The following is a 69,034-nucleotide window of genomic DNA, read 5'->3' as shown; positions in this document are numbered from 1 at the left end:
TGGAGCCTCTTGTTGTCCCTCAAGTGTCTCATACTGATCATCAGTTGCATCATCTATAGGAATATCAACCTCATCTGCCTCTTCAGTATTATCCTGAAGATCAACCTGATTTCTAACATCAACTGCAGCAGGTGTTGAAGCTGACGGAACTGGATCTACATCAACCAAGCTGTTATTTTGAGGTTTTGGTTTCTCCACTTTGCCAATATCTTCAATAGTCTGATTTTCAATAAAGACCACATCACGACTTCTATAAACTTTCTTCTCAATAGGATCATAACACCTATAGCCAAACTCATCTTGACCGTAGCCAATGAAGATACACTGTCTTGTCTTGGCATCTAGCTTGGACCTTTCATCTTTAGGAACATGAACAAAACATTTGCACCCAAATACCCGTAGATGATCATATGAAGGCTTCTTACCATACCAAAAACTATTAGGAACATCATTATTCAAAGGAACGGTAGGAGTAAGATTGATGACATGTGCAACTGCATACAATGCCTCACCCCAAAAAGAATTAAGTAGTTTTGCATCTGAAAGCGTACATCTAACTCTCTCCATCAAGGTTCTGTTCATCTTTTCTGCCAAGCCATTCAACTGTGGAGTCTTAGGAGGTGTCTTCTGATGTCTGATACCATGCTCTCGACAATAAGAATCAAATGGCCCACAATATTCACCTCCATTATCAGTACGAACACATTTCAACTTTTTACCTGTTTCTCTCTCAGCATAAGTGTGAAATTCTCTAAATGCACCAAGTACCTGATCCTTTGACTTTAACACACGAACCCAAAGCTTTCTTGAGTGATCATCAATAAAAGTCACAAAGTACTGTGCACCACCAAATGACTTATCCTTCAAAGGACCACATACATCTGAGTGTATTAGCTCTAACAACTCTTCTTTTCTAGAAGGAGGATGATGTTTAAAGGAGACCCGTTTCTGTTTTCCAGCCAAACAATGCTCACAAGTGTCTAACTCTCCACCTTGCAAACCAGAAAGCAAATTCTTCTTAGCTAGAATATTCAGACCCTTTTCACTGATGTGACTCAATCTCTTGTGCCATAATTCTGTTGAACTATCATTTTCAACTGCATTCACAAGATCTGTAGGGATAGTAGTCAGTAGCCAATACAAACCTGAACCTCTAAACCCTTTAGCCACAACCAAAGAGCCTTTATAAACAATGCCATGATTAAACAAATTGGTGCCATATCCATCATTATATAAAGCGTCACAGGATATCAAATTCAACCTCACATCTGGCGCATGTTTAACATTCTTAAGTATCAACTTCATACCAAGGTTGGTCACCACAGTTACATTGCCAATGCCCACTACTTTGGATACAGATCCATTTCCCATCCGTAAAGTTCCAAAATCACCAGGAGTGTAAGATGTGAAGAATTCTTTCTTTGTAGCAACATGGTGTGCAGCTCCACTATCAAGTACCCAAAGAACCTCATTGCTAGCAACATTAATCATACTTCCATCATGAACAACAGCCAAATCAACTAAATTAGCAACACTGACACGATCACCATTTTCATCATTGCCATTCTTTTCTTGCTTGCCTTTATTGGTTTTGTTATCCTTTTTCCACTTGTAACAGTACCGTTTGATATGCCCAGATTTACCACAATAATGACATTCAAGGCTCTTATACCTTGACTTTGATTTACTCCTACTCTTGCTTCTACTGTTGTGATCATGACTTCTACTCTTGCTTCTCCCCCTGTTTTCAGTAACCAAAATATCTGACTGTGATGTGGAAGCGCCCTGAGTTCTCCTTCTTACTTCTTCATTCAGAACACCACTCTTCACATACTGCATAGTTACAACACCATCAGGAGCAGAATTTGTCAAAGATACCCTAAAGTTTTCCCAAGAGTCAGGAAGTGTATTCAACAACCAAAGTCCCATAATGTCCTCATCAAACTTGACACCCATATTGGATAACTGATCAAAGATACCCTGAAATTCATTTACATGGTCAAGTACTGAGCTCCCTTCTTTGTACTGCAGGCGTATGGCTTGCTTAAGTAAGAACAACTTGTTGTTACCAGTTTTAGAAGCATACAAAGATTCTAGCTTTTCCCACAAAGTTTTGGCATTTGTATCATTAACAATATGATTATATACATTATCCTCAACCCATTGCCTAAGAAAACCACATACTTGCTGATGCTCAAACTCTCATTCTTCATCAGACTTAGACTCAGGCTTACTAGTAGCAAATACAGGCAAATGTAGTTTCTTTAAAAACAAAAGGTCTTTCATCTTTCCTTTCCAAGTGTGATAGTTTGTGCCATCCAAACAAATCATTTTACTCATATTTACCTCCATAATTCAAACAAGCAAAAATGCTCAATCAACAAAATAACTGCAGCTCTGATACCACTGTGATGGGAAGTAACACAAAATCTGACCTCACAACAAAAACTTCCCCACTTGAATGAATCTATTAGGAGTAACAATGAGCAACAAATTCAAGCAACACAAGCTGTCCCAAATCATACACAATCAAAAATAACATTCACCACATGAACACAAATCTTTTTACGTGGAAAACTCCTCCGGTGTGAAGGATAAAAACCACGGGACCTCTCCTCCGGTCCAAGAAAATAAAGTTCACTATCACAAATATTGTCTTACAACTTACAACAAGCTACAACCATCAAAATATGTAGCTATACCACAAACAACCACAAATAAATGTGTGGGAACACAATAGAGTGATCACAAAACACAGCTGCTGTTCTCAATACATTTAAAAATTTTCTACTCATCCAAAAATTAAACTGATCAGCCAGAATCAAGAGTTGGATGTTAGGAACAAGCTCACCAAAAATCAGCTCAATCCGACAAAGGATGACTGCCGAAAACGCTGAAGAAGATGAAGCTATGCAGAGCTAGAAGCAGAACAGGACAGCTTCGGATTCAGACCCAGAACTCAATCTCTGAACCTCCAAATGAAAATCCCTACGGTGAGAATCAAGAACAGAAAGCAAAGAACAACATATCCAAATATCACAATGATCCAACGGTTGAAACTCCAAGAATCTCCAGAACACGGTGGCTGGTGCTGGATGGGGCTGTGCAGAAAAACCCTCTCCTCTCCTCTGTTTTTCTCACACGATTTCTGGTTGTGTGTCGATCAAATGAGAGCCAAAAAATATTAGGAATATGGCTGTTAGTTGAGGGGCATAATTGTAAAACAATAATTAGTTAGTGGACTTCAAAATATGGGCTTTTACCACATAGGAAGGGAACCCAAACCCAACACTTCTCTCATCTTCTTCACCATCTATTATCTTTTGCAAAGCCGCATGGTATTGAAGGTATTTAGGGGTACGATTGTTGATTTTGAGATCCAGTGTTGATTTTTAGAATGGTTGTTGATTTTGAGATTGGGTATTTCAAAAAGAAAAATATTATGTTAAATGCCTCTTAATCCACTCTTTCTATTCTCATGATAATCACTATCTTCTTCTTCTTTGCAATAGTCGGAATTTTTCCTCTCAGTTTTCTATTCTTTCATCTTTCCATCTCCCGAAGAAACTCAATCGTTTCCTTATGGGTAACTCTTCCTTTCCTTGGGTTTTATTTATTTTATTTCTATTTTTATTTCTTTAATCAAGTTTTGTATCGTTACTGTGTCAAGTTGTTTGTCAATTTCTCTCTCTTTTGGATGCTGATTTTCTTTTATTTTCTCATAATTTTTAAGAGTATAGAAATCATGTAACTATGCTATTCTGTGTTGTTTGATTGCTAAATACTTGTTTTGCTGTTTGAAGGTGAAAATGAACTGTGATAAAATTTTATCAATCTCTGATTTGAGAAGGTTTTCCATTTTTTTCACAAACTCTAGCTTCAACTGAAAAATGCACTTCGCGATGGTGGTTAGTTGTGATGATGATGCTCTTTTGTTGGTAGTGGTGATTATGATAGTGGCTCCGAGGAATACTGTATTTGTGGTCATTTTATGGTTGTCAATGATAATGGGTTCATGTGAAATAGTTTTTCCAGATTTTGTTAAGGGTTTATTCGTTAGTTCAAAATATCTGTCTCCTCTCTTTTATGTTTTAGTGTCATTTAATGGAAAAAAGAATTGATTTCGAATTGAAGGAATATTTAATAAGACAACCAAATTTTAAAGATTAAATATCTAATACACAAAAATAGGAGGACAAAATAATTAATTTTGTAAAAATTCGGGACGAAATAATTATTTTACCTAGATCAAATAAAAATGCTAATGCTATGTCTAAGGAAGCGTTTCAAGTGACTGTTGGGACTGAGGCATACCCAAGCGCACTGTTTCCCCGCACCTTAGTATGTTCTGTTGTGAGGTCTCGACTAAGCACCTTGTTTGTTCTGCTAAAGCGAATCGAGGTGTTTATTTGGACTTAAACTCATTTGAGCCACATTTTTTTTGAGTTGTTTTAAACCATTCTTCGTATGAATGATTCGTTCTTAGTCTGATTGATTCCTTTTGGCTAATGCATGTTCCAAAGGGTATAGAAAACACGTTTAGAGAATATGTATAATGGATGCCATCTCGCATACCGTAAGCATACGGGTCGTGCAATTAATATAGCAAAGCATCACTCTCATACTAATGGGTTTTTAAATAAAATAAAGTTAAGTGCAGAAAACACGAGTGATAATTGATAAATGAATTAAAAAACTACATAAAGGTTTTGTTAGGTATTCACTATAAAACCTTCTTAACTCAAGAAGAGTTCTTTTAGGTATTCTTTGTCCAGATTGTATGGAAATATCTGTAATTATTTTTGTTCAGGTTTTTTTTCCTTAACAATGCCAAGATTAAAATATATAGTTTTCAATGCAACTTGAAACACTAAAAAATTCAATCTATAGCTTCAATGATAGCCAAAAGATTGGAGAAAGTGATGACATATTCATTTGAATGATCTATTTCGATTGGTTCATTATGACCTATTTTAGGATTCATTTTATTTATATATTTGAAAGAGTAAAAGAAGGTAAACTTCTAGCTCTACCCAACTGATTGGACGCCCTGGTCAATACCACAACCAAGAGCTAACGCATTATCAAAACCTGAAACTACCATACTTAATTTCTAATTTTGTAAAAATTTCAAAAATTCGCAAAATAATCTTTCATTCTCATAAATTTTCTCTTATTCTTTTAGAAATATTTGGACACAATATTAAAAATTTTTTAGGGATGATATATTATCTTTCAAGATAATGTTAAGTATGTTTAGTGAATTATATTCTATACATTTGACTTTAATCTTTATTACTATTTAAAAAAATACGTTGTATATTGTTTGTATTCATATTCGTTATATTATATAATTCGCATAGTTGTGAGAATCAAATAGAGTTTATCGATTTGACTGGTTTAATCAGAATAAGACCGTAGTCCGGTCTCATTTGATATTTAAGACTGAAGGCTAAAAAACTAGATAAGGATAGGCTAAAACCAGTGAAAATGGATAAAATATTTAGGAATGGATGGAATAATACAATTACATGTTCTTATGCGTAGACATTTAATTCAGTTCTTGAGAAAGACAAAAGAATTGAAACCAATTTTAATGAAGAACGTTTGCGAAGAGCATTAGAGAGCATCCCTTCTTTCACAGTACCATTTGCTGGTTAGCAAAGGGAAAAACGAAAATCCAGTCTTTCAAGTTTATATTTACTTGGGCTTTTTCCTTTTTCTTTTTAATTATTGTGTTTACCAGCCAAACTTTGAGTCTGATCGGCAAAATTAACTATTTTGGTAGCTGTTTTGGTAGCTATTTTAGTGGCTGTTTTAGTAGCTTTTCATAAAACGCTAAAAGTTAAATATTATATGAATTAATTTTTTACAAAATACTATATTAATCCTAAAAGCTTGTTCAAACGCAATATTAACAAACACTAAAATAACATTTTTTATCAATCAAAACACTAAAAACAACTTAAAAAGTTATTGTTAAATAGCGTTTGTTTTATCTTGCGATGTTGCTCCCTCACTCTTTTATTCCTTTTTTTTTTTTTTTTTTTTCCTTTTCCCTTTGGCACGAACATTGTATTTAAGAAAAATAAAAAACCAAAAAAAAAAAAAAATTGAAATGGATTTAACAGCTTAAGTTAAAAGGATAATATTATATATACCTTTTTCAAAAAGAAGTATTTAGTACTTATAAATTTTATATTGTTATTTATATCTGCAAAATATATTTAAAAATATTATATCAATATTCGGTTAAACCGTATTGAACTCGATCAAATCCTTTAGCTCAATGAACTTCTTTCTTCACTGATTTAATGACCGGTTTGGTTACTAAAACCTTGATAGCCTGTGATTTAATTTTGTATTTATTACTTTTTTATTTATAAATTTCTAATTAAGTTTTAGAATATGTTCATCAAAATTAGTTATTTTGATAAGTTGTTAGTTATAGTAGCATCTAATTGGTACTTGTTTGAGTTTGTGTTCGACAACAGCTTCTTAAGTAGCTTTTAGATCAGAATGTTAAACGCTATTTTTTATAATATTCGATAACATAGCTTTTGAATTAGCTTTTGGAGATTAAGGTAGTTTTTATAAAAACTTATCCTATGTAATGTTTAGCTTTAACGTTTTTTTAAAAGCTATTAAAATATCTAACAGCTAAACACTACTAAAACAGCTAACAACTATCAAAACAATTAATTTTGCCGAACAAACCCTAAGTAGATTTCATGAAACGTCGTTACATAAATTAACTTTTTGTAGAATATTATCTTAATCTTTAGAAGCTAGTTCAAACACTATATTATTGAATACTATAAAAAGTAACGTTTAGCGTTTTGACTAATCAAAAAGCTAAAAGCTGTTTAAAAAATTGTTGCCGAGTACAACCTTAAATTGAGTTTAGATATTAGTCATTGTCATAATAATATTAATCTAGGATGAATCAAGTATGTTTAATTATTATTTTTAATTTAATTGATTTTAATTATTTCCTCCAAGTAACTTATTTTATAAAAAATAAATATTATTTATTATTATTTATTAAGAAATATATTATAAAATCTATCATCGAATATAAAATAGAAAATAAATCTCAATAGAGATATATATAAAATATAAATTATGTATAATGTTATATTATTAATTATATGCTCATAAATTTTATCGAAAATAAAAGAAATACCAAAATTATAAACACCGCTCTAAAACAATGATTAATATAGTAATTATTATAATAGCTAATATTATTTTTTCATAATTTTATTATACAGATAGTTTTTGATATTATATTATATATGAAAATATTAAGTGTATTAATTTTAAATTATTATAAGAAAATTTAAATTAGTTGATAAGTAATTTTATTTCATGAACATTTGATTGTTATAATAATATTTTATATCATTATTTTCTTGACGAATTATTTAATTATTGAATTTTTTATTTCATCATTTCATAAAATGTTTTTTTTTTTATTTTATGAACGCTTTTAAATATTTTGTACTATAAATTATTCATAATATTATAAATTACAATAAAAATTAATGAAAACATAAATTAATAAAAATTATTAAATTAAATTCCATTTACTTGCAATAAGTAAAATTGACGACTACAAATAGCATATAACGCAGGTTTGAGAAGACCAACATACATAAGTACTTCCATGATCAATTAAGAAAAACACAACATACAAACAGAAGGGAAAAAAAAAAAAAAAAAAATCAGCAACAGGCTTGGTTTAAAAGACAAACTACTATAGTATCAAATTAGGCATAATTAAAATCAAAGGCAATATATAATTCAGTTATAATTGTGTTACATATATATTAAAAAAAATTGATTGCTTGAATTGATGAGAACCACTATCTTGCATACATTGAATCACTTTAAAATAAGAATCATCTAAATTATAAACAACTTGTAGTTGCCGCCGTCAGATTATTGGCGGCTAAACAATTATTTATTTTAGACAAATCGTCAGATAATGGATTGACAGATGATTTAAGTAGTTTTAAAATAAGAACCTGACAAATATTATTTAGTTTATACAAAAAATATTTATATCAACATTTGACTCGGTGAGATATATATATATATATATATATATATATATATATATATATATATATATATATATATATATATATATATATATATATATATATATATATATTCTGTTGTCAGCAAATTTATGCTAATACATTAAATAATAATTAAAGAAAGACATCTACCGGTTTTGTCTCAATTGATAGTGCAGAATGAGTATGTGGAAAAAGCTCTTTAATTCGATTCTTGCTAAACACACATGTAAGGAGGAGTGAGGAGCCTTAATTGCGACGAAACCACTATTCGTGAACTTATTTATTTATTTGAATGGAGCTGACCTTTGTCAAATGATATCATATATATATTTTGGGAAATTTAAGTAATTTAGGAAGATTAGTCTTTGATTAAATATATGCAATTATCTTATACATTAAGTAACATATAAAAGGTATTTTAAATAAAAGAATTATTTATTTCTTTAGAAATATATTTATACTTTTGTTTGCTCCATTAAATTAATTTTATATTCAACAAATATATACAATAAGTGGAGACAAGACTTATTTACAATTTATTTTTCCCTCTTTTAGTGAAATGTGATTGGAAGATTGTTATTATAAATTATTTTTAATATGATACAATTATATGTACAAAAACTATTAGAATTGCCCCCTATTTGGTGATAACCACTTAAATTGCAATCCTCTCAAAGATTAGAGACTTGATGTTTTCTTGGAGCCTTGGGAGATTATGATTGTCATTAAAGCCATAAATTAAAGAAGCCAATCTTGCACAATTAAGAGCAGCCCTAATGAAAGATGGTGAAAATGGATTTGGAGAGAGACATTGCTTGTTCAGTTCCTTCCATGCATCTGAAATCATCTCCATAGAATGCTTTTTAGCTTCTTGGAAAGAAGACAATGGATATTGCCTCATGTAGCATTTCTTGTATGTAAACCCGCTAATTCCATCCTCATCCTATTTTAAAATTCAACCATACATAGTTAAATATTATATTATGATCTATTATCAGATTGTTTATATGCACTTATCAGCAGACTATAATTATAATTGTCAATTCTTAAACCAACTCCAAAGAAAATTTTAAAACTTGTCTAAAGAATAAAGTGTTTTAGCCATAATTATGTAATGGCTCAAGAACTAAAGTGTATTATATACTAATTAATTACCTTGGTATTATTTAAGCCATGGGAGAGACGAAAAATGGAGGCCACGGAAGATATAACGGCAGGATCATCATCAACAAGATTTATTGTTTCCATTGTTAAAGCCTCACCCAAGAGAAAAAAGATGTGAACTAACACCACATTTACTGCTGATGTAAAATTTGCAATCTTTAGATAGTACTCAGCCTTTGGCAACTGCCCAACAGCTGCCCATTTCGCTTCTCCTAGAAATGCATTGCACAGTTTTATCCACTGTAGATTAATAAGCATATCAATTGTATTAGATCATTCATGTTAATAACCTTTGAGTAAAAATAAAAAAATTGCATATATACCGCTTTTTTCAATGAGCGTTTTGGGTTATATCCATACTCTCTGTATGTCTTGTAAGCAATTTCATCAGTAATGTCGTAAAGAACCTTTAGACACATCTTCATACACTCTGCTAAGTCATTTGCAGCGCCAATGTCCCACCTGCAGGTGATGAAAATAAATTATTCCTACACTTGTTATTATAATCTTGAATATACTAGATGGAGATGCGAGGTTCTGCACCGAGTTATGTGAACTAGGATTAATTTTGAATGTATCCTTACCTATTAATGGCTTGCACGAAATGAGTAAGTCGGTCGATATTAGACCCATAAAAATGGAAAATGTCTTGTATAAAGTGGAAAAGAGAAAGGACTTTTGCTAGCTCGACTCTTTGTGCTGATAAGCTTGGATTTGTAAGGCTTGTCAAGGGCCATGAGAGCCATTCAAGTGGTTGGCCTGTAGTAAACTTCATCTCGGTTGCAAATCCAATGTCGTTTCTCCACCATCTTCAGTTACAAAATTAAGTTTTAAGAAACAATAATCCTAATTAACTTTACCCAAAAATACTTGCAAATTGAACTTACTTGGAAATATGAATAATTTCATCTCGATGAAAGGATTGAAGCATGTTGAAATCTAACTTGGCAAGTTCCATAAAGACATCTTTAGATTTGTTTCTGCTTAATTTGAAATTATTTAAATTGTTTTTAAACATTGACCTTGCTAAGGTCTTGTGGTATGGATTCTTCAATGTATTTAAAACAATTCCAGCTTCATAATCATCAAGATGCAATGTTGATGCAGTAAGAAGATGACCACTAAAATCTTGAGCTTCATCAAGAATATCTTCACCTTGAATGCTTAATTGAGATGCTTCGTATAATTCTATTAGTCCCTTGATGTCTTCACCTAATTCTTGTCTGAACTTTCCATCCTTGTTCTTGAATTTTTTAAATAAATCTGCAGTAGATATTATAAATAAAATATGATAAACTTTAAACAATATTTACTGAAATTAACTGACCTGGAGGTACATAGTAACCTTGCTCTCTTAACAATCGAAAGCCAAGAGCAACTTCAAATAGATCATCATCTGGATGGGTATAACCAGTAGATATCTTCTTATAGTGATTTTCTAAAACTTCATTAATCTCATCTTGAAAATGATATTCAATGCCTAGGCGTCGGATCGAATCGATCATTGTTAAACTTTTCACTGACAGATGATCTTCCTCTTCTGAAACTTTGGTAAGCTCAATTTTTGCTTCTTTCAGCTTCTTTAATCTTCTATTGCACATTTTATCCTTGAAAAAGAAAAAAAATATATATATACACACACACACATATATATAGTGTCCTTACGTTAGTACTCCACTGATTATCAGAAAAAATTTTTTGAATGATTTATAGGTAGAGAAGATAATTAAACATACCAAGGATTGGTTTTGCAGAATATTGCTCCATGCTTGAGAGGAGGAGATTGGCATGTCGTTGGGGTTATTGGCACAAGCTCTTGGGATTTTCTTTGCAGGATTTGCTGAACAGTAGAGAGCGTGGGCAAAAGCTGGGTTTGAGAAGGCCATCGGTATGTAATTTGTGATGACTAAGCATGAATTAGAACATCCGATGACTATATATATAAATAATGAATTTAATTGTCCTCAAATCTATTTTGCCAACGGCAGATTAAATTGGGTTTTACATGTTATTTATAAATTCTTGTTAGTTGACATTCTTTTTACATTAATGAAAATTTTCAGCTTGGTTTCATGTAAATAAATTCAAAATATATAACTTATTTGTGAATAAATTATACATTTACTCTCGGTTTGGTATAAATGAATAAATTCTACATTTATAAATGAATTCTCGTGGAGTTCATTTCATATTTGGTATGATTAATTTATAATATGTAATTCAATTGAATTTCACATAATCATGTATTTATTAAATTCATAATTGAAAATTCATTTCCTTTTGTTTCCTAAAATATTCTTAAAATGGCAATTTCACAAAAATAAATAATAATTACCAATTATATTTATGTTATGCTATATAATTTTTTTATGTTTTTATTAAATTAAATATATAAAATAAAAATAATATTAATAAAATTAGTGCATTTAATTTAGTGATAAATGTATGTTTAATTTGAATCTCTCTCGTCAATAGTAAAAAAATGCTAAAATTATTAAAATAAAAGCTAAAAGTATAAAATAAAAAACACAATAATAAGAAAATATTTTTCTAAAAAATAAATTTTTGAAATGGTTTTGATCAAGTTTTATAAAATAAATAAGTTAAATAAGCGAAAAATTAAAAAATTGACTTTGTAAAAGGAGAACGACAGTTTTGCCATACAAAGTTGGATTGCATAATTTTGTTCAATTCATTTAGAAATTCCATTTATTTTTGTGAAATTTGATGTAGTTATATTTAATTCCATAGAATTGAAGTCCTAAAATTAAAATACATTTTTTCTTTTCATTCCAAATACAAAAATATGAATTTCTAAATGAATTCCTCAAACTGTTCCAAATAAGTGGTAAATTACAAATAAATGGTCAATCCCTAATGAATTCACTTATTATAAATAAAAAGTCAAACTTAAAACTTCGCACTTCTTGCACTAGTAAAAAGACCAATCAAATCACAACTGATCGATTAATTTTATCTTGGTTATACTGCTTAATCCTTCTATCTAACAATAAACTTATCTAAAGGATTAAATCGAAAGAGACAATGACTAGTATACTTTAGTAAAGTAGGAAATTGAATAGTCATCCACTTGTAAAGAAATGTCAAATGGGACATTATAAGGAATCAACTTATAATAATCAAATGAACTTCCAACCTTCATCCTAAATATTTGTTATATTTCAGAAAATATTATATTTGAAAATATTAGTCACATTTATAGTTTCAAAGGGCAATAATTTTTTTCCATATTTACCATTATATATATATGATTGATAATTATTGTTCCTAAAAAATTTGGTGTTTGGATATATTAAATTAAGAGTAATATAGTCAATTTACTCAATAATCTATTGTGATTTAGATAAATTTAATGATTTTTTTAAAAATTTAAAATTTCAAATGTGACAAATATTTAATGATGGAGACAGAATTATGTATTCTATTTTAAGTTTTAACAGATATTGACGTCTAAAACTTGTCCTTTTTGTTAGCTCACACACAAAAAAAAAAAATAATAATAATAAGATTGATATTTGACTCTTTCTCTGTAAGAAAAAAAAAATAATAAGAAAAAGATCAGGTATTGACTGTAATGTTGAATTGCAAGTTTGATTCATTAGCAGCAAATTTTCTACATCTTTTTGTTATAAAATTGAAGGATAGTTTTCTAATTTTTAATGGACCAGTAGCAACATTATCTAGAACGTGGCACCGAAAAAATGTGCATGCTGGAATTAAATATTACTTTATCCATTTCACTTTAATAGTAACATTTGATTTTTTTTTAAAAGGATTAAAAAAATAATTAGAATGCATTGATTTTTTAAAAATGTATGGCAGAATGTTTAAATTGTCTTTTTTAAAATTAAAAGCTCATCAATTAAGTTTTCTATAAAATATAGATAAACTTTGAAAAAAAATAATTAATAAACTTTCAAAATCTTAAATGAGGATTTAAAATGAAATAAGGTAAAATATTCATTTATAACTATTAAAGTGGAACCGAGTAAGTATATTACTTAAATTTCTGGTTATGACAATACTTTAAAAAAAAAATACTGCTTATGACCGTCTTGAATATTAAATTATATATATAAATCTAATAAATTCAAACGAAAACTTGAGACCAGTTGTCACTTGTTAGGTCAATACGTATGCTTAATTTATTATATTCAATATTAAAGATGAATTTAATTTTAATTGATAGTTGAATGAGTAATAATACAATATAATATGATGAATTTTACCATCTAATTTTGAAATCTGCTCATACATAGTATGTGGTCGATGAGAATTTAATTCACGATATTTATTTAAGAGTAAACAAGTGTACGTCCAATGTATAAGTAACAAACCGCATATGACCGGTCTTTATAAATATATATTTATAAATCAATGCAAATAATATAAGGGGGTATAATTTTTCTCCTGATGATTAGATATAGAATAAAATTATTATCACTAAAATAATTATAGTACACTGATCTAATAAGAAATTCTAAAGAAAATTGGATGTGAACTTGAAAAAATTAATAAATCTTCAAAGTGATTGGCTAGATAAACTCTCTGAATCTTCCATATATGGTCTAATTATCCATGAACTAATTGCTTATGACGAACATAAAGGATTTGAACCACTAAATTCAATGAAAGAACAAATTGTACTGCCGAACTCCAAAAAATAGAGATCATCATGTATTTAAAAAATCTCTGCATACTGCACTTATCGAAATAAAACAAAACAAATACTCTACGCAAAATGGAAAGATCATAAACTTCACCCAAGATGAAAATAAATCATAAAAATAGCAGAAACATAAATAGCATAGATTTATGCCAAATAGACAAGGATATGTAATTAATTTTAAAAAAAAATTTTGTAACAAAACTAAAAATAATCAGAGGGGCCCCTCCCCTTATCTACATACTTGATTTTTGTGTTTAACCGAAGAGAAGGGAAGAAAATTTTTAATGAAGAAAGGGAGAGAGAGCGGCTAAATCTAGGCATGACCATGTTTTCAAAATCATTGGTTTCGATTTCAAAATTGTCGATTCCGATAGTAAAAAAAGTGGAACTCGAATCGAACAGCTTTTAGGCGTTTTCTAAAACAGTTTTGGAACCACCAATTTCGATTTTGTTCCTGTTTTGACTAGAAATTAAATACTCCCTCTATTCTCTTTATTTAGAGAAAATTTCCTTTTTTGTTGTATTTTTTATATAGAGAATTTTACTGTAAATGGTAACTTTGGATGCAAGTTAAGTTAAAAAGATTAAAATGCCCTTGGAGTATATGTGTTTATTTTAAGATTGAAGCTCCACAATCAAGGAAAGTAGTAGACACATATTCTCAGCATTTAATGTATAACAAGTTATCAGCTAACTTTCTTATTTCGTTTTATAGTAATAGTGGTCTTTTATATAAATTTAGCCACAAAATTAAAGTTCTGATATTAAAAGTCAAAATAATTGTCACATAAATACGGAGTTAGCCCTTATATGTACGTTTGATGAATATATGTCTACTTTTATCCTTATAAATTTGCCCACAACCATTGATGTCAGGAACAAATATATATTAAGCTTAATTAAGTTTTGAAAATGACCATGTTTTGTTTTTAAAAGTGCGGGTGTATTGGTTAACGATTGTAAACTTCTGTAAGCCACTTTTGTGATATTTTTATTATTAGTCGTGCACTTCTATAAGCGATTTTGTGGTATTGTTATTATTAGTTGTGCACTTTTTCAATAGTTATTGTTTTCTATGTTAGGTAACGATTGTGAACTTTTGCAAGTCATTTTATGACATTTTTATTATTAGTCGTGTACTTCTGTAAATCATTTTGAAGCCTTGTTATTATTAGTGTGCACTTTTTTTATAGTTATTGTTTTATGTGTTAGATAACGGTTATGAATTTCTGTAAGGTACTTTGTGAAATTTTGTTATTATTAATCGTGCACTTTTAAAAGTAAAGTACTTTTTTTTTTTTTCAAATTCTTGTAATGGTTATACTCTTTTGTAAGCCACTTGCGGCATTTTGTTAATAGTAGTTGTGATTTTTTGTAGCCAGTTTGTAGCCTTGTTATTATTAATTCTACACTTTTTTAATAATTATTGTTTTCTATGTTAGGTAATGGTTGTGAACTTCTGTAAGCCATATTGTGGCCTTTTGTTATTATTAATCGTGCATAAAATCCAGTACTTTTTTTTTTCAAATCTTTATAATGGTTGTACTCTTTTGGAAGCCATTTTATGGTTTTTATCAATAGTAGTTGTTAACTTTTGCAAATCATTTTGTTGCCTTATTATAATTTGTTGTGCATTTTTTCAATAATTATTGTTTTATATGTTATGTAATGGTTGCGAACTTCTGTAAGCCACTTTGTGGCCTTCTATTATTAGTCGTGCACTTTTGTAAACCATTTTGTGGCCTTGTTATTATTAGTTGTGCATTTTTTTAAATTCTTATGATGGTTATACTCTTCTGTAAGGCACTTTATAACCTTATTATTATTAGTCGTCCACTTTTTAAAATGTAAAGTTGTCACACATTTTGCTAGATTGTGTACTTTTTAAAAAAATTGTGGCTTCAAACTCATATTGAAACTCAAATTTAGGTACAATTTAATTAAGTCGCAGAAGTTTTCTTACTTTGAAATTAAAACTCATTAAGAGGTCAAATATAATAATTGTCATTTTTCGTTCTGGGCATATATTACGTAAAATGTCCCAATTGTAATAAAATGTGATAGAGTTAATAATAAATGTTTGAAGTGACACCTCAAAGGATGCAAGTCGACAATAAATGCACTTTTTAAAATTATCTTTTATGCCGGCTATTTTTCCATAATTAATTAAGAAATGAGTCTATTGTTCCATAATTAATTAAGAAATGAACTCTTCTTAAGGGAATTTTAGGAAGAAAAATTCATTAACTAACTTTCCTTATCTAAGAGTTTTTCTATTTTCTCTAAATTAAAAGAACAAAGAGTAATATATTTTCAACTTTTTAAAATGTTTTTTTAGATTTGCAGGTTGAATAAATAATAATAATAATAATATATATTATTTTTTAAAAAACTAAATCAATTTAATAACAATTCTTAAAATTTACTTAAAAAATTATAATAAAAAATAAATTGGGAATTTATTCGAGAACATACGTTTCATGGTTTCAAACCGGAAGCGCCAATTTTAAATTAAAACCGCGGGTTTCAATTTCAAAAAATGAAAAACTGTAACCGAAACTTAAGTGTACGATTTTAGTTACAATTTGGAAGTAAAGCCGTTGACTATAGTTTAGAGTCGATTTTTTAATTGTTTCGGTTTTGATTCGGTTTTGGTTTGGAACCAAACAAGTCATCCCTAACTAAGCCTATGCATGTTCGGCAAGTTTCATCAATAGTTAATTCAAAATTAGTGGATACTATCTCCACGTCCATTTCTAATTGAGATATTAGAAACAAGAATAAAGTTTTTTTTTAAAAAATAATAATGGTTTTTTAATTTTCTAAAATAAAAATGAAGTGGGAAAAAATTTATAAAGAATGAAACAAAAAGGAACCGAGTACAAATTAAATTTTACTATCAACGTATATACTATTTTTCATCAAAATTTATTTACCATTTAATATTTAAAATATAGTTTAAAGTCTATTAATATTAATAATTTTTACTAAAGATAAACATACTAAGATATAGGTTTTAGAAAATGCCCTGTTTTTTTTTACATAAAGCATTGTGTTTTAAAATTTAACTAGACAGTAATTCCAAAATTATAATATTATTAAGAATAGAAACTTAATCCTTTTTTATTTTTTTATACATAGAATGGAAAGCTGCTAAATTGGCCGGAAAGACATTTTAAACTCTATACGCAGTAGGTAAACATTCACCAAATTAAAGAAATTTAATATTGTGAATTAGGTGTGGTCTGGTTGATCTTCTCACTTATGTGATGAGTAAGATATCTCGAGTTAAGTCCTCTCCACCACAAGTATTTTCACTAATTTGATAAGTTCAGGAGAGGGTTATTCTCGGTTGTATAGCCTGCAGCGTTATCTCGAAAGTTGCAAAGGTGGTAGGAATGATAAAAAAAACAATATATGTTGAGTTAAGGTATTTTGTTTTGCAGGGAACTGATTTTCTTTGAATTTAACTTTTCTCTTTAAAATATATTATATACGTTGATTATATTTCTTCTCTCATTTTTTATTTTTTATAAATATTGGACCTAGTTTCTATTTCCTACTTCAATATGATATGAAAATAGCAGGAGAAAATTCTTTAGGTAAAAAATTCTAATCTCGAGGCATTATTTTGAGTAGATCTTGACATTTAATTATTTTATCTAGGAAACATCTAAACTATATATAGTTCTTTAATGTAATTTTGTCAAATAGAGCCTAATTTGTCTAAAATACTTTAGACTTGTGATATGTCATAATTGAATGTTAGAAATTTTGTGTTACAATTTAACTATTTAGATTTATTGACTGTATTTTATATAGTCTTCAAAATATATTTGGATAAGCTAAATCTTATAGTAAAAAAGATTTAGTTTAAAACATATTATTAAAATGTGATTATTAAATTAATTGATCAATTAAACTTTTTTAAGAGAAGCTTGAGTTCAAATTGGATTAGGCTTCTAAATTCTATTAGGATTATGGTTGAAAAATCTAATTGTAGATTAATTTATTTTCCATCATAAATCATAAGATCAATTAGACCACACATGATTGGCTCCATGATTTCAATTTTTATATACTGAAATGTGTGTAGAATCTCTATAATATGTGAATTGTATATTTGGTTGAATTACAAATTTACATTTGTGGGTGTCTTGCATTGAAAAAAATGAAATTTCTATTTCAGTTATGTGTTTTATGTAAATACAGATATAACGACATGTATACATATATATACATATATCAGTTTTTTCTGTTAGAATTAGAACTAACCATTTTGATATTTGCCATCAATCTCCACGCATGTACACTTTCAGAGACTCTCATATGAAAATGGAAGTCAGAAAATTTCATGAATTAATGCAAGAAGGTAATATATAGATAACTAGCATTAAAGCACGGGTTTTTTAAAACTATGGTTTTTTAATACATTTTGTCGAAATTAAATTCCAATTCCAATTAGTTTTTTTAAAAATTAATTTGTATAATGAAAGCTTTTAATATTAAATTCAAAATTAATTTTTATATTTACCCCTTAACATGCCGGTTTAAAATTTAAAAAATATTTAAATGTGAAAAGTAAAAAATATAAAGTTATTGCAAATATAACAGTCTGTTTATCTTTAATTTCTCATCTAAAATGCCCGGAATGTTAGCACAAATATTCAAAAAAAAAAGATTAATTTACAGTTGAATTAAAATTGACAGTTTATGTAAAAGGTTTTTACATCATTAGACAAAAGGAACTAAGTCTTAAAGTGATAGCATATAATTTTCCTATAATAACAAAGATAAAAAACAATTAAATACAAATATTTAAAATGATATCATTAATTTTAATTGGTTATGCAAATAATAAAAATGTAAAATATTATATTTAATCTTTTCATCCAGCAATATCATCTGTGTACTCGTAAAATCTCCACCATTGTTGAAAGACACTCCCACAACCGTGATATCCTCACTTTTATTTTTCAATAATCTCTATTTGTATTCAAATTTTTAATTATATTGTAATTTTCACTTATATTTGATAGTTTACATCTGCAAAAATATGTTAAATAATCTTTAAAAAAGGAGACAAAAAAAAATTGTGTAAGAACTACTTACCCATTAATGAAAATAGTTGAAATGCTGAAAATTTTAAACTTTTAAGAAAAAATGAATAATATATTTAAAAGGAGGGGCCAATACACTTTTATAAAAAATATATAATAATATAGTGATACAACTTATATATATAGTATTTTTAAGAAAGTTAAAGTGTTTCTTGAGAGTGAATAATTAAAAAAAAGTGCATTACTGCATCATTTAAAAAAAAAATTAAACGGAAACACTAACAAAGCTACGCAAATAACCAAATCAAACGTTAAAAACATTAAATACACTAATAAAGCGTTGAAATATTTTTGTAACTTCACAAAGTTGAAGCATTAATACACATAAACATTTGTTATTAAACTTTATCATTTTCTAAAAACTAATAATTAATAATAATTACTTAAAGTCATTAATACATTAAATAACCAAATCAAAAACACTAATTCAAAATAAATCCAAACCAAAACAATACATTAAATAATCAAATCAAACCAAATAAAAAATGCTAACTCAAAATAAATCCAAACTAAATCAATACATTAATATATTGAATAATCAAACCAAATCAAACTAGAAACACTAATTCTAAATAAATTCAAATCAAATCAAACCAAACTAATACATTTTATACATTAAATGAGCAAATCAAACCATGCCAAGTGGATGACTAATTGGAGGAATATGCCACATGTCAAATTAAAATTCTAAGTGGATATGCTACATGTCAACTTTCTCGGGAAAAAATGCTTGCTATATATATATATATATATATATATATATATATATGTTGATTAAAGAGTTCTTTTTTTTTTTTCCTTTTTTCTTTTCTTTCACTTGTGTGATTAAGTTGATTGGTTTTTAAAAAATTTTTATCAATGTTTAGTTTGATGTGTTGGGAGATGAATCCATATTAAAAAAAATATATAAAAAAAAGTGTTATATAGAATAAGTGATGGATGCACTAATTAGATAAGAGCTTACTCTTGTTCTCATACAAATGCGATACTTCTCTTATTCTCATACAAGTTTCCTTTTGATTCATTTTCCTTCTCTCATGGCTGCATTTAGTTCGACTAATTCATTTGCAGATGTGTTCTATGTTGGCTTGAATTTGGAGGAACAGCAGGGTCATGTTGAGGTATCGGAACCCGAGAATGCGGAGGGTGATGAGGAGGTTTTTGACTCCCCTTTGTGTGTGGTTGGCAGGCTCCTGACCGAGAAGCAAATTTATTTCTTAGCCTTCAAACAGACTATGGCTTCGATTTGGAGACCATTCCGGGGAATGCTTGTCAAGGATTTAGGCAACAATGCCTTTTTGCTGCAGTTTATGCACCTAATGGATCGTGATCGAGTCCTCAATGGGGGTCCATGGAATTTTATGCAGAACTTAATAGTGTTGAAACAAGTTCCAGTGGATATGAAGCCAAAGCAGGTGGAGTTGACTAAGGTGGATTTCTGGGTACAGTTATTCAATTATCCTGTAGGTTGTAAATCGGAGCGGGTATTTCGGGATGTTGGTAACTTTATTGGTTCCTTTATGGAAGCGGATCAACGTAACTATTCCATAATATGGAGTGACTGTATACGGATTCAGGTTTCTATGGATGTTATTAGACCTTTAAACGACGTCCCCAACTGAAGAAACCTAATGGTGACTGGGAGTGGATACATTTTAAATATGGATGCTTATTTACGTTTTTTTTTCTGTGGCTTACTTGGCCACTCTGATCATTTTTGTTCGAATTTGTTGGATCATCCGAGTGTTGAACGGGACCAGTTTGCCTATGGTGCTTGGATGAGAGCTGATAATCGCCGCTCAAAAAACATTGGTGAGCGCTGGTTGTTATTCAAAGTTAGACATCCTGAACGGTGGCCAGCATGGGGGGTTTCAAGGTGGTGGTCCAGTTCCTATGGAATCGGATCCAACTAGTTTTGAATTCGGTTTCTCTCATTCAAATCCCGTCAATTTTGCTACAGGAGTTATGGGCGGTGTATCTCGGTGGTATTCTTTTTGGAATATGAATGAAGATTCTGCAGTTCCTACGGGCTTGTGTGTTGGAGAACTGAAACGACGTCGGGTTGATGGGTTGGGAAAGGAGGTGGTCATGGAGCAAGATCCTAGTTCGAATATGGACATTTTTTACGGTTCAAAAATGACAAGGAGGCGGGTCCTGGGTCCCAAGCCCGCCAGGCCCAATGAGTTTTATGTTGGAATTGCCGTGGGCTTAGGAACCCAAGTACAGTTCCAGAACTGCAAGAATTAGTGTCTCAAAAGTGGCCCACTTTAATTTTTTTTAATGGAAACTCTTGTTAGCTGGAATAAAATTGAGTGGATTAAGAGGCTTTTAGGGTATGAAGGCCTCTTTGTTGTGAGCCCACAGTGTGATAGTGGTTGTTTGGCTTTATTGTGGAAGGAAAAAATTAATTGTTCACTTATTAGCTATAACAAATATTATATTGATGTTGGTCTTTATGTTACTAGTGTTCAACCTTATCGCTTTACTGGCTTTTATGGTTTACCTGAACGGAATCGTCGATAGGAGTCATGGAATTTACTATTGTCTCTGAAAGCCTGGTCTGTTTTACCATGGTGAGTTGCAGGAGATTTTAATGATATTTTAGCCCATAGTGAGAAGGCAGGGCGGGTCGAGGGAATTAGTTTACTTGGGAGCGAGTTCGTGGAATGGAGGACTGGGTTTCGGAAAGGCTAGATCGAGCTTTAGCTTCAAATGGGTGGCTTCGCCAATTCGATAATGCTTAGTTGTTTCATTTAGATACAACTTCAAGTGACAATATTGCTATATTTATGTCTCTTGGCCTGGCTATTATTCGCTATATGCAGCGTCCGTTCAAGTTTGAGAACGCATGGTTGAGTGATGGGAATATTCATACTGTGGTTCGTAAGGTGTGGGAGGCAGGAGGTGGTTTGGATATTAATCAGCGAATTATTGGTTGTAGGGCATAGCTGAAACAGTGGGGCCTGGAACGTAGAGTGCTATTCAAGGAAAAGTTGAGAATTAGTAAACAACAAATGAGCCGCAATAAATCGCAGCAAGATTCTCAGTCTGTGGAATTGTATCGAACGTCTCTTGCAACGTATATGGAAGTGTTGTGTCAACAGGAGGCATACTGGAAACAAAGACCAAAACAACTCTGGCTACGGGATGGTGATCTGAACACTAAGCATTTGCATTCTATGGCGATAAGGAGGAGAAAGAAAAATTCCATTTACCAGCTTCGAGACAACAGTGGCAATTGGGTTGGTTGAGATGATGGGTTGCCAGGATTTGAACTTGTAGTATTACTCAAAATTGTTTATGACTCAATAGGGGGAGTTTGATTCAGTGTTGGTCTGTGTTGGGTCTAAGATAACGGATGTCCAGAATTTAAAGTTGTAAAAGCCGTTTGTTGCTGCCGAGATTAGAGCAGCTGTGTTTGCTATGCATCCGGATAAAGCCTCCAGTCTGGATGCTCTAACTTCGGCTTTCTTTTAGTCTTTTTGGCCTATTGTTGTTGAAGATGTTAGTCGAGCATGCATAGACTTTTTGAATCATGGCACAATGCATCCGAGCCGGAATGAAACTAATATTATCCTTATTCCCAAAAAAAAGCAGCCAGAGGTCATTTCGGATCTTCGTCCCATCTCACTCTGTAATGTCATTGACAAGATTATCTCGAAAGTCAGGGCAAATCGTCTCGGAGATATGTTAGCTACAGTGATTTGAGATTCTCAAAGTGATTTCATTCCTGATCGGTCTATTACGGATGATGTAATGATTGCCATTGAGGTCATGCATTTCTTAAAATGGAAAACTTAGGGAAAGGGTGGGATTGCTGCTTTGAAAATAGACATGTCTAAAGCATGTGATCATGTTGAGTGGGTATTCTTGCAACAGGTGATGTTAAAAATTGGCTTTTCAGGTGTTTGGGTTGATAAGGTTATGGTTATGGTCTCCATGTTACTTATCAGATTACTCACAATGGTTCATCATATGGTCCGATTGTGTCGTCCTGTGGTTTATGACAAGGTGATCCAATATCGCCATATCTTTTTATGATATGTGCTGAAGCTCTTTCTCGTTTGTTGCTGCATTTTGAAAGGCACGGCCAATTGACGGGTTGCAAGATTTCACAGTAGGCCCCTTCTGTGAGCCATTTATTTTTTGCGGATGATGCGCTATATTTTTTCGAGGCAACACTTGCTGAGTGCTATGTTGTTAAGCAGTGTTTAGCTATATATCAACGTGCTTCTGGTCAACAAGTTAATTATTCTACATCTAAAATTTACTTTAGTCACAACACGAGTGAAGAGGTTCAAGATGTTATTTGCAATCTCATGAATGTTTCACGAGCTAATGGCTTTTCTAAGTACTTGGAGTTGCCATCGGTGGTTGGAAAAAATAAGAGAGAAGTTTTTAGTTATGTGGTCGATAAGGTATAGAAGCGGCTGAAAGACTGGAAGGGAAGTCTTCTATTGAGAGCGGGTAAAGAAGTTTTGCTCAAAATGGTTGTTCAGACAGTTTTGAATATTTGTTTATTTTTATCTTGCCACAGACTGTTTGTGATGCTATTGAGAAATTTATGAACAAATTCTGGTTGAGGAATTCAATTGATAGTGATACTAGTATCCATTGGTACAGTTGATACTGATACTAGTATCCATTGGTACAGTTGGCGAAAGCTTGTGAGGAGTAAAAGTCATGGTGGTTTGGGTTTTCGGAATCTTCAGCATTTTAATATTTTGCTACTTGTAAAACAGGGATGGAAATTTATGACAAGTCTGAATTCTTTTGTTTCCCGCCTCTATAAGGCAAGGTATTTTAGTGATGTTAGTTTTTTGTGAGGCTAAACTTGGCCGGAATCCGAGTTACATATGGAAAAGCATTATGGACGGTCAATGTTTATTTCATATGGGTTGTTTGCATCGTATTGGTGATGGGGTATCAATTAATGTTTTTCGTCACCCTTGGTTGTCGAACCTAGCTGCTCCGTTTGTAACAAGTGTTAATTCTACTGGTTTGGATGAGGTGTTGGTTGCTCTCTTACTATTGCCTCATGGCAGGGGTTGGGATATGAAGGTTTTGCAGCAGTTGTTTTCGCAGCATGAGATATCGGATATCCTGGCTATCCCTCTCTGTTCTTCGCGTTTTGGTGATGGATGGTTATGGTGGCATGTGCCTACAGGTGTTTATACGGTACGTAGAGGTTATTCTTTGTTGTCTGCTCATAATATTCAACCTGCAGGAGAGAATGGTTAGATTTGGGAATGGCTTTGGATGGTTGCGGAGCCACCGAAAGTGGCAAATTTTGTCTGGAGGTTAGCTTCCAATATTATTCCAGTGCTACAGAATCTTCTTATTCGAAAAGTGCAGGTGAGTCGAGTTTGTCCAACGTGTCATGGTGATGATGAATCCATCTTGCACTATTTTTTATATTGCCCGATTGCTATGCAGTGCTGGAAATTGCTTGATGGCGTGGTTTGGGGCCTGTTTACTAATGTCAAAATATGGTTGGCTTTTGTTCAACGAAACTATGATAAACAAAATTGCAATCTCTTTTTTTGCTTGCTGTGGATGCTTTGGTTTGTAGGAATAAGGTTTTGTGGGACTACAAGTCTCTCTCGGCTCCTGCGCTTGTCTTTTGAGCTCAGCAATTGCTCGTGGAGTGGCAGACGACCGCAAGCTTCCAAATCTGTATCTAAGGTGGTGCATCTTCCATTCCCTGTTGCACGGTGTCCATTGCAGGTAATGCTTTAAAATGTAATATTGATGCTGCATATGATGCTTCTTCTAGGAGAGCTATTATTGCCTGGATTTTATGTGATTAACATGGACTATGTAAAGGGGGCAAGCTGTGTGCTGTGAATGGGGCCTACAGCTCAGTTTTGGTAGAGGCGATTGGATTGGCTTTCGAGAAGCTCTTATTTGGTTAAACGGAAGGGATTCACAGCAAACATAATCATCGAATATGATTCTATATTTGTGGTTCAAGCTTTGGAAAGTAGAAGAGCAGATAGTTCTTATTTGGGTAGTGTTATTACAGATTGCAAAGCTCTTATTAGTGAGTTAGCTTCTTTCGCTTTTCGTTTTGTTAAGAAGTCAGCGAACTAGTGCGCCCATCAATTAGATCGGGCATCTGTTTCTGTGTCTAGTTCTTTGGAGTGGGATGATATTCCTCCATAAATTATTTCAGATGTATTATTTTTTGATTCAATGAATTAATAAGCACATTTACATTTTTGAAAAAAAAAAAAAAAAAAAGAGTGATGGATGCACTAACACAAGTAAAGTAGTTTTTATATAAAATTGATTCCAAAGTTTCCAAAACTCAATTATTTTTAAGCCCATAATTTGAAGCTGATTCTTATATGTTCAAAATCACTATGCTTTTCATGTGTGAAGTTTGAAGCTTCTGTATGTGGGAGATGAATTAAGCCCAAATGGCTAGGGACCCATCTTCAAAATGGACTTCTAACACCAATGATGTGCAAGAATGTTGCAACAATTAAATTTAATGGTCTGTTTTGCAATTTTAACTGTTTTAGCAGCTGTTAGCTATTTTAATAGTTGTCAAGTATTTTACTAGTGGTTAGCTGTTAGATATTAATTGTTAATGGGTTAGCTGGTTAGCTATTGTTTTATTGAAGGGTATGAAAGCGGAAAGCAAGATAAAGATAAGTGATGAATTTAAGTATCATAAAAAAAATTATAAAACGGTAAACATTAATGAAAATAACATTTCATGAAATACTGTCTTAAACTCTAAACATTAGTATAGATATTGTATTATCGAACGCTATAATTAATTAAGATATTGTTTTAATCCAATCAAAACACTAAACACTACTTCAAACACTATTGCTGAACAACGTTTAGTAATTTCCAACAAAAAATTACATGAAAAATAAACTTACAATTAATTAATTGCAAGATGGCTTTCATAACATTTTTAATGGTCCAACCTGAAATTGTTTCCAAATTATTGAGCTTTTTAACAATTTTATTTTATATCACTTATATTATCCAAGACTCAAAATTCACCACTTAAATTTTCAAGATTTAATTTTTAATTTTATCAAACATGACTTCAACCTTGTTAAGGTATTAAATAATAAAATATCATAATATATTAATCATTACAAACCACACAACTAGTCTTCAAGATTTAAAGATCAATAGTAGAAAAAATAATTTTTTAGAAAATGAAAAAATTTTAAGGATAAATTACTAATTAATCTCTTTAGTTTGGTAAAATTAACTATTTAGGTCTTGCATATTTAAAAATAAATTGATTATTATAATTTGCTCCTGACCGACGGTAAGTCCTTCCATCTAAAATTTATAGTTTTGCTATTAATTTTTAATAAAAGAATGAAATACCTTTCTATTATACTTCATAATTTATATTAAAAGGGTCAAATTTGAACAAAAAGACCAATTGTCAGATGATTTTAAATTTAGGGATGCATTCATATTTTTTGCAAAAGGTAGACACTAAATAGTTGATGTCATCAAATCACACGGAGCAAATAGTGTATGAAATAAAATAACAAATGGATAAAAAAAATTTTTTAAAAAGAGCTAAATGTGTAAATTTTAGAAAATAATTTTGCAAATAATACATAAATTAAATAATTTTTTTAAAAAAAAAATTGGGAGCCAAGTCAACATTTTGTTAAAAAAATGCCTACTCTGGAGTTGTCCACCTATGGAGCATGGTTTCATATTTGTTTTGAATTTTGAATGGAGATAAGTAACGCCTACTTCTTTGAATTTTCCTTCAGTACACCGGTTGGCCTTTGGAGGACCTTTTGACTTTCACAGTTTAAAAAAAAAAAAAAAAAAAGAAAAAAAAAAAAAGAACAGAGTCTTGGTCAAAATGCATCAACTATTTATGAATATTTGAAGATAAGAAAACAAAATTTTTTCATATCTCACTTCAACTGACACATTATTCATACTTTAATCAAGTTAGAGCCTAGAAAAATGGGAGCAAAATGATTTAAGAAATAATTCAAATCTCAGTTGGCTTGGATTCTTATTTTATAAAAGTAAATTTTACAAAAAATCATTTTTTAATTTTTATTTATAGTGTCCAAAAGGAAAAAAAAAATTTACAATCTATAATTTTTCATCAAAAAATCAAAATTAACTATTGTACATCATTGTTTTACTTTATTTACTTTTCTAAATTATTACACTTCTTTCTTATTTCTTTTTCTTTCATTATTTTATTTTATTTTGAAATAAAAAAATTAGTCTAAATTTTGAGAATTTTTTAGGAAAATAGATAAATCATTTTTATTTTTTTTTCAAGAATCCATAATTTTTTTATTTTTTTTATTTTTATTTGTATATTATTTTTTTCATTGTTCCTTATTCTTGGATCGCCTATTCACTGGTTACTGAATCTGAAATCATCTCATTTTTTGCTTCAAGAATTCAAATTTTTTTACTTTTTTTTACTTTTTTTTTTCTATTTCTAATGGTACATTGTTTTTTCCATTGTTCTTTATTTTTTGAATCTAAAATCTCATTTTTTCTTACTGAAAGTATCATTACTTTGTTTTAATTGATTGTTTTATGTCTCTTACGAACTGATGTCTCTATTTGTTATTGATTTTTGGTTTAAATGATATAGCTTGTGTTGTTTATATATAAATTTGTGCGTTTTATGTGTTTTTGAATGTAATGTGATGGAATCTGAAATCAGAAGTATCTTTCTTTTCTTTTAGCTCCGTTTTTCATATTTGAGGTCCATCCCCTTGTGTGTTTGTCACACGCGTTGATCCAGAGGCAAAACTGAGCAATTTGGTTTGATTTTTGCAAGGTAGTGGGTTTTTAGGCTAAAAAAGCAAATTAAGATGGATTACGTTAAATTGATAATGTGACATCCCGACCCGTCAAAGCGATCCTAAGAATGACAGGCTAGCTAAGGTAGTGGAATGCGGGACACATGAATGAATCGAATCATATCTCGAAAAGGGGAAAACTAATCATTAAATGCGCCTTTTGGTGGAATGACTGGAGAGTTGGAAAAACTTCAGGGTTAAGCGTGCTCACTTAATAGAAATCCTAGGATAGGTGACCTCCTGGAAAGTTTCTCATTTCACCTGCGGGACAAAACTGTGCGGGGACTACACTGAGGTATAGGGCGTCCGTAGACTACACCAAAGCGGACAATTCCTCTGGTGATTAGAGTCGGGGCGTGACAGATAATATCCCAAGTTGAAGAACAATGGTAAAAATATACTCATACTACCACCGTTCCATAATACTTGTTATATTTGAAAAAATAGTTAGTTCTAAAATACTCGTCACAATAAATTATTTTTTCTATGTTTAACCTATGTATATGACCAATTATTTCTCCAATTCTTCAAAAAAAAAATTTTCTCTCTTTACTTATTGCTACCTATTTGTGTTTCCAAAATCTCTCCACGACTATGATTAGATAAAACATGAGAATTGAATAGTCTAACATTTAATTTGGTGTTTGGAATATTAAATTAAAGGTAATATAGTCAATTTACTTAATAATTTATTATAAATTAGAAAAATAATGATTTTTTTCTAGGTTAGGTTCGGGTGTATTGGGGAGTTTATTGGCTCGGATTAGATTACTTGGATAAATTAAATTTTTCCCAGTATGTTTTATTATAATAAAATAACTTAATTTGGCTGATAGAAAAAATTTATGGTTATTTTTAAGGAATATAAAATTTCAAATGTGACTAGTGTTATAGAAGCAGTCGGTAATAAGAACATGATATGCAAAGTGAAAATGTAAACCATTAATAATACCAACCACCTATGTGTGTGTGTATATATATATATTGAAATGTACCAACTCTCTGTTAATATTTAATTAAATAACATGAGACGAGCCCTCCACCCACATGCAATAATAAAATATTTTAAAATAATAAAGCATAAGGAGTTGAGTTTTTGATTGTACACTACAAATAATTCTCATCGGTTTTGGTCAACAAAGTTACGCTTAAACCAAATTATAAAATTACCAAAGTCCAAAGCCAGCCGGCTAGGAGCGCAACATTGGTGTGTTTGTATATATATATATATATATATATATATATATATATATATAATTTAATAATATTCAGAATAGGGAAAAATATTTATCCGTTTTCATTTAATTTTTAAAAAAAATACAAACCGGACCTTTTTTTTAATTAAGGATAGAAAAACTCTTAGAGAGTATATAAATTCCATCTCTGAAAAAACGTATTTACTGATAAAATTAAAAATTTTTATACTTTATCCCTTAAAGGGCATTGGAAAAAAAAAATAAAAAAAAATAACAAACTCACTTACCCTGTTTACGAAGATGATCCCCGACTAAGCTGGACTCTTTAGTGCTAACTCAAAGAATTTTTTTTCAATTATTTTTTGGATTTACTATTTAGTGTAAATTATCGGTATTCGAATTCCATTATCAATTACCGCCTAATTCGACTCAGGACTTAGTTACAATTAAGGTTAATCGCCTCTCCTTATAGGTGCATTTAGTGAATCGAACCTGAGAGCTATTTCCACATGTCTAATCTGTATTGTCAATTAAATTACAACCCGTTGGTTAAGAAAAATTAGTTAATATAGTTAAACTATATTTTTTTAGTTTTTTTTTTCAAAAATATCCCTTTATACTATTAAATGATGCATATCAATTTAGGGAATATGGATATAAATTAAATAGGTATATATTAAAAAATTAAATAATGAATAATCTTTTTTTAAAAGACAAGACTATTTATCTAAAAAAAATAAGACTATATTTTAAAATAGATGAAAAAGAAAAATGAATCTATATATATTGAACGAAGGATTATTAGTTAACGCGTTAATTTAATAGAGTTTCCAAAAAGATTAATTTTATAACAATATAATAGATATGGTGAGTGCAAATTTAAGCAGGTAATTGTTGGTGAAGCTTAGTGGAGATGGCCAAGTGGAGGAATCTAATTTGGTGAAGCTTAGTGGAGATGGCTTTCAAACCCTTCCTCTTCCAGTTTTTGTAATTTCTACTCAATTTACTTTTTATTGAGTGAACCGATTATTTTTTTATTGAGCGAACCGATTATATTAATCTTAATTTATAATATTTAATGAATAAAAAGTAATTATTATTTTTTAAATATAAAAAATAAAAAAAATAATTTTAAATATTATTTATTAAATTTATAAATATGATAAATATTTGGACCACAGAATATATATTGCTTGCCCATTAAAAGTCGTATGGCTAGATCTTAGTCAAAAAAGGATTGCTTAAATATACATATATAAACATATGTATTCAATTAGTCTTCCAAATAATAATTAATTCTTGCTTATTTGATGCTGTGAAAGAAGCTGAACGTTAGTCAAAGATTATTATTATTATATTAAATTATACTAACCTTGTCTTCATGCACGACTGGAGGTCAATTGGTAACTCCGTACCCCATTCTGCTATAAAATGCTCCCAACACTGGCAGAGGCTTGCACATGTTCTTTCTTCTTCTTCTTCTTCCAAGATAGAATTAGTAAGCCAAAAGACCAATCATGGCCAGCTCTTCCTCGCCTGCTCCTACTGCTAAGAGGTAAGCATAATAATAATTTCCTTAATTAGATTTTCTTAATTAAGGCCCTCTCATACTCTCCGGCTCTTAACCTCCCTTCTGATTATAGTCAAGCAGTTGTTGAGTCTTGATTTCTGATAAAAAATTATTGATGCAGATTAGAAGGCAAGGTAGCTTTGATAACCGGAGGAGCTAGTGGAATTGGCGAGTGCACTGCACGGCTCTTTGCACGACACGGCGCTAAGGTCATAATCGCGGATGTTCAATCCGAATTGGGTCGCTCTGTAGCAGAGAAAATCGGATCCGAAACCGGCCAACCAGTTACATACGTGGATTGCAACGTAACAGTAGAATCCGACGTGGAAAACGCAGTGAACACTGCCGTTTCACTGCACGGAAAGTTAGATATAATGTTCAACAACGCTGGAATCGCAGGAAACAACCACGACAAGATATTGTCAACAGAACGGGAAGATTTCATGCGGGTTTTGGACATCAATATCTACGGTGGAGTTCTGGGAGCCAAACACGCCGCAAGAGTAATGATTCCAGAAAAGAAAGGGTGTATTCTATTTACAGCAAGTGTTTCTTCAGCTTTATATGGCGGGCCTTATGCTTATACAGCTTCAAAGCACGCCGTTGTTGGGTTAGCCAAGAACTTGGCAATAGAGTTGGGGCAACATGGAATAAGGGTTAATTGCATTTCTCCAGGCGCAGTACAAACCGGCTTGGCGAAACAATTGGGTTTGAGCGAACAGCAAGTTCAAGAATGGAGTTCTGCTTTGGCCAATCTGAAAGTGGTCAAGTTAGAGGTCAATGATATTGCTGAGGCTGCTTTGTACCTTGCTAGTGATGATTCAAAATTTGTTAGTGGGTTGAATCTTTTGGTTGATGGAGCTGCTAGCTTGCCTACTACTACAAGAGCTTATTAGCATTTTATTATCTGAAAACCACAAGATTACAAATAATTTTGCAGATTTCTCAAGCTAATTTTGCTGCAAATTCCATTGTATTTTATTCTATCAACTGCACAAGAGTGCCATTAATAAATGATTTCTTCCAATTAAGTTTTATTATTTATTTATTTGATTGTGATAGCTTTTATCACAAAATATTACACTTTTTGTTTCAATGGTTATGATAAATTTAATTAAATTAAAAAAGAAAATAGTATAAACTAAGAACTATTTTTTTTAAAAAAAAAAAAAAAAAAAAAAGAAAAAGAAAAAAGCAGAGTAAGAGAAAAGAACTACGAAAGACACAACAAAATCATGCAACACCAACACAGACACTCACATGGTGAGTCTGACCGTAAAAAATATAATAATGAAACGAATTATATACCTACAAGAAATAAAAAATGAACATTTCCTTGTATTATTCTGACAACATCAGCTACCGAGCTGGTCATACTTTAAAACAATGCCAGGATAAATATTGTTGGTGGGACAATTCTAAAAACTCTGTAGCTTTTATCAGTTGGATTTATAGATCGGATTTAGATGTAAATCCTACTAATTATATGATTAATTTAATCGTTAATTGAACATCATCACAACCCACCATCCATATGCAATAAAATATTTTAAAATACTAAAAAATTATTTTCAGGTTTTGGTCAACAAAGTTAAGCTAATAACTTTCATCAATTGGTACTTTTCTTTCATCTTGATTAAATTTCTCATGTTTATTTTTTATAACTGTAGAATATGTAAGAAACAATTATATTATTAAGCAAATTGACATAGCTGTTTATGGATGAAATATAATAAATAATTAATAAAATGAATTTTTGAATAACTTTAAATATAAAATAGTATAACTCTAATTTATAGTAAATAATTTATATGTATTAAACCCTCATAATGTGCGGAAATACTATATATATATATATAGGAATAATTTATGATTAAGAGGAGTAACAACAAAATAACGACAAAACATAGTTTGCATATTCGATTGAAGGTAGTTTACAATTAATTTACCTGTTTATTTATAGTATTGCAATCCTAATCCTAATTGGGATAAGAAAGTGATTCAAAATAATTTTAAAATTAAAATAAAATTAAGTTCAAATTAAACCTTAATTAAATTATCCACCTACGGTAATATTCAGATACTATTACAATTGTACTGGGCCTATTCAAATCCTATATTCACTTTTGGGCCACAGCTTCAAGTTAAAATAGGCCAATAGTTTGGGCCAGAGTCAATATTTGTCAATCGACTTATTTATTTTCCCACATCAAACTAACATTTATTGAACCTATGTTTAGATTTTACCAACTGCCGAAGGAAGATTTGGAGTGGCAGTTAAATATAGAGCATGTCTTCTCGTTGCTGTACCACCAGGATTGTCAGACATGTCAAGATCTTCTGGCTTCTGTCCACCAGGAAGCTTCCAATCAAAATGATAGAGCAACTGTGCAAGTGGAAGCTCAACAGAAGCAAGACCAAATAACATTCCAGGACACCTCCTCCTTCCAGCTCCAAATGGGGTAAATTCAAAATTAGTCCCCTTAAAATCAATTGAACTATTAATGAATCTTTCTGGATAAAATCTCTCAGCTTCATCCCAATATTTTGGATCCCTTGCAATAGCCCATGCATTCACAATGACAGTAGATTTCGTAGCTATATTATAACCTTCAATTACACAATCCTCTCTGCTTTGTCTTGGGAGTAACAATGGGAGAGCTGGGTGTAATCTCAGAGTTTCTTTGATCACCAATTTCAAGTAGTTTAGTTCATGTAATCCTGCTTCATCAACCTTTCCTTTAGAACCAAAAACTTTCCTCACTTCTGCTTGTGCCTTTTCCATTGAGGGGTTTTTCACCATTTCTGACATTGCCCATTCTATGGTTGTTGATGACGCGTCACTACCGGCAATGAACATGTCCTGAAATATAAATAATAAAGATCATGACAAGTAATGGAGAAAACAAGTAATGAACAAAATCCAACCTAAGTTTTAAGTCAAACGAGAAATGAAGCAAGAGATATAATAACCAGGATTACTGCTTTGATGCTATCGTTGGATAGAGATGAATTAAGGTCCCCATTTTCTTGAAATTTCAAAAGAACATCTACAAGATCTTCTTCCTCTCGACTCTTTATGCCAGTATCCACCATTCTTTTTCTCTCTCTGTGTTCCATCACAATAGTTTCAATTATCTTATCTACTTCGCCATGGATCTTCTCTACTCTACGCCTTACAACACTAAGAGCATTAAACAATTTAATGGAGGGATACAAATCAGCAAGACTAATACTTCTCCCTGCTTCAACCAACTTTTCTACAGCCGGCACAAATACTTCTTCTCCTCGCGATACTTTACCACAGACAGCTCTTGAAATAATAGCATATGTCAACGAACTAGCCATTTTGCTAAAATTGATAGGGGATCCTGATCTTGAAGATATCGATTCAACGAGTTTAAACACTTCTTCTTCTCTGATTGATTTGAATGACTGTACACGCTTCGCAGTTAATAACTCGAGGGAACACATCTTTCGCAATTGTCGCCAATATTCTCCATAAGGTGCGAGTGCGATATCTGTGCATTTATAGCTTACTATATCACCGGCGAGGACAAAAGGCCTTTGAGCAAAATTTAAGTCGTGGGTTTTCATAACTTCTTGAGCAAGTTCCGGCGAAGAAATTACTACGGTGGTAATTTCGCCGAGCTGAAGGTGAATAATGGGTCCGTATTTACTGGATAGATCTCTCAGGCGGTGATAGGGTAAATCGCCAACTAAATTGTGAACGTTCCCTATTACAGGCAGTTTGTTTGGCCCTGGTGGTAGATTTGGAGTTGAGTTGGCTTTTGATTTCTTCCACATCCTTAATGCGATGAAAATGAAGAGTGCGGTGATGAAGAAAATGAGAGGCCCTCTCGATAAATTAAGAGAATAATTACTGCAGCAGAATAATTAAATTGTGACACACAGAAATTTGCATGGTTCACCTTCAACTTTATAGGGCTACGTTCACGGGACAAATTCCGAATTTTTCTTCCACTATAAAAATAGTAGGCTTACAAAGAGAGTAATACAAAATAGTGGCACTCACAAGTGTTTCCCAAAAACACTCCAATAATCTTCACTATTTTCTAAACCCTTAGTTTTAAGAACCCTCTTAAAACTAAAAACTCTCTAATATCTCTCACTTTTTGGTGTTTCGTTTTTGTGTGTTTAGAGGCTCCAATTCCTCTTCTATTTATAGGAGAAGAAAACTACTGTTGGCCAATTGTTTTATTTCAATGGTGCATGGGTCCCACTTGAGTGGGAACACCACCACCAATTAATAATGTGTGTGTGGGTACTCCACAATGTGGGTGGGTACTCCATAACAAATCTCCCCCTTCACACTCAAGTGAGGACGTCAGCCAAATTCTCCATCATCCCTGCAGCTAATCGGCAATATTCAAACTTGTCTTTTGGAAAAATCTTCGTTAACATATCTGATCCATTTTCATCTGTATGGATCTTCTCAAGCTGTAACTGCTTCATCTCCAGTACATCTCTGATCCAATAATATCTAACATCAATGTGTTTTGATCTTGAATGAAAAGAGGAATTCTTCCCAAGATGAATCGCACTCTGACTATCGCAGAATATCAAATATCGTTCTTGATGAATTCCGAGTTCATTCAAGAACTTCTGCATCCACAACAACTCTTTGCATGCTTCTGTTAGTGCTATGAATTCTGCTTTAGTTGTTGATAGAGCAATACACTTCTGTAATCTTGACTGCCATGACACGACTCCCCCTGCAAATGTGATTAGATACCTTGATGTGGACTTTCTCGAGTCAACATCCCCAACCATATCTGCATCAGTATAACCGACTAATACTGGCTTCTCATCTCCAAAGCATAAACATACTTTGGTCGTACATCGAAGATATTTGAAAATCCATTTCACTGCAGCCCAAAGTTCCTTGCCAGGATTTGAAAGAAACCGACTTACTACTCCGACTGAGTGAGCAATATCTGGCCGTGTACAAACCATGGCATACATTAAACTTCCAACAGCTGAAGCATATGAGATCTTTTCCATCTCTTCCTTTTCTCCATCGGTAGAAGGGCATTGTTTTGAGCTTAATTTAAAGTGATTAGCAAGAGGACAACTAACCACTTTAGCATTCTCCATTTTGAACCTTTGAAGTACTTTCTCAATGTACTTCTCCTGTGACAACTATAATTTCTTGGTTCTTCGATTTCTCGTAATCTTCATACCAAGAATTTGCTTTGCCGGTCCCAAGTCTTTCATAGCTGTTTCTTCAAGCTATTAATTCTGACAGAATTCTAACCAACAATCAACACATCATCTACATAGAGCAAGAGAATAATGTAGTCATTATCAGAGAATTTCTTTACGAAGACACAGTGATCTGAAGTAGTCTTTTTGTAACCTTGCTCCCCCATAACAGACTCAAACTTCTAGTACCACTGTCTTGGTGCCTGCTTCAAGCCATACAGGCTCTTCTTCAGTTTACAAACACAATCTTCTTTCCCCTTTTTTATGAAACCCTCTAGCTGCTCCATGTATATTTCTTCTTCCAAATCTCCATGTAGGAAGACAGTCTTCACATCCATTTGCTCGATTTCCAGATTAAAACTAGCGGCCATTCCGAGCACTGTTCGAATGGATGGCATTTTCACAACTGGTGAAAAGATTTCATCAAAATCAATACCCTTTCTTTGATTAAATCCTTTCACAACCAATCTAGCTTTGAATCGTGGTTAGGAGATGTGTTCTTCTTGCTTGATCCTGAACACCCACTTGTTCTTCAAAGCTTTCTTGCCTTTGGGCAAATTTACCAGCTCAAATGTTTTATTCTCATGCAAGGATTTCATTTCATCTTGCATGGCTTCAATCCAGTTCCTTTTGTGTTCACTTTCCATTGCTTTTTCAAAACATTCAGGTTCTCCCCCGTCAGTCATCAATACATATTCATTTGCTGAATATCTAGTAGATGGTTGTCTGACTCTACTAGACCTTCTTAATGTTTGAGAACCTTCCGGTGCTGGTGGCTGAACATGAACACCATCAAAATCTTCTTCTGGTTCATTCTGATAAGGAACTTCTGGATTTTCTAACTCTGGCTCTTGTTCTTGTGGAATAGTTTCTTCATCTCCAATTTGTCTTTGTTCTGTTGCTGGAGGAACTATTTGTACATCTGTTGAATCATCTTCAGATCTATCGACGACTTGCTTCTGAGTCTTTTCAACATCTTCAATAGTTTGATTTTCAACAAATACAGCATCTCTACTTCTTATCATCTTTTTCTGGATTGGATCAAAAAATCTATAGCCAAATTGATCTTGACCATAGCTAATGAATACACATTGTTGAGTCTTGACATCAAGCTTAGACCTCTCATCCTTAGGAATATGCACAAATGCTTTGCAACCAAACACCCGCAAGTGATCATAGGAAACATCCTTTCCTGACCATACTCTTTCTGGAGTATCATACTAAAGAGGAACACAAGGTGAACGATTTATAAGATGAACTGCTGTAAGAAGAGCTTCACCCCAAAATCTTTTAGACAACTTTGCATGTGAGAGTAAACATCTGACTCTCTCCATCAAAGTTCTGTTCATCCTCTCAGCCAAACCATTCAGTTGCGGCGTCTTGGGAGGTGTTGTTTGATGTCGAATACCATGCTCTTTGCAGAAAGCATCAAATGGCCCCGTGTATTCTCCACCATTATCTGTTCTGATACACCACAGCTTTCTGCCTGTCTGTCTCTCAACCAAGTTTAGAAATTGTTTAAAAACATCTAAAACTTGATCTTTAGACTTCAAAGTATATACCCAGATCTTCCTAGAATGGTCATCGATAAATGTAACGAAGTATCGATTTCCACCATATGACATCGTCAATGGTCCACATAGATCTGAATGTACCAGATCTAACACATTCTTCATTCTAGAAGGCTGAGAAATCTTGAAGGCTACTCTATTCTGCTTTCCTGCCATACAATCAGAACATTTCTCTAAATGGACTTTATCCAATCCAGATAGCATGTTGTTTTTTACCAGAGTTGTCATTCCTTTCTCACTCATGTGGCCTAGTCGTTTATGCCACAATTCAACTGCACTGTCATCCTCTGCTACATTAAAAGCATCTCGGGAGAGCTTCGCATGCATTACAAACAGCTTTGGGTCTTTCCTTCCATTCACTATCACCATAGAACCTTTTGTGAGCTTCCACTGGCTTTTTCTAAAGGTGCTACAGAAATTTTCATCACCAAGTCTGCCAACCGAGATTAAATTAGAATGCATGTCTGGTACATGCACGACATCTTTTAAAATTAATCTCGAACCATTTTCTATCTCTAGACAAATGTCTCCCTTACCGACGACTTTCAATAGTTTGTCATCTGCTATCTTGACCACACCCAGATTGTCTGGTGTGTAAGATGAAAAATTTTCTCTCCGAGATGTTGCATGAAGTGTAGCCACACTATCAATTACCCAACTGGTCTCCTGGGTTGCAAGATTGATAGTGTCTTCAATGAACAATTGGAACTCAGCAATGACATTAGCTTCATCATCACTGCTTTCTTCTTTCTTTGCTTTGCCTTTGATCTTCTCCTGATCACTTTTGAACTTCTGGCAATACCTTTTAATGTGCCCCTTCTTCCCACAGTGATGGCACACAATATTGGCAAATTTATTTGATTTACCCCTGCTCTTATCTCTTGCATTTAAACTTCTAGATTGGCTCCTCCCTCTAGGCTGGTTATTTCTTTTAGCATCTACTAAAAGAATATCTGACTGAGATGAAGAAGGATTCTGTGCTTTTCGTCTCATTTCTTCATTCAGAACAGCATTTTTAACAAATTCCCAGCTAACTCCACTATGTGGTGTAGAGTTTGTTATTGATATCTTCAAAGTCTCCCATGACTCTGGTAAGGAGGCAAGCACCATAAGGCCGAGGATTTTATCATCAAATTTTATGCCCATATTTGACAGCTGGTGAATAGTCGCCTGCATTTCACTCAAGTGATCTGCTACAGAAGTACCTTCTTGGTATTTGAAATTCATCAGCTTCGTCAAATAGAACAATTGGTTATTGCCGGATTTTGAGGCATATAACTCTTCAAGCTTGTCCCATAATGTTCTGGTATGAGTTTCGTTACAAATGTGATTGTACACATTATCATCGACAAATTGTCGAATATAGCCGCAAACTTGCTCATGCTCGAAAGCCCATTCTTCATCAGTCTTGTCTTCTGGTTTGCTTGAACCAAACACGGACATATGCATTTTGGTTACCATAAGGAGATCTCTCATTTTATTTCTCCATATATGGTAATTTGCGCCATTTAGACGGATCATTTTGCTTGTCCTAGCCTCCATAATTTAAAAAATAATTCCGCAACACTTTTTCAAACGGACTGCACCAACGGATTCAGTGTAATTTTCTCTTTGTCGTGGTATATTTATTTTTGAAATATATCCACAGATCTGGTATTGCTATTTGACCAGTTGGACCTGCCAAAACCTTCGGCTCTGATACCACTTGATAGGCCCTCTCGATAAATTAAGAGAATAATTACTGCAGCAGAATAATTAAATTGTGACACACAGAAATTTACGTGGTTCACCCTCAACTTTATAGGGCTACGTCCACGGGACAAACTCCGAATTTTTCTTCCACTATAAAAATAGTAGGCTTACAAAGAGAGTAATACAAAATAGTGGCACTCACAAGTGTTTCCCAAAAACACCCCAATAATCTTCACTATTTTCTAAACCCTTAGTTTTAAGAACCCTCTTAAAACTAAAAACTGTCATAGCCCTACCCTTGGTAAGTATTATCCGCTTTGGCATAGTCTCCGGATGGCCCGGATGTCCCTACACCTCACGATTTTGTCCCTTTGAGCCAGGGGTCACCCACTCTGCCAGCTCAAAAGGCGCCTACCAAGGTTAGAGACTACCCCTCTTATGTATAGATCGTTTACCTCGTCCGTAGCCGATGTGGGATTCGCCTAAGGCGAATGCCCCCTGATGGCCAGGATGTCACATTCACCCCCCCTAAGGGACTCAGCGTCCTCGCTGAGGTTTGCCCCACCACCAGCCAGAGGGAACGAGGCCGGCTCTGATACCAATTGTCATAGCCCTACCCTTGGTAAGTATTGTCCGCTTTGGCATAGTCTCCGGATGGCCCGGATGTCCCTACACCTCACGGTTTTGTCCCTTTGAGCCAGGGGTCACCCACTCTGCCAGCTCAAAAGGCGCCTACCAAGGTTAGAGACTACCCCTCTTATGTATAGATCGTTTACCTCGTCCGTAGCCGATGTGGGATTCGCCTAAGGCGAATGCCCCTTGATGGCCAGGATGTCACAAAAACTCTCTAATATCTCTCACTTGTTGGTGTTTCGTTTTTGTGTGTTTGGAGGCTCCAATTCCTCTTCTATTTATAGGAGAAGAAAACTACTGTTGGCCAATTATTTTATTTCAATGGTGCATGGGTCCCACTTGAGTGGGAACACAACCACCAATTAATAATGTGTGTGTGGGTACTCCACAATGTGGGTGGGTACTCCACAACAGAAAAGCATTGTGAAGGAAAGAACGAGAAAGAAAAGCTCAAATGTGAATTTGATCTTATAATATCAACTCGACTTTTCCCTTTTATATTCTCAAATAAAATTAAAAATCTGCAATAAAGTACTCTTGAGGATGAAATTCATCAAATGAAACGGTCAAAAATTAATATGTACAATCAGTACTTGCTCGACCATTATTTTATTTTCATCAAAAAGTCTTAACTTGTATTACACAAGATATATAGATATAGCACCTTTAGTTAATTAATTGTTTGCTTCTAAATTATTATAAGACAACAATTCTAAGTTGACCTTTTGATTTGCACATTTGTTTTTATCTAATCATACAATTCTTAGTTCAATTGACTTTGTTGTTTTCAGTTCCAAGAAAAAAAAAAAAAGAAAAACACGTATAACAATAGAAAATGGACAAACCCATCAGCTTCTAACAAGAACAGAACAATTCTAGTCAACAGGATTTATTTTAAGCTGCCGTCTAAAGCACCGTTTTAGGTTTTATGAGAGCATTAAATTACAATAAAACTACACAAATGGGTTTCATTCAGTTACCATTTTAGGATTTGTTGTTATTAGATATTGCTTGATTAGTTGTGATGTGCTACATGTATATTTTGCTTGTGTGGAATTGGAATGAAGTGAATCACCATTGGTTTTGTGAATGCGATCTATAATACCGTCAGCTATGTATGGGGAGATCGGCACCCTCGTGTACATCTGATGAAATATGATATGGATGATATGGAAAACCACAAGATGGCCTCCTGTTAGTACGAAAAAAAAAAGAGTATAAAAAATTGAAAGGGCTGGTCAAGTGAGGTTGAGACCAGTTGACCATGTAAGAGGGATCAGCTCCTTGGTGCATACGTGATGTAAAGACGAGCCATGTGTGAGGACGGCTTATCGGGGATTTTGGTGATGCCACTGACCAATTTCCACTTGATGTGATTATGTGAAAATGTTAATGTTTATGATTGTTATTGTTATGCCATTTGTGTGATTGACTGCATGATCATAGAACTAGTTGGATGACTAGATTGAATTATCTACACATTTGTGTGATTGTGTGGGGTGAGAGGGTTATTTAATACTACTTACTGAATTTAGGCGCTCACCCTTGCCTTAATTTTTTTCTTTTTTTCAAGTTACTAGTTTCCCAATAACTCGTTATGCTCTGTCATCATACGTCAAGAAGAAATCTCAATAAATATTGCTTAGATGTTAAGTTTTTTGATTTTTCCGCTGTATAATTAGAAATTATTGATGTATGACTTATTAAAGTTTCTATCATGTAAGATATTATATGGGTCTAGAGAACTTTAAAAATTAATTTATTATTGAATATGATGAATTGGATCAAACGAGCGCAAGACATATAATAAATAAATGTTGATGATATTGGGCCTGCGGCCAATTCTATTAAATAGGAAGTTTATTTGGTATATTTTTGGCTTACTATGGCTTTTATGGCTTTAAGCCTACCTATATTTTAGTTCCGGTCTAACAATGATATTACCAAAATTTATAACTTCAGAGGCGTAATAAGTCACACGTAAAGTTTAAGATGTTACGTATTTTTTAACCAATTCAAAAAATTTTTAACTAATTAATTTATGCAATTGATAGTTGTTTTCTATTTAATTGTTAGATTATAAGTGTTGGTATGGCTTTAATTAATTAGTGATAATTAATAGAAGTCTAACTAATTATTAATTCCATTAGCTAGATTTTCGAGTTTTTCCTATCAAGTGGTAGCTAATTTGTTTTTATATTATATTTAAATTATAATAAATTTTAAAAAATAATTATTAATAAAACTATTTTTTAAATTAGTTTTTTATCTAGACATTTTATTTAAAATTATTTAAAAATCATATACTAAAATAAAAATCATGACAACCCACCATCCATATGCAATAATAAAATAAAATATTTTAAAATACGAAAGAATCTAAAAACATGTATAGGAAAAAAAAATTATTGTCAACAAAGTTAAGTTGGTACTTTCTTTCATCTTAATTAAATTTCTCATGTTTATTTTTTTAGTAACTGTATGAATATGTAAGAAACAATTATATTATTAAGCAAATTGACATAGCTGTTTATGGATGAAATATAATAAATAATTAGTAAAATGAATTTTTAAATAAATTTAAATATAAAAATAGTATAACCCTAATTTATAGTAAATAATTTATATGTATTAAACCGTCATAGCATGCGGAAATACTTCAATATATATTGAAATACTCCGAATTTTTATTTTTGAAACTTTGGATTTTTTTTTTAAATCAAAAATCTCAATTTTCAATTATGGGCTGTAAATACCAATCTCAATTCAAGCCCAAATTTGCGAGTTGGGCCAAAGCCCAAATATATCATTGAAATTTTAGATTTGAGAACAGTTAAAATTTTCGAGAAATAATATAAAACTCCAGCAATTTAATCCATTATAAATATATATAAATTAATTATCCTAAAATCAAATATTAATAGTTTTTTTATTATTGTGTAAATGGAAAATGTTATGGAACCTAACTAAAATAATCAAAATAAATCAAGCCAAACCATTGAATTAGATCAAACCGGTTCGAATCGAACCGGAATGGTCTAGAAGCTCTAGACTCCTCCTTTCTTTTCTTCTTTTCTACTTCTTGTTCTTCTCTCCTGGAGAGCAGCGGCAGACATTCCTCTCCATCCCTTCTCCTTCCGGCGACGGCTCGACGGGAGCAAGGCAGTAACCGGTCTCCTTTTCGGCGCTGGACACAAATCCAGCTCTTCCTCGTAGCCATCGGAGATCCAGCAGCACGGGTGGAGCTTCCACTTTCTCTTAATGGCGCAGCGATGGACTCCGGCGAAATTTAGCGATTCCGGCGATGAGAGGCTTCAAGGAGAGTCTCAGACGAATCTATTCCTCCACGCGATCACTTCCCTTAAAACAATTCCGGTGATGGAGCATGTAGGAAGAAACCGCAAGAGCAGCGGCGAAAGGGGTGACTGTCTGGCTCATTTCGGCCACCTAGAAGATCGATCTCGCGAAACGAATGCCAAAAACGGACTCCTGGGGAAGAATCGAGCCAGATGGCGTGGAGAGCGTTCGGTTCTGAGCGGCAACGACTTTCCGACCACCGTGAACGGAAGCTGGAGGCGGCGGTCCGGTGACCGGCTTGCGACACTCCGGTGAGTCCTCGAGAGACAGAATTCTCTTCTCTCCGCACTGATCATGGAATCGTCGCCCGATTCTCAATTGGTACGCTATAAGACTAAATTCTCAATTGTTGTATATAAGGAATTAATTAATTAATTAATTAATTTAATTGAGTAATAAAGTAAATTAAATTGAATTTGAACGAATAATCAATCGAATATGATTTTGTTAAGAATCAGTGTTAATTTAGGAATTTTAATAAATATTGGTAGGGGAGAGTTATAATTTAAGGCTTAGACAAGTAAATAGTTTTAGAGCAATTAATAATATCATTGAATCATGCTTGGAGGTTAATGTAATTTGTTAATTAGTTAATTTGGAACTATTAAGTGTATATATGTGTGTTTAATGGATGATACATGTAGTTTGAAGCGGATGGGTTGGTTGAATTGATTGCTCGATGGATGGGCCGTGTGAATTGATTGATTGAATAATTGATAAATAATGCTATAGCGGACAAGATGAGTTGATTTGAATTGCCCGACGGATGGGCTTTGATATTATATTGTTGAATTGTGGTTTAGTCAAATTTTAGGGGTGGTCCTGCCGAAATTTCGATAGAATCTAGACTAGTTTTAATTAATAACATAACAAATAAGCTTATTTAGATAAATTCTATAATTTGTTACATAATAAATAAAGTGATAAATAATAAATACATAGTTCCAAGAAAAAGAAAAAAAAACACGTATAACAATAGAAAATGGACAAACCCATCAGCTTCTAAGAAGAAGAGAACAATTCTAGTCAACAGGATTTATTTTAGGCTGCCGTCTAAAGCACCGTTTTTGGTTTTATGAGAGCATTAAATTACAATAAAACTACACAAATGGGTTTCACTCAGTTACCATTTTAGGATTTGTTGTTATTAGATATTGCTCAATTAGTTGTGATGTGCTATATGTATATCTTGCTTGTGTGGAATTGGAATGAAGTGAATCACCATTGGTTTTGTGAATGCGGTCTATAATACCGTCAGCTATGTATGGGGAGATCGGCACCCTCGTGTACATCTGATGAAATATGATATGAATGATATGGAAAACCACAAGATGGCCTCCTGTTAGTATGAAAAAAAAAAGAGAGTATAAAAAAATTGAAAGGGCTGGTCAAGTGAGGTTGAGACCAGTTGACCATGTAAGAGGGATCAGCTCCTTGGTGCATACGTGATGTAAAGACAAGCCATGTGTGAGGACGGCTTATCGGGGATTTTGGTGATGCCATTGACCAATTTCCACTTAATGTGATTATGTGAAAATGTTAATATTTGTGATTGTTGTTGTTATGCCATTTGTGTGATTGACTGCATGATCATAGAACTAGTTGGATGACTAGATTGAATTATCTACACATTTGTATGATTATGTGGGGTGAGAGGGTTATCTAATACTACTCACTGAATTTTGGCGCTCACCCTTGCCTTAAATTTTTTCTTTTTTTTCAAGTTACTAGTTTCCCAATAACTCGTTATGCTCTGTCATCATACGTCAAGAAGAAATCTCAATAAATATTGCTTAGATGTTAAGTTTTTTTATTTTTCCGCTGTATAATAAATTAGAAATTATTGATGTATGACTTATTAAAGTTTCTATCATGTAAGAATATTATATGGGTCTAGAGAACTTTAAAAATTAATTTATTATTGAATATGATGAATTGGATCAAGCGAGCGCAAGACATATAATAAATAAATGTTGATGATATTGGGCCTGTGGCCAATTCTATTAAATAGGAAGTTTATTTGGTATATTTTTGGCTTACTACGGCTTTTATGGCTTTAAGCCTACCTATATTTTAGTTCCGGTTAGCTCAAGATAATGGGTCTAACAATAATATTACCAAAATTTATAACTTTAGAGGCGTAATAAGTCACACGTAAAGTTTAAGATGTTACGTATTTTTTAACCAATTCAAAAAATTTTTAACTAGTTAATTTATGCAATTGATAGTTGTTTTCTATTTAATTGTTAGATTATAAGTGTTGGTATGGCTTTAATTAATTAGTGATAATTAATAGAAGTCTAACTAATTATTAATTCCATTGGCTAGATTTTCGAGTTTTTCCAAGTTTTCGGAGTTTTCCTATCAAGTGGTAGCTAATTTGTTTTTATATTATATTTAAATTATAATAACTTTTAAAAAATAATTATTAATAAAACTATTTTTTAAATTAATTTTTTATCTAGACATTTTATTTAAAATTATTTAAAAATCATAAACTAAAATAAAAATCATGACAACCCACCATCCATATGCAATAATAAAATAAAATATTTTAAAATACGAAAGAATCTAAAAACATGTATAGGAAAAAAAATTATTGTCAACAAAGTTAAGTTGGTACTTTCTTTCATCTTAATTAAATTTCTCATGTTTATTTTTTTAGTAACTGTATGAATATGTAAGAAACAATTATATTATTAAGCAAATTGACATAGCTGTTTATGGATGAAATATAATAAATAATTAGTAAAATGAATTTTTAAATAAATTTAAATATAAAAATAGTATAACCCTAATTTATAGTAAATAATTTATATGTATTAAACTCTCATAACGTGTGGAAATACTATATATATATATATATAGGAATAATTTATAATTAAGAAGAGTGACAACAAAATAACAACAAAACAGAATTTGCATACTTGATTAAAGGTAGTTTATAATTAGTTTACCAGTTTATTTATAGTATTGCTATCCTAATCCTAATTGGGATAAGAAAGTGATTCAAAATAATTTAGAGATTAAAATAAAATTAAGTTCAAATTAAACCTTAATTAAATTCCACCTAGGGTAATATTCACATACTATTACAATTGTATTGGATCTATTCAAATCCTAAATTCACTTTTGGGCCACAGCTTCAAATCCTTTATACGGTAACGACAATCGTAAATTATTAGATATGAAACTAACATTGGTGTATTTGTCTATCGACTTATTTATTCTCCCACATCAAACTAACATTTATTGAACCTATCTTGAGATTTTACCAACTGCTGAAGGAAGATATGGAGTGGCAGTTAAATATAGAGCATGTCTTCTCGTTGCTGTACCATCAAGATCGTCAGACATGTCAAGATCTTCTGGCTTCTGTCCACCAGGAAGCTTCCAATCAAAATGATATAGTAACTGTGCAAGTGGAAGCTCAACGGAAGCAAGACCAAATAACATTCCAGGACACATCCTCCTTCCAGCTCCAAATGGGATAAATTCAAAATTAGTCCCTTTAAAATCAATTGAACTATTAATGAATCTTTCTGGATAAAATCTCTCAGCTTCATCCCAATATTTTGGATCCCTCGCAATAGCCCATGCATTCACAATGACAGTAGATTTCGTAGCTATATTATAACCTTCAATTACACAATCCTCTCTGCTCTGTCTTGGGAGTAACAATGGGACAGCTGGGTGTAATCTCAGAGTTTCTTTGATCACCAATTTCAAGTAGTTTAGTTCATGCAAGTCTGCTTCATCGACCTTTCCTTTAGAACCAAAAACTTCCCTCACTTCTGCTTGTGCCTTTTCCATTATTGAGGGGTTTTTCACCATTTCTGATATTGCCCATTCTATGGTTGTTGATGACGTGTCACTACCAGCGATGAACATGTCCTGAAATATAAATTATTGAGATCAAGACAAGCAATGGAGAAAGCAAAGTCTTTGCAGTGACTGAGCCAGAATTGTTGACTCGTTGGACGGCCCATCTCAACACTTTTGCTTAAAAAGTTGAAAAAAAAAAAAAAATGAAAGATATGAGAAGATTTTCCTGTGGTGACTGATAGATAAGCTAAGATTCTTATGTGGTGATAGATAAGCTACTAATTGACTAACCAGTAACCGTATATAACATCAGCAAGCTAATTACCATATATACACTTCGAGACAATAATAATTATTTTTTTATTATTGTAATTACCTTTTTTTTTTTAATTACAAGGGTATCAATCCACACCCATCTAATGATAGTGAAAGATCAATCCCTTAATTTTCCGTGGTTTAGGGATATTTCATTAAAAAAAATAAATTAATAAAAAATATCTTTTTTCAAAGAAAAATTAAGTTATTTTTAAGAAAAATGACTTTCCATTTATAAGCGAGTAAAACAAAAACATTTATCAAACATCGATAAATTTATTATAACATTATAAATCTATATTTTTTAATTTATTAATTATAGGTGGCTAATACTATCGGTCACTGTCGGCTACCACACTCAGCCACCACACTCGTCACTGTTGGCTTTCATAATTTATCATTTTTTTATTCTTCTCATATTTAATAATAAAAATTTTAAAATATTAAATTTTATTATTATTAAGAGTTTTATGAGTTAAAAACTTTAATATTTTTAATTAATTTTTAATATTATAACTAAATAATGAAAAATAAATCATTTGAAAAATATTTTTTTAAAATAAGTTATTTTTGAAAAATAAAAGAAGCTTTTAAGTGCGAGATTTAGTGCCATGAACCATTAAACTAATTAAGTTATTATTGTAATCACTTTATTAATGTGTCCAATAATTGTTACTTAGTCCATAGGATATACAGGATGAACAAAATTCAACCAAAGTTTCAAGTCAAAAGAGAAATGATGCAAGAGATATACTAACCAAGATTACTGCTTTGATGCCATCGTTGGATAGATATGAATCAAGGTCCCCATTTTCTTGAAATTTCAAAAGAACATCTACAAGATCTTCTTCCTCCTTACTGTTTATCCCAGCATGTGCCATTCTTTTTCTCTCTCTGTGTTCGATCACAATATTTTCAATTATCTTATCTACTTCCCCATGGATCTTCTCTACTCTACGCCTTACAACACTAAGAGCATTAAACAATTTAACAGAGGGATACAAATCAGCAAGACTAATACTTCTCCCTGCTTCAACCAACTTTTCAACAGCCGGCACAAATACTTCTTCTCCTCGCGATACTTTACCACAGACAGCTCTTGAAATAATAGCATATGTCAACGAACTAGCCATTTTGCTAAAATTGATAGGCGATCCTGAGCTTGAAGATATCGATTCAACGAGTTTAGACACTTCTTCTTCTCTGATTGATTTGAATGACTGTACACGCTTCGCAGTTAATAACTCGAGGGAGCACATCTTTCGCAATTGTCGCCAATATTCTCCATAAGGCGCAAATGCGATATCTTTACATTTATAGCTTACGATATCACCGGCGAGGACAAAAGGCCTTTGAGCAAAATTGACGTCATGGGTTTTCATAACTTCTTGAGCAAGTTCCGGTGAAGAAATTACTACGGTGGTATTTTCGCCGAGCTGAAGGTGCATAATGGGTCCGTATTTCTTGGATAGATCTCTTAGGCGGTGATAGGGTAAATCGCCGACTAAATTGTGAACGTTCCCTATTAGAGGTAGTTTGTTTGGTCCTGGTGGTAGATTTGGGGTTGAGTTGGCTTTTGATTTCTTCCATATCCTTAATGCGATGAAAATGAAGAGTACGGTGATGAAGAAAAGCATTGTGAACGAAGGAAAGAGAAAGAAAAGCTCAAGGATGTGTTATAAATGTGAATTTGATCTTGTAATGTCAACTGGACTCAGTTTTAATTGACTTTGATTCAATTTATTTATTTATTTTTAATGAGAATTGAACTTTAAGGCTTTGTTTGGAAAGAAAAGCCAAGAAAATAATGAAAATCATTTTCACATTAAACAATATAATTTTATCGATTCATCTATCATTTTTTTTTCCCTTCAATTTTGTGGCTCTGGAAGTAATTTCGTCTGGTATTTTCCTCGCTCTTTCAGAATTAGAGAAAACCCTTTCTTAAATACTTTCTTCAGATATTTTCATTCCTCCAAACAAAGCCTAAGTACTAGTCATTAAACGAAACGCGCGTTTAACGTTGCATTGACTGAGGCAATAAATATCTATATTATGTACAGCTGTCAGTGAAACGTCTATGAGGGAGTGTTATTGCATTTTTGCTGTCCTTTTCGTTATCAATAGTTATAAATAGTTAAATACTAATTAGTCCCTCAGAACCAATCTTAATTACTACTTCATCCCACCTTTTTCGAAAATATATTCGTTAATCTATCAAATTCAACAAATGTGGAATTGAAAAATATCACCCCTAGAAGTGCTGAAACAACCCGAGTTTTTATTTTCAAAAATTATCCAATTAAATTTAATTAACCGACAGCCTGAAAATTAATATTAATATTTTAGTGCAACTACTATGAGAAACCGAACCAAAAAACCGATTGAAAAAGTCGAAAACCAGTTGAAAATTGATGATTTGGGCCGAATCGAATCGAATCGAACCGGTTCGACCCAAAACATCTAGAAAATTCCCTTTCTTTTTGTTTTTTTTTTTTATCTCCAGCGCTGCCCTCTCTATTCCTCACCATCACAGCAGCGCCTCCTCCTCCCTCTCTTCTATTTTCCTTTTTTTTCTTCTTCTTCTTCTTCTTTCTTTTCTTTCTTTCTTTTCTTTCTTTCTTTCACTGCGCCTGCGTCTTCATTTCTGGCGACACAGCAGCTGATCGCGCCACCCAGCCACCGTGCGTCACTGCCGCACCTTGCTGTCGCAGTCGATCCGCCATCGCCACCCTCCTCTCCGGCCACCAACCTCCATTTCCGGTTAACCAAAAAGTCCGGCAACAATATATATTTGGTATAATTTCATTTTAATAATAATAGTTAATTAAATTAATTTTATTATTTGAAGTTAATTAATTTAGTAATATTAGTTAATGAAATTAATTTTATTACTTGTAGTCAATTAGTTTAGTTAAGTTAATGTTAGTAATAGTAGTTAATTAAATTAAATTTATTGGTTGTAGTGAATTAATTTAGTTAATTTAATTTAGTAATTGCGAGTAGTTACTAGATTTATAATTTTATTGTTGATTTAATGAAGGTAGTTTCGATATAACGTTATTGTAATGTATAATTTTGAATGTGTGGTGATGTTGAGTTTGGAGGATGGAAATATTAGATTGATTGATTGCCCGATGGATGGGTTGTGTGGTTTGGAGTTATTAGATAAATTGTTGATATTTTAACAGGTGGATAGTCCAATTTTTAGGGGAGATGTTGCCGAAATTTCGGTAGAAAAATAAAATAAATCTTGGTAGAAACTAAAATAGGAAATAAAATATATTTCAGACGAAAACAAATAAAATAGAGTTAGATAGAAAAATAAAAATTTTAGTACAGAAAAGAAATTAAATATCGAGATTTATTTACGTAGAAAAAAAAATGTAGAATATAAAATAAAATTCTTAGAGTGGTAAAGAAATATTGTCTGATAGAATTATTTTCTTTTGTGTCGTTCTAACTTTGCGTAGATCGCCCGGGTCCATCTAGTGCTCCTCCAGGACAGAATCAAAGCTAGAACTTCGCTCTCCATCACTGTGAGTAATAATAAATAATGCATGTCAACACTGCATTTGCATAACATTACATTTTTATATATTTACATATTGTATTTTCTCAAATATATTATGTTATGATCACTATAATTATACTTATGCATAATTGTGCATTTGGATGAAATTGGTGTATTATGATAAATGAATTGTTTGATTATTTGTGCTGTGTATATACTGTGCTCTGTTTGTGTGGAGTTAGGATGAAGTGGGTCACCCTGGGTTTGTGAGGACGGTCGATAAATATGGATCCTGATGAACTGATGAAATTGGACCGTCGGCCGGGTAAATGGGAGATCGGCGCCCCCGTGTGCACCTGATGAATTGATGAAATGATGTTGATGAGATGGAAAAGAAAAGAGAGAATGTAAAATAAAATATTGAGAGGACTGGTCAAGTGAGGATTAGACCGGTCGGCCAGATATGGGGGATTGGCTCCCCGGGTGCACATGTTTGAGAGGATGGGCTGTTTGAGAGGACGGCTCGTCGGGGGTTTAGGTGACGCCACTGACTAATTTCCACGTGATGTGATTATTTGAAGGTGATATTGTTTGTGGGTGCTGATGTAATGTCATATGATTGACTGTTGTGTGTTCATTCAGTATACTAGGGTGCATTTTGCTTGACCGTATGTGGTGTGTATTATTTATTATTATTCACTGAGTTGCAAAACTCACCCCCCCAACAAACCTCCCAGGTACTAGGAAGCAGCTGATTCGACTGAAGCTCTGCAATCTTCTCCGCAGAGTTACAAATGTAAACTTTATATTCATGTTATTTAATTTTGGATGTATAAATTATTCCGTTATCAGATTATTTTTAGACTCCGCAGTTATAGGGTTGTGTATTAATATTGGACTTATTGTTAGCACTACACTATAAATTAAATGTTAGGTAATTAGCTGCAGGTGAACTAGTAAGCCCATAACGTGATTATAATTTATTGTGAATAGGCCCTGGTTATACATTATGTGTTATTTGAGTTTGGGCCAGATGTTTGTATATGGGTTTACTGTTTTGATGAAATTGGAAAAGATAGGTAGACATATTGGATAATTTAGGCTTACTACGGGCCTCGGGGGCCTTAAGCTTACCTGGGCCCTAGTGCCGGTCCGGCCCATGGAAACGGGTCGTGACAAGTGCTCATTACTAAAATCACACTTAGCTGAATGGGCTAAAACCCCTGAATTATAAATAATAAAATATATATATATTAAAATCAAGTAGCCTACCCTAGAGCGTTAGTAAATAATTCTTAGAAATTTTTATTTTCATATAAATCAGATCTAACTAAATTTTATTTTATCTCCTTCATTCACATAATTTTATATTATATTTTATATATATATATATATATATATATATATATATATATATATATATATAATAATTCTGCTACCTTATATAATTTATTGCAATAATATAAATAAGGCAGATCACATCACATGGCTTGTTTCCTGTTCAGCATATCGAACAGCCAAGATCAAATCCCAGCAAATATCAAAATATCACATTTGGTAGTTTTTAATACTATTGACATTTGATTTTGATTGATTTTTTCACAAAAAAAAGTCCCTACAATTACTCTCATCGATTCCTCAAGAATATTACAATGGCTATATTTGTATTTCATGAATTTATAAAATAATTATTTAACTTAAAATTATTTGTTTCTAAACTATTCCTTTTATTATATAAAATGGTTCAATGTATAAATTTACCTTTGTACTTTATGTAAAAAAAAAAATATTATCAAATTCATGTAACTTTCGTTTTAATCTGTTGAACACTTCAATTTATAAGATTATACTCATTAAATACTTCAACTTGTAAGAATTATTTTACTGAATACTCAAACCGATAAAATTAGATTGATTAAACATTTATTAGATAGTTAAAAATTATGAAAACTATTATTTCAAAGATTATGCTAACTGTACATCAAGTAAATATTTTTTGTACAAATGCAAAAAACACAAAGAAATTGTTATTGCTAGTATGATGAAGCTACAATGTCATCAAAATTCATAACTTCATGGCATAATAGATCCCTCGTAAAGTTTAAGATGTCACATAATTTTTTTAATCAATCCAAATAATTTTTAACCAATTAATTCATGTAGTTGATAGTTATTGTATACTCCCTCTGTTCCAAAATATGAGTCGTTTTTGGGCGATCCCCAAATATAAGTTGTTTTAAGTATTTTAAGGAGTAATAAATAATGTTTCAATGTTATCCTTATTTAAATTAGATATAATAAATAGTTTTGCAGTAATTATTGATTTTAATATAAATGATAATTTGATCAAATTACCTTTTATTTTGTTATAATTTAGACGAATTAATTGCTTCCTTAATCTTTGTGCAAGAACATTAAACGACTTAGTATTTACAATAAATTATTGAGTAAATTGACTATATTACTCTCAATTTAATACTAATTCTCTAACAAAATTATTAAATTGAAGTAATAATTATTGGCCATATACAAATGGTAAACATGAAAAAAGCGATTTATTACTCTTTGAAACCACAAATGTAAAAAGTATTTTGAAAAAAACTATTTTCTTAAATGTGACAAGTATTATGGAACAGAAGCAGTAGATTATAAGAATTGGTATGGACTTTAATTAATAAGTGATAACTAATAGAAGTCTAACTAATTATTAATTCCATTAGCTATATTTTGGCGTTTTTCTTATAAAGTGATAGCTAATTTGTATTTATATTATATTTAAATTATAATATCTTTTAAAAAATAATTACAAAATTATTTTTTTAAATTAGTATTTTTATCTAGACATTTTATTTAAAATTATTTAAAAATCATAAATTATATTTTTAAGTATTATTATGAAAAATTCAATTAATATTTTTATTTTTATAACACAATAAAATTGGAAATAATATATTTACTTAAAAAAATTGAAATCTAAATACTAGATAATACGTTGATTATATCACACATAACTAGTTAGGAAAAAAAAAAATCTAATTAATCAAATGAGGACTATCCCAAGCCCAAGCCAATCTCTAGGGATCTTCTCTATTGCCTCACTCTACGTTTTGAATACGTTGCATAAAATAGACCGAAGTTTCGTATGAACCCAACAAATACTATTTTCTCCTTTTTCTTTTTCATTACTAGAGAGTAGAGAGGTACGGTTAGCTCTAAACAGTAAAATTGAATTTATCAGTTTGGTTCTATTTGATTGAACCTGAACAAATGGAATGCTCTCTCCTTAACAGCAATGAAAAATAAAAAGATGGAGAAGTCCTTTAATTGACACATTATTCAATTTACTAAACCAAAAGTAATTGTCTGCATGCGAAAAATCACTCAGTGAACATTAATTAGAACATCAATTGCAGATAGAATAACCATTACATCTAATCTTGAGACAGGACATATATAAATTAAGTACGGAATGGAATAGGAATGAGTTCAAGGTCTACTTTTCTTTTGACAGCTCCTCCAAAACATTCATTCATGTCGAGATTCTCTGCTGTTATTCCTTGAGGAAATTTCCAGTCAAAATGATATAGCAAGTTTGCAAGGAAAAGTTCCATATTAGCTGAAGCTAATGTAATTCCGGGGCATATTCTTCTTCCTGCACCAAATGGAATCAGTTCAAAATTGTTACCCTTATAATCAATTGAACTGTCAATAAATCTGTCGGGATTGAATTTCTCAGCTTCACTCCAAATTTCAGGATCTCTTCCAATTGCCCATGTATTAACGAAAATCTTAGTATTAGGATAAATGTCGTATCCAGCGACTTTAGTTCTTTCCCTACAAAGCCTTGGAATTACTGCACCTGGAGGATGTAATCTCAATGTTTCTTTAATAATTAACTTTAAACATTTTAATTCCTGAATTTTTGCATCCTCAACCTCTCCATTTTCACCAAAGAAACTCCGCAATTCTTCTTGTGCTTTTCTCATTACTTCTGGATTCCTCATCAACTCTGCCATTGCCCATTCTACTGTTTTTGAGGACGTGTCGCTGCCAGCCCCAAACATTTCCTGCAATTAATAAAATTTCTTTATTTGTGAGCTTTAAAGTCTTATCGGAAGCTACTAAATCATCAGTTGAAACTTGAAATAACAGTAGGTTCTTAATTCATCTCTAAGAAGAGGAAGATAACCATGATTGTTCCTTTGATGGCGGCATCAGGTAAGGGAACATCAAGATTTCCACTTTCTTGAAGATCCAAAAGAACATCAAGAAGATTATCAGCTTGGCTCTGATCTCCATTCTTGGGAACTGCCGCCTTCCTGTTAGCTCTATGCTCTTGCAAAACATCTTCGAGAATCTTATCTGTTTCACGATGCGTTTTCCAAATTCTAGACCTTTCCCTTTTGACTGAAGGAAGCCATTGTAAGGAAGGAAAGATATCAGCTATATTAACACCTGATGAAGCTAAAACTGCTTCATCAATAACTTTTAACAATCCTTCTTGATTTTTGCTTCTATGACCAACAGCAGTTCTTGCAACTATAGAATTTGTCAAAGCAAATAAAGTATGAGTAAGATTAACAGAACTTCCCTCTTTTGAACGCAGAAATTTTACAAAATCTGCAACTTCTTCTTCTCTCACAGATCGAAACGACTGTACTCGTTTTGTGCTAAGTAATTCGACCGTGCAAAATTTTCTCATTTGTTTCAAGTGATCTCCGTAGGGCGCAAAAAAGATGTCGTATGGGCTATAAAGAATTACTTCTGCTGCAAGGACAACCGGATGGTCGGCGAAAACTGGATCTTGAATTTTCATTACTTCTTTGGCTGTTTCCGGGGAAGAAACGACAACATAAGGAATCTGACCGACATTAATACTCATTACCGGGCCATGAGTTTTAGCCAACTCTGTTAACCGTCTATGAAATGTGTCGCCGGCAAGCTGGAGAATGTTACCTAAGAAAGGTAATTTCCATGGTCCGGGTGGAGGGTTAGAATCATGTTTGTATAATTTCTTGGATACTTTTAATAAGACCAGAAGAAAAAGAAGGAAACTGAAAAGAGCTGGAAATGAGAGGATTTGATGTTCCATAGTCAGAAAACTTTTTTTTTTTTTTTTTGGTGAGATAAATCATTAATATTTGCATATTTATAAGGGTTACTGCTGTCCTTTTCTGACTTCCTTATTAATATATTTTTATTACATTAAATACTAAAAAAGATTTAATCATATTCGAATCATTTTTAGCCATTTTGATAATATATTTAGCCATGCACGTGGTAAATGCCATTTAAAAAATTGTTTTCCTAGAATGCGTCGATGAAAATCTCACTACCCAACGAGCCATAAACTCTCTGTTGCTGTAAGATGTCCGATTCACTGTTCATCTATATTTTTCTTTTTTTTTTTTTTTTTTTTTTTTGATAATTTCACCCTCCGATTATGTGTAAAGCCAAATTCTACCCTTAATCTTGATTTTTTATGCTTGCATGTGTAATTGCACAGAGCCACGTGCCATTATTCTCCCTTCCAAATAGTCCGGTATGCTGTACACTACACTGCTCACCTCAACCAAAAATTCATGCACACCATACATAGCTGAAGGAAAAAACTTGCCACTGCCATCGGATGCAGCTTTGTTTATGAATCAAATAAATAAAATTAAAAATTTTATAAAAAATGTTTCAACTTTATTTTTAAATGTATAATCAGAAATACCGTCATTTCAATAAAAATCTTTAATTTTATTTGTTTGATTCAAAAGTGAGAGTATAGACTCAGTATATGTAAGTTTTCTCATAGCTAGATTACCTTCAAGTATTGGCTCTATACACAAATTAACATCTCAACTTTTTTTTCGGTGGAATAAAGGAGCTATACAAAGACTACCTTAGAAAGCTAATACCACAAGCATCAGCCCAAAGAATTAAATCTAAAGACGTCGAGCAAGAGTCTCAAATAAACAAAGAGGAAGGGATAGAATGATCTAATCTGGCCAAATGAGTAGTAGCAAAATTCGTCTGTTGAAAAATATGATACATAGAACACTCCCAATCACGAACCAATAAATTCTTTATATCCAGAATAAGAACCGCCAACAGATGAAAAGACAACAACTCTGAATGGACTAAACAAACTGCCTCCAAACTATCGAATTCCACAATAACCTTCTGAAAACCATAATCCCAAACAAGAACAAGGTCAGTCCCAATAGCAGTCAACTCCCTGCCAAAATCATAAAGTACCCAATATTAATGGAAAAACCCCCAGCCATTTACCCTAGAAGTCCTGGAATAAACCACCTCCACTAGAAAGACCCGAATTAGTAAGACAACTATCATCACAATTCAATTTGACCCAACCCTCCTGCAGGCAACCCAAGCAACACTAATCTGCCTACGAACCTTAACAATGGCAACAGGAGAAGAATTAACAATATCCATGGCAACTTTAAACATACACCAATTTAACAAATAGAGCAAGGGAATCATTTTGAAAAATAAATAAATTTCTCGCTTTCCAAGCCCACCAAATAGAGGCAAGAAACCAAAATTACCAGGAAATATCAAAAGGACTTGGAACATAGCAAGACAAGTTTCTCCTCAACCACATAGTCAAATTAGCCTTACCAAAGAAATTTGAAGGCAAGTCCCATTGCTGCCACCATCCCTACATCACAACACAATCATGCAAAAGATGTAAAAGGGATTCTTCGGACAGACTACAACGATTGTACAAATTAAAGGAAAACAAGCCTCGAATATACTGCAAAGAATTAGGAAAAAGAGAATGAAGAATCAAATATAAAAAAAATGCCTCAACTTAGGTAAACTATCAATCTTCCAAATCCAAACAAAAGGAGAAGCAACAAAATCGACAGGGTACTTCAAAAAATAGAGAGGAATAAGCTGCTTTAACTGTAAAATTACCATTAGATGAAAACCGCCAAATAGGAGAGTTAGTTACAACTACCGTCACAGAGAGAAGAATTGCTCGAATATAACACTTAAGCACATCAGGAAGAGGAGTCCGTAAATTTGAAAAATCCCAAGAACCATTCCGAATGAGAGCCCCCACCCTAAGATGCTCCTAACCCCCTGTAATAGAATCCAAAACATGCACCAAAGGACCCACAGGCAACCAAAAATCATATCACAGGCTAATCCGTTGACCATCACCCACACGCCAAAAGAAAAGAGGTTGTAACCGTAAGAAACTTCTAACGATACCTTTCCATGTACTAGAATCAGAATTCTTCAATCCAGGAGGAAAAGAATGCCCTTGACAATACTTCATAGACAACACTTGTACCCTCAAAGCTGAGTCTCGTGTAAACATTTTCCAACCCAGCTTGCCAAGCAAAGTCACATTCAACAACCGAGCACTCCGAAAATCCAAACCACCCAACCTCTTAGGCTTAATAAGCTAATGTCAACCTACCAAGTGCATCTTGCGACGGTTATTCGAAGAACTCCAATAAAAATTATGGGCTAAGAGATCTAACCCGGCACAAATAGAAGAAGGCATCTATACAGTTTGCATAGAATAAACAGGCAAAGAAGAGATAGAAGACTTGATAAGAACTTCTTTACCAGTAGGACTAAGTAAACGTGACCACCAATTAGCCAGACACAGTTCCACCTTCTGAATCAGAGATTGATAATGTTCCACAGAAGAGCGACCGTGTAACAGAGGACCACCCAAATACTTAACCAAGTCCGAGGTAAAAGCGACACCCAACTCCTGCTGAAGTCTATGCTTCATAGCATGGGAAATTGATTTAGAGAAAAAGATATGGGATTTTGCCAAATTGGCACGTTGACCATTGCAATCACAAAAACTGGCTAGCACATCAAAAACCACCTTAGCCTGATGCATCATAGCTTTCGCAAAAATAATCAAATAATCAGCAAAGAGTAAGTGGCTTATGGACGGACCACTCCGAGAAGCACGAACTGAAACCCACTTCTTCCTCCTAACCTACTTCCCAATCAATAAAGAGAGACCCTCCATGCATAGCACAAAAAGATAAGGAGAAAGAGGATCCCCCTACCGTAAGCCCCAAGTAAGCGAGAAAAAAGTAGAAAGGCACCCATTCCATAAAACTGCCAAAGAGGACTGAGAAAGGGCACTCATAATCAAGGAAACCCAAAGACAAGGAAACCCAAAGACAAGGAAAGCCAAACGACTACAAAATAAACCGCAAATAATCCCAATGAACTCTACCATAAGCCTTCTCCAGATCAACTTTCAAAACAAAATGATACCTTTTACACTTAAATTGCCTAAAAGAATAAAGAAGCTCCTTAGTAATAATATTATTATCAACAATCGACTGACCAAGTATGAAACTGCTCTAAAATGGACCTATCAAACCATCAATAAAGGGATGCAATCGAAGAGTAAGAACCTTTGTAACAACTTTGTACAGAACGTTACAAAGAGTAATCGGACGAAACTAGGAAATCACCTATGGTGTAGCCACCTTAGGGACAATAAAACCCTGAGCCATATGCGGATTCATCATACCAAAAGAAAAGGTATGATTAACAAAAGAAACCACCTCATCACCAACAACATCCCAATATTTCTTAAAAAATAAAGGTTGAAATCCATCAGGTCCATGGGCTTTAAAAGAACCCATACTAGACACTGCCTCCCAAATCTCCTCCCTAGAAACCAGTCTCATCATGACCCCGACAGCATCCATCGACAAATAAGGAAAAATAATGTTGGAGAAACTAGAGGAATAGAACTGAGCATCAATTGAGAATAAATTCTAATAAAAGGAACTAGCCAAATTCTTTAGCTGTAACGGATCCGAAATCCACACCCCATCTTCAGTCTTCAAGCACTCAATTTTATTCTTTTTCGATGAACTAGAGTGACAGCATGATAATATTTAGTACAATGATCACCATCCTTAATCCAAGAAGAGCGAGATTTTTAGAACCAAAAATCCTCCTCCTGGCGCAAGATCAAACTATACTAAGACAACAAATCGCACTCTAGCTCTAGTAAATAAGAAGTGACATGTCATTGCAGAGCCGCTTGAACCTCCTTAATGCAACGTAACAAAATATTCTTATTAAAATGAAAGTTACCAAAAACCTCCTTATTCCAAAGACAAATTTGTTCTTGCACATTAGCAAGAGCCCCTGAAATAGAAGAATGAGGCAACCTCTAAGCAGAAGCTACCACAGCTATAAAATCCTCTGTAATAGCCCAAACTGCTTCAAATCGAAAAGGTTTATTAACAAGAAAAGGAGAAAACCATTTAGTAGCAAGCAACAGGGCAAAAATGATCAGAAGCAAAGCGAGGCAAAGACATAACAGAAGCTTCAGGAAAGCCACAACGCCAGTCTGTGTTACACAAAGCCTTATCAAGCTGCTCTTAAATAACACCAATACTTGAAACAGAACGGGTCCAAATAAACTGACAACATGTATAACCCAAATCCAATAAAGAACACTAATCCCAATTATCAACAAAACAATGACATTTAAAATAAGAGGCCACGATGCCACCTTTCTTCTCAATAGGACTAGCAATATCATTAAAATCCCCAAATAAAAGCCTAGGAGCATGCATGTAACTAGCTATATCCACCATACGAGATAAAAAATAATCTCTCTAAACACGAATAGGACTAGCATACACTGCTGTTAAAAACCAATCAGAATACCCAGAGCAAGAAATAGAATAATGCACAAACTGGGTATCCACCACAATCTCATGAATAATGCAAGAATAATCTTGCCACAAAACACACACACCACCAGCAAAACCAACAGGATGAGACAGAATAAAATTCAAAAAAAACCAGCTTACGAACCACAAACACAGCCCGAGCATCCCAAATTCGAGGTTCAACCGCAATAAAAATATAAAGCCTATACAATCGCTGAATTTCATTAACTTGAGTTAGAAAACTCCGCTTACCTACACCCCCACAATTCCATATAGTAATTTTTAAAGCCCTAAGAAAAAATTTAAAGGAAATAGAGAAATCCAGCACCACATCATCTTCCTCAGTAGAAACATCACCATCCTCATCACTGGAGGAGTTCACAACATCAACACAACCAACCGCTGGAGCACCGCCGTCGCCGGCAAACCAAGCCTGCAATAATGTCAAGAGACCGATGACAATTTACGGGTCAGGGGGCTTTGGTTCCCTTTGGCCACGTAGCACACTAATGCCAATAGATCCCTCTGAATGCTCCACCAACTCAGACCCCAAACCCTCGTCAGGCCTCAATAAACCATTTGACCCGAAAACTACAGCAAACGCAGGCTCCGTCCCGACAGACCGGCCCGCACCCAGGTTTCCATCCTCTAACTCAACACTAACAAAGGATGGCCCAACCAAAGCAAGAGACTCACTAGAAACACTAGCTGGAAAAGAATGAGCCTGCAACAAACTTGAAGAGTCTGGCCCAGCATGTGACCTAAAAGGACCATTACCAAGCCTAAAACGAGACCCAGGGATAGGCCCTTTGGAAGACTCCCGTGCAAGCCCATTGGAAATCACATGTGCAGGCCTAACCGAAGAAGTTGACATAAGCCCTTGCGAAGAGACATGAGAAGGCCTCGCCACAACGTTATCTTCAACCATAGGGGCCTTCCCTTTAGTTTGGCCCACACATTCCTACGAGAGTCAGTATAACGAAAATTTTGCATGGCCACCAAATCTTCATGCAACTGTCCCTCCTCGTTCGCTAAAAAAGCAAATCGGTTACCAGTTGACTTGTCAGATCGGGAATGATCCTTAGCATTAGAATTTGAAATCTTTTTGAAATTTCGACGAGGTCTACGGTGAGCCACCATCCAAGGACCAAGCCCATCATTTGAATTTTAAGCATTCAAACCACTCTCCTGCATTTCCTTATCCTTTAAACCACCAGACTCCCTATTAACCTCAACTACATTCATTAACATCTGAATTTCACACGAAAAGTTTTAACATAAAATTAAAATTGAGGGTATTATGCGATCGATTTCAAAGTCAAGAAGTCAAAAAATTTTTTTCAAAAAAATTTAAAAGTTAAAATTTAATATTCAGCCCTTAAATATATGATATATCCTACCGATCTTATATCTTCTTCGGTTCTGTGAGTCAATTAATATAATTAAATTAAAATAATATTTTCACTCATTTTTTTTTTCTTATTCCTATCTTAATTTGAATAACACTACAAAACTTTGTTAGATAATTAAAGTTGAAAATCATTCAATAACCTTATGAATTTTGAAAAATAAAAAAAAATTCAAGAAATTAATACAAATTATAAATGAAATTTTTATTTAATATTTTTCGTGCCAAGCTAAACAACGCTATTTTGACACATTTTGATAACTCAACGCGGTAGAGTGAATTCTTTTCTCCATTTTATCACATAAATCTAAATTTAATTAATGTTCTCGTTGTGATTAACTAATATAATTATTTTTTGTTCAGTGGAAATTTAAAAATTTAGCCAATGATGGTACAAAACTTCAATATATGTAATTTTAAATAAATTTATAATTTTTCATGTTAATTTTTATTAGTTAAATACGTCTAATAGTAAAAATATAAACTTAGAAAACTATTTGTATAAATAAATTTATAAATTTTCATATTAGTTTATTGTCTAAATATTTGTCATAAAAATATTAATTTAGAAATCAATAATTATATGGCTCAAATTGAATCGTGTTCTAAATAATATTATACACACACACACACACGCACAAGGTAAATATATTATTTTCTATTTTTTTATAAGGTTAATACAATCTTAATATAATATAGATATGAATCAGTTAATAGCTGATTAGCAAAAAGTTCAGTTATCAACTGTGTTGAAGGCCGTTTAGTTTAACTATTCATACTAGCTGATAGTTGATATTTATTACTGATAGATAGTGGATGGTGGCTAATAGTTGATATTTATTAATTATCGATAGTGCATGGTGGCTAATAGTTGTTAGCCGTATAAATATTAATTGTTTCGTAAAATTTTAGTGAAATGTAAAATGAACCGTTAAGGGTATAATTTTAAGATAAATATATTATTTATATTTTAATGCATTATATAAATAAAAATTTATTATTTATTATTTTTAAATAATAAAAATATTAATTTGAAAAAAATAATAGTTAATTTTAATAAGTATTAATAGAATTCAAAAATAATATAAATATGTGAAGTTTTTAATTTGATTTCTTCTAAAATAATATGATAGAAATACGAATTAGTTAACAATCGATAGTTAAAATTTTTATTAAAGATAACTATCATAATTAGTTATTATAAATAAGTTAAGCGCTAAAAAAAAATAATCTAATATTTTTGTCAAATATATATAACCTAGCTTTTAGATAAAAATCATCTATCAATATTAGATGAATCAAACACCATATTGTATATTTATCATTTATGGTTCTAAAAAAAATTATTCTAACTTAGAGTTGATTGATTGTTTACTCATTGTAGTAGATATAATTTTCCCAGAAATAAAATATAATTAATAAAATTTTATCGGAAAAAAAGACTCATTTGGCCCTTCAACTTGGTCCCCAAAATCAATTGACCCATATTTTAACTTTAACGCCAAATGTCTCCATTAATTAGCGTATTACAGTCAAATAGCTCAGACATTCAGTTGGTCAGCACGTGTGTAATATAATCAAAATCCAAAGAGAGTGAGAGAACAAATTCAAAGCTAAAGCTTTACGCCAACGATTCAGTTACCAAATATTATCGTTGGGAGGGAGCGGTGTCTTTCAATTGAGGTAAATTTTTTTTTGATATTCAGAAGTAAAACCGAAATTGACAGTGAATCTCTTATTGTTCTCGATATCGAAGGTAAGTAGTTTCCTTATCTTTGTTTCTTTGTGAACTAAAAGTAACTCAGGAAAAATGTGTTTTTGTTTCTTTGTTAATTGAAAGAACTCAACAAAACTATTTATTTATTTGTTTGTGTTGTGATCGATATTATTTTATTGGATTGTTTTATGTCTCATATACTGTAGCCCATATTTTATGATTTGGTACCGATCTTCCTAGTGATAACTGAAGGGTTGTTCCCTGTACTCCTTATTGGTGTTTTTTGTAAAGTCTTTTAAGTTTGTGATACACGTACCCACTTGTGGGTTATAGTGTAATAAGGCTTCTGATAGTGCTATATCTCTGGTTCTTTAACCCTTGTGTTGGTAGAGGTTGTTATTTAACATTGTAGGCTCTGAACGGTACTCTTTGCTATTTCTTTTACATTATATGCTTTGTTATTGATCTTCCTAGTGATAAATGAAGGGTTGTTCCCTGTACTCCTTGCTGGTTTATTTTGTAAAGTCTTTTAGGGTTGTGATACATATAACCGCTTGCAGGTATCGAGCCACTCCCTTATAATCATACTATAGATGAGAATCTCCATTACTGCGAATGGTGGGTGAGCTTGAATATCAACCTCCAAAATTGAGCTTCCTTGGTCTCTCATCCTCATTTTCTCGTTAATTAAGGATTTCTTTCAGTGTTAGGGGTTTTGGTTTTTGATAATTTAAGAATTTTAAGAAACAAAGATAGCATTTTAATGTAGTTATGTTAATAGAATGTTTTCATCTTTAATAATTTTAAAATATATATATATATTCTTTGACCGCGTGTGAATCACGCTCTCGTACTAGCTGAATGTCTGAGCTATTATACATTAACTAATGGAAAATTTTGGCTTAAAATTTAAAAAATGGGTCAATTAATTTTAGAGACCAAGTTGAAGGACCAAAATGAGCCCTTTTTTTTTTCCCATTTTATTAAATAGCTATTTAATCGGGTAATTCCCGTGGTCCGGGTAGAGGGTTAGAACTTAGAATCATGCTTTTATTAATATAAGAAGAAAACGAAAAGTACTGGAAGTGAGAGGATTTAGTTAAAAATAACACAGCAAGCCATATAGTATTAAGAAAAGATGACAGCTATGGTTTTCAAATTTTAAATCAGTCAATTCTTATCTCATTCGTTAAGGAATCTCGGTTGTATCAATTCCACTTATATAGGGATTGATTTCTGTGTATACTGACTAAAAGTACTCATATTATATATATATATGTATATAAAGAAAAACTTCAATCAAATTTTCTTGATTTGTTTCCTTATCATATTTGTATTTTTAATTATACTCGATCTACCACATGTTAAATATCAATATTTTATACTCAAAAAATATATATCAAATTATCTTTAATTAATGTAAAGATATTCCATTCAAATAAAAATGTTATATATATATTATTAAGCTTCGAAATTATATATAATAATATAATAAATATATAATCATATCAAGTCTTAAGACTAGCATAACTTACGGATTGTGCTCAGTTTTATCAACACAGGCTGGACATGTAGAAAGAGCTCTCGGATTCGATCAATGCTAAATACATCTGCAGGAAGTGACGAAAAACCTTAACTATGACTAAACCCTGAGTCAAATTAGGTAATTTTTGATAAAAGGTTTGCATACCGGTGGTTTACACTAAAAATCTTAAAACTAGCGTAAACAATGTTTGCATCCAGCTCCAACTGAACAGTAGTAAAATTTATAGCTTTTGCCATTTTAAACATTGTTCTTTTTTTCTTTAATTTTATATATCATTTTAAGAATATGCACTTTGAATTAAGAAGAATGGGTTAATTATATTTTTAGTATTTGAATTTTTTTTTATTTTGATATCTAAATGGAACAAATTTATAATTAAATGTGTGAGGTAATAATTTTTATATAATTAAGTACATTAAACCAGAATTTTTCAGTATAAAATGAAAATGAACTATTTATTATCTGTTGCTTTACTTTGTTTATTTTTCTAAATTATTTCTACCTTTATCTCAAAATATAAGTTGTTTAAGATTTTTGCACATAAATTAAGAAGCAATTAATTCTCTTAAATTATAACAAAATCAAAGGTAATTTGATCAAATTATTCCTCATCTCAAATCAAGGGTTACTACTTCAGTTGCATAATACTTGTCACATTTGAGAAAACAGTTTGTTCCAAAATACTTATCACATATGTGGTTTTAATGTGTAATAAATGTTTTTTTTTTTCATATTTAACCTTTATATACGACCAATAATTATTACTTCAATTTAATAGTTTTCTTGGAGAATTAATATTAAATTAACGGTAATATAGTCAATTTACTTGATAATTTATTGTAACTTAGACAAATTTAATGGTTTTCCTAAGGAACGTAAAATTCGAAATGTGACAAGTATTATGGAACAGAGATAGAATTTGTAAAGATAATTATTGTATTAATGTAAATAAGGGCAATATTGATAAATTATTACTCTTTAAAATACTCAAACATACTTATATTTTGGGACAAAATCAACACCTAAAAATGACTTATATTTTGAAATAGAAGGAGTACTTTTTTTTTTTCTTCTTTTTCTCTAATTTATTTATTTATTTATTTTGTTTTGAATCAAACTAAGAATTATTTTTAAGAAGAGAAGCAAGAAAATAAAAAATTATTGAAAAAAGAGAGATGAACCTTCAGCTAAATGTATTTGATTGCAATTTTTTTAATAATTAAGACATCAATTGCAAAATTCATTCTATTCAAACACTAAAATTACAAAATTAAAGAATACAGACACCACAATTATAACTAACATATTGTGGTTCTGGTGATTGCTTTATAAGAATATGACAACCAATGGAAACAACAAATCTGTATCTACAACATATTATATGATAAATAATTTTTTTCTGTTTTTTTTGAAAAGATATTATATTATTATTATATTTTTGGTACATAGAACGAAGAATAAAAAGACGGAAGACTACAAAAGGATAATGAATTTATCCCATATTTTTAATAATGTAATATTTAATTTCAATTTGTATTCTTTCCATTAGTGAGTTATATTGCTTTCTAATTTCGATGTAATAAAGTGTACTATTTTCGATGAACTTTTATATTATTATTATTATATATAATATCTGAATGAAAAAAACAGAAAAAATTATTTAATTTAGCCGTGGGAACTGTGAAGCAGATGAATGTTGACTAGTTTCAAATAAATGTGAAATATACGTGTCCAAATAATACCTCAGTTTTTCAATTTTAAAATTTTAAATTCAAATGTAAATAGAGAATAAAGATCGGTTGTGAGTTTGAGAGCAATACTCAGTTTATCTATTAATTTATTTGTTGTATAATTTATCCCTTGAATTTATAAGAAAAATAAAAAGTCCAACTTGGTACTCAAAATAATTTTAATTAATTTAAATTAACTTATATTTAAAAAAATAAAATATTTGATTTAGATCAAATGTAATTAAGAAATAATTAAATAAAAAAGTAATAAATATTTTTACACTAAAAATATTCATATAACCAAATATTTTTCTAATTTTATAATTTTTTTAAATCAAATATTTTGTTTAATTATTTTTTAAATTAAAGATAAAACACTTTAATTTTTTATTTGTTATGTCTTTAACTGATTTTTCCTAATTTTAAAAATTTTTAAATAAGTTTAAGTAGTTTAAAATATTAAAAATTATTTTTTATAAAAAATTCGGCTTTTGTTCTTTAGTGCAAATTCAATGGATAAATTATATAAAAAGTTGATTTTTGGGCAAAATAAATATTGCTATTGCTTTATTTCTTTAAATGAACTATGGGTTATTTGTGCGTTTGTTTTCGTTTAAATCCTTGCAACAAAGTCTTCGAATTTTTACTTGTTTAGCATTTAAAGGTAAAGGAAAACGTGTTTATTTATAAACTTTTTAATTTTTAAAGAATATTTTTTAAAAGCAGAAAATTAATTTATGGAATCACAATTTATGGTTTACAGAATTTAGTTTTATTTTCTAATTATATATTATATATATATGTTGAATTATTTAATATAAAGCTTAATTATTGCAATAAATCATCTAATTGTTTATGAATATCCTACTAGCTGTTTGATGAATTTCTTCTTAGTGCAAAGATTATTTTTTGATGCTATTGTTTCAAACTGCTTTGTTTATTTTTAATGTTAAATATGTGTTTGATGAATATTCACATTGTTAGTTATAAAACAATTTTAACTTAATCAAGGGATATAGGTTAAATATATTATTTAACCCCTGAACTTTATACAAAAAAATATTGTGGCACTTTGAGCTATAAATTCAATCTTGTGGCACCTTTAACTCCATTTTTATAATAATTTTACAATTTTTTATACTGAAACAATAAATTTTAATAATTTTTGGCTTTTATATACAAAATATTGATTTGATACGTGGTTAATACAATTTTTAGAATAATAATTTTATATTTTTTCATTTTTTTATAAATATTTAATCGGTTTAATTTTATAAATTGAGATATAAAATAGATCAAATAAAATATTTAATAAATATAATTTTATAAATTAAAGTATTCAATGAATTACAATAAAAATTAAAAATGCAACGAGATCTTATGTATTCAGCCAAGCAATCCTTACTTGTAAGAGTAAATTCAATTACACATTGACTTTTATGTTTTTATAATTGATTACGTTTTGACGCTTATGCTTTGTAAGCTCCCATTTATAGAATTTCGTATAGATACATATAATCCAACAAGGATCAAGACAATCTAAACTACTATTCCTGGCATTGTGACGTTGACAGAGCAATCTAAAAATCAACAATTGCTGTTTCTAAGACAAAATACATAAATTTACTTTCATATTTATAATACTTCATCTGTCCGTGTGTGTATATATATATATATATATATAAATTCATTTCGGTCTCTCAAAATGTTGTTCTATTCCTTTTTTAAAATATCATTTATTATTTAATTTCTTAACATATCCCTATTTAATGTATATTTACATTCTCAATTGATGTCCATCATTTAACATTATAAAATGATATTTTGGAAAAAAGACTAAACAAAATATATAATTCAACTATATTAATTAGTTTTCATAAACAATGTGAAAGTTAAACTACGTTGATATGTATGGAATAGAGAGAATATTTTGTACCACTTTTAACTTTTACTTTTATCCACACCGTGAATAAAAGGATTGGTTACAAAGAAAAAAAAAATGATTTGCATTCATATACATTAGACTTGTATAGAAACAAAAAAAAATCTTAAATTTCTTTCTCATAAAAATAGAAATAGATCCTTTTGAATAATAAAAATGTTCTTATTCCAATATTCATGAAAGATTATTTTTTTTTGACCCGATC

The 69,034-nt window shown here is 31.8% G+C and overlaps 5 protein-coding genes and 1 long non-coding RNA gene across 7 annotated transcripts; 2 read left to right on the top strand and 4 right to left on the bottom strand.

The window, feature by feature from the left end:
* Nucleotides 1-8,673: 8,673 nt before the first annotated feature.
* Nucleotides 8,674-11,145, bottom strand: LOC105629819 (putative terpene synthase 4). Its single transcript, XM_020677663.2, has 7 exons — nucleotides 10,988-11,145; nucleotides 10,579-10,858; nucleotides 10,139-10,514; nucleotides 9,836-10,060; nucleotides 9,575-9,713; nucleotides 9,243-9,491; nucleotides 8,674-9,030 (listed from the first exon to the last, which is right to left on the bottom strand). The coding sequence occupies exons 1-7, from the start codon at nucleotides 11,135-11,137 to the stop codon at nucleotides 8,743-8,745; spliced, it is 1,707 nt and encodes a 568-aa protein (XP_020533322.2). The 5' UTR covers nucleotides 11,138-11,145; the 3' UTR covers nucleotides 8,674-8,742.
* Nucleotides 11,146-30,489: 19,344 nt separating this feature from the next.
* LOC105629807 (short chain aldehyde dehydrogenase 1) lies at nucleotides 30,490-31,692 on the top strand. Its single transcript, XM_012211448.3, has 2 exons — nucleotides 30,490-30,646; nucleotides 30,783-31,692. Exons 1-2 carry the CDS (start codon nucleotides 30,609-30,611, stop codon nucleotides 31,555-31,557), a joined length of 813 nt encoding a protein of 270 aa, XP_012066838.1. The 5' UTR covers nucleotides 30,490-30,608; the 3' UTR covers nucleotides 31,558-31,692.
* A 998-nt stretch (nucleotides 31,693-32,690) lies between these two features.
* Nucleotides 32,691-34,802, bottom strand: LOC105629818 (cytochrome P450 71D445). 2 transcript variants are annotated; one of them, XM_089723643.1, is made up of 2 exons: nucleotides 33,635-34,802; nucleotides 32,691-33,524 (listed from the first exon to the last, which is right to left on the bottom strand). In XM_089723643.1, exons 1-2 carry the CDS (start codon nucleotides 34,466-34,468, stop codon nucleotides 32,898-32,900), a joined length of 1,461 nt encoding a protein of 486 aa, XP_089579769.1. In that variant the 5' UTR covers nucleotides 34,469-34,802; the 3' UTR covers nucleotides 32,691-32,897. The 2 variants fall into 2 exon arrangements, with proteins under 2 accessions (XP_089579769.1, XP_089579770.1); XM_089723644.1 differs by having other exon boundaries at nucleotides 33,644-34,802.
* An 11,356-nt stretch (nucleotides 34,803-46,158) lies between these two features.
* LOC105629806 (cytochrome P450 71D445) lies at nucleotides 46,159-49,007 on the bottom strand. The gene is made up of 2 exons (XM_089724333.1): nucleotides 48,039-49,007; nucleotides 46,159-47,034 (listed from the first exon to the last, which is right to left on the bottom strand). Exons 1-2 carry the CDS (start codon nucleotides 48,915-48,917, stop codon nucleotides 46,399-46,401), a joined length of 1,515 nt encoding a protein of 504 aa, XP_089580459.1. The 5' UTR covers nucleotides 48,918-49,007; the 3' UTR covers nucleotides 46,159-46,398.
* Nucleotides 49,008-49,783: 776 nt separating this feature from the next.
* Nucleotides 49,784-51,890, top strand: LOC110008787 (uncharacterized). The gene is made up of 3 exons (XR_005177715.2): nucleotides 49,784-50,077; nucleotides 50,754-50,819; nucleotides 51,532-51,890. It is a non-coding gene; the product is annotated as an uncharacterized LOC110008787 (long non-coding RNA).
* Nucleotides 51,891-54,252: 2,362 nt separating this feature from the next.
* CYP726A23 (premnaspirodiene oxygenase-like) lies at nucleotides 54,253-55,886 on the bottom strand. The gene is made up of 2 exons (NM_001308742.1): nucleotides 54,984-55,886; nucleotides 54,253-54,861 (listed from the first exon to the last, which is right to left on the bottom strand). Exons 1-2 carry the CDS (start codon nucleotides 55,884-55,886, stop codon nucleotides 54,253-54,255), a joined length of 1,512 nt encoding a protein of 503 aa, NP_001295671.1.
* Between the last annotated feature and the right edge of the window lie 13,148 nt (nucleotides 55,887-69,034).

The sequence above is a fragment of the Jatropha curcas genome, chromosome 7 (assembly GCF_041381405.1).
Source record: "Jatropha curcas cultivar XTBG-Jc1 chromosome 7, XTBG_Jcur_1.0, whole genome shotgun sequence".
NCBI lineage: Eukaryota > Viridiplantae > Streptophyta > Magnoliopsida > Malpighiales > Euphorbiaceae > Jatropha > Jatropha curcas.
The sequence above is the reverse complement of the archived record's forward strand: the minus strand, read 5'-3'. Positions and strand labels throughout refer to the sequence as shown.

What these genes read in the sequence shown, in the direction of transcription:
- LOC105629819 (XM_020677663.2), bottom strand. Translation starts at nt 11,137, where the DNA reads ATGGCCTTCTCAAACCCAGCTTTTGCCCACGCTCTCTACTGTTCAGCA. An exon ending in AGGTTACTATGTACCTCCAG is followed by an intron (nt 10,515 to 10,578) that starts GTCAGTTAATTT and finishes TATCTACTGCAG; the next exon opens with ATTTATTTAAAAAATTCAAG. An exon ending in AACGCTCATTGAAAAAAGCG is followed by an intron (nt 9,492 to 9,574) that starts GTATATATGCAA and finishes ATTAATCTACAG; the next exon opens with TGGATAAAACTGTGCAATGC.
- LOC105629807 (XM_012211448.3), top strand. Translation starts at nt 30,609, where the DNA reads ATGGCCAGCTCTTCCTCGCCTGCTCCTACTGCTAAGAG. An exon ending in CCTGCTCCTACTGCTAAGAG is followed by an intron (nt 30,647 to 30,782) that starts GTAAGCATAATA and finishes TTATTGATGCAG; the next exon opens with ATTAGAAGGCAAGGTAGCTT.
- LOC105629818 (XM_089723643.1), bottom strand. Translation starts at nt 34,468, where the DNA reads ATGTGGAAGAAATCAAAAGCCAACTCAACTCCAAATCTACCACCAGGG. An exon ending in GCATCAAAGCAGTAATCCTG is followed by an intron (nt 33,525 to 33,634) that starts GTTATTATATCT and finishes TTTATATTTCAG; the next exon opens with GACATGTTCATTGCCGGTAG.
- LOC105629806 (XM_089724333.1), bottom strand. Translation starts at nt 48,917, where the DNA reads ATGCTTTTCTTCATCACCGTACTCTTCATTTTCATCGCATTAAGGATA. An exon ending in GCATCAAAGCAGTAATCTTG is followed by an intron (nt 47,035 to 48,038) that starts GTTAGTATATCT and finishes TTTATATTTCAG; the next exon opens with GACATGTTCATCGCTGGTAG.
- CYP726A23 (NM_001308742.1), bottom strand. Translation starts at nt 55,886, where the DNA reads ATGGAACATCAAATCCTCTCATTTCCAGCTCTTTTCAGTTTCCTTCTT. An exon ending in CCATCAAAGGAACAATCATG is followed by an intron (nt 54,862 to 54,983) that starts GTTATCTTCCTC and finishes TATTAATTGCAG; the next exon opens with GAAATGTTTGGGGCTGGCAG.